This window comes from Orbicella faveolata, unplaced genomic scaffold (genome assembly GCF_042242905.1).
Source record: "Orbicella faveolata isolate gen_17 unplaced genomic scaffold, um_ofav_v1 contig_34, whole genome shotgun sequence".
Lineage (NCBI taxonomy): Eukaryota > Metazoa > Cnidaria > Anthozoa > Scleractinia > Merulinidae > Orbicella > Orbicella faveolata.
The window spans coordinates 24062379-24134467 of record NW_028301563.1 but is presented as its reverse complement, the minus strand read 5'-3'; the positions used below and the strand labels follow the sequence as shown (position 1 = coordinate 24134467).

General features: G+C 38.5%; 2 protein-coding genes, 1 long non-coding RNA gene and 1 pseudogene across 5 annotated transcripts in view; 2 read left to right on the top strand and 2 right to left on the bottom strand.

The window, feature by feature from the left end:
• Positions 1 to 20587: 20587 nt before the first annotated feature.
• Positions 20588 to 23795, bottom strand: LOC149105373 (uncharacterized; annotated as a pseudogene).
• Positions 23796 to 33669: 9874 nt separating this feature from the next.
• LOC149105372 (uncharacterized) lies at positions 33670 to 38100 on the top strand. 3 transcript variants are annotated; one of them, XM_089271613.1, is made up of 5 exons: positions 33674 to 33877; positions 35458 to 35579; positions 36025 to 36165; positions 36730 to 36855; positions 37179 to 38100. In XM_089271613.1, exons 3-5 carry the CDS (start codon positions 36059 to 36061, stop codon positions 37282 to 37284), a joined length of 339 nt encoding a protein of 112 aa, XP_089127739.1. In that variant the 5' UTR covers positions 33674 to 33877; positions 35458 to 35579; positions 36025 to 36058; the 3' UTR covers positions 37285 to 38100. The 3 variants fall into 3 exon arrangements, 2 of the variants coding, with proteins under 2 accessions (XP_089127739.1, XP_089127740.1); XR_016201521.1 differs by having other exon boundaries at positions 33670 to 33877; positions 36783 to 38100; XM_089271614.1 differs by lacking the exons at positions 33674 to 33877; positions 35458 to 35579 and having other exon boundaries at positions 35591 to 36165.
• Positions 38101 to 40605: 2505 nt separating this feature from the next.
• Positions 40606 to 48681, top strand: LOC149105371 (uncharacterized). Its single transcript, XR_016201464.1, has 2 exons — positions 40606 to 41266; positions 48513 to 48681. It is a non-coding gene; the product is annotated as an uncharacterized LOC149105371 (long non-coding RNA).
• A 20764-nt stretch (positions 48682 to 69445) lies between these two features.
• Positions 69446 to 72089, bottom strand: part of LOC149105370 (uncharacterized) — a 5292-nt gene continuing 2648 nt past the window's right edge. Inside the window, exon 2 of the mRNA XM_089271368.1 lies at positions 69446 to 70804. Within this exon, the coding sequence (XP_089127494.1) occupies positions 70548 to 70804 (257 nt within the window). The 3' untranslated portion in view covers positions 69446 to 70547. The remainder of the gene's footprint in view (positions 70805 to 72089) is intronic.

Sequence of the window (72089 nt, the reverse complement as noted above, 5' to 3'; positions counted from 1 at the left end):
CAAAGAGTTAAGTTTCGCCAAATTGAATGCGAGAGATTGAAGAAATATATAGATAGTATACCTTGGATACTGCTTCGAAGACAAGAGTGGCATTTTTATTATCAAGACCGAAACTTTAAAAGGAAGAAAACGTCGCTGACGTCCACCTTAGTGAAAATAAAGTTTGGATTCTCGCGTCTATCTAGTGGTTCATAAAAAATGGTTTAAATTTATCTTCGAGTGCAGTGGATACAGAACTCCACGCCGTTGCCTGTTCTGTGGCCGTTCAAGAGGCGGACTTGTTACCTGCCAAAGTATTCTTTTACTTACTTTCTTAAATTGCGTGCAACGGCGTACTAGTTGAGTTTCGCCGAACCATGGTACGTACTTTTGCGAGAGGTAGTCCAGCCGAAATACCCATGGCGAGACCAAACCAGCCTGATATGCCGCCAAAGCGTACCAGAAAGGAATGATTAGGTATTTACCGTACCCAAATTCGGCCAAATGACCTGATATTGTAGCCATATCAGGTCAGTGACTTGATGTCTCAGCATATCAAGACAGTAGACACAGCTTCTGATTGGCTAGTTGGGAATTTAGTTGCGGTAATCTAGAGTTACACGAAGAGATCTACTCACAGCCTTCCCAGCTCGGTATTGTAGCGGAAAATATCCTCAGGTAAGTCTTCCAACTGATTGTTTTGCAAGAACCTACCAACAAATAATCACAATCAGTGTCAATTGCACGATAAAAGAGAAATTAAAGAGTGTGTGCTAGGAGGTTCCCTTCCCGATATAGGATACAACGTTACAGAAAAAAAGAATAATAAAAATAAAAATTGGAAAACAAAACTGTCTTACAGGATACTTTCCATGTTGTTTCTCGATCTAGAAAATTCTGAGATCCCGGAATTGCAGGATCTCTTTCATTTGTGACACCACTCATATTTAGCCTGAGACATAGGAGATTAGGGCAGAGAGTCACAAAGTGTCCGCGCTGACTTAACATCGAATTTATCTTACACAACAAGCCTTTTAAAAGGCGACAATCGCCGAAATTGATGATCTTACTAAGAAACTATTAAGAAACAGTTTAATGTGTCAATTATATGGATATATAACTTGTCCATATCAACCATGTCTTGTCCGTCTTTATCAGCAATGTTTTCAAAGGGTATTTTAACTAAGTTTTTGTCATTATTACGTTTTCATTTGTCTTTGGGTCACATTTTGTGTCGAATTTGTTGGAAATTCTTATAGTATTCTTTGATGTGCAAATCAATTTTGCACTTTTTTAGCGCATTCCGTAAGAAATGTATGTGGTCACTTTGGCTTCATATGAGCTGTTACTAAAATTAACATTTTTGGATTCGTTGCGCCCCATATAATACCTTAAGCTGAACTGGTAAACTCAATTTTAGCAGATCAATGTAAAACAAGTCGGTGTAAGAGAGCATGAAAGATGTAAGATCAGATGCAGCGCGGTGATTGGGTACAAGGAATGTAATGTGAGAAATTCTGTATTGAATAACTAAATTTTCAAGTGGTTCTGGAACCAGTCCGATAGGAGTGATAACAGTTACTGTGCAAAATAATAAGTCTGTCGTTAACTCGTGTTAATACAGTTGCTGCCTTTTCGTCCGTTTTGAGACTAAGTTGGCGACAGGCTACGTTCCGCAGCTCAGTGCTCCTGTTTACGGAGTGTAGGCTGCAAGTGCGCCGGTGTGTGCTTGTAAAATCGTGAGTTAATTGGTCTTTGAGAACATATTTTTACTAGAAGGGATGACAGAATTGTCCACATTTTTTTTATTGAAAATCTTTCAAAAATTTATGACTAGTTTATTTTATTTGAATGTCAACTTATCATATAAATAGAGACGCGGTGGCCTCATGATTAGAGCGCTCGTCCCCGGAACGAGCGGTCCTGGTTCGAGCCCTGGCCGGGGACACTGTGTTGTTTTCTTGGGCAAGACACTTAACTCTCACACAGTGCTTCTCTCCACTCAGGAGTATAAATGGGTACCAGCGAATTGTTGGGAAAAGCGGACAACTAGCTTCCACTCCAGGGGAAGTACAAGTACTCCTAGCCGCTTCATACTATAGAAACTGGGATAAGGTCCGGCAGCTCCAAAGCTTCACTTATCATATAGGCGCACATCAGACATCATCACACATCACCTCTTGCAAAGATGTTGAAAATATAACACGGTTTCTGCTGCTATATATTCAGCTAAAAATATTACTCTTCACTCGTCTTTTACTTGCTTCAGTGTCTTAAGGACAAATATGGGCAAATTGTATTCAAAATATGACTTTCGTCTTGCTAATTATATATAACGTACTCCTATAGACGAAAATGGCGTTAGTTGAAAATATGAAGTTTCGTATCTCAGTTAAGTGTCATTGTCAGAGAAAACCGGGCAGCAGGAAAAGATTGAGGTCGGCTGTTTATCTTTATCTTAATTTTCACAGTATAAAAGCTATCCGAAAAGATTAACAACTATGGCACTTAACGAGGTAGGTGTTCGTTTTTCTTTGAGATATCACCACATCATAATTTTGGCCTCGCAAGCGGTCTAAAATGGCCGAAATTTCCGGCAACTTTAGGTGAAGCTAAAAGATACTTCTTACAAATTCCAGAAAGTCTTATTTTTTGCGATAATATTTGTCCCCTTATTGGTTGACTGAGATATATTTGAGGTTTTTCGCTTTGATCCTATGCTTTTCTTGAGGTGCTATCTATCGCCGCTGAATCGTTAATGGGCGTGACTCAATTTTAGCCACTTTCAGCGACTCGTTTTTCAAAAGTGCGGTATTTTATTTCTACAGAAAAGATATATTTTTTTTGACAGTCTTTTACACTGTCATCACTATCCAGTTTAGTTAAAATTGTTAAAAATTTGAGGTACGTCGGAGTAACTGGTCTTGCAAAGTCCCCAAAACAATCATTAGCCAGAATCATTTCCCGCCAAAATTTTTAGCGAAGAATATCACTTTATTCCCACTTTCTGCGATATTTAGCCTTGATTTACTGAAAGATCTGCCAAAATAGTTAGTTGGAATGCAGAATAGCATATTTTAGATGTGACATCGTTTTTTTACGATGTGAGCATTTCAAACTCGCCAAATCCTTACTATTATCTGGGCTAAACTTTTCCGCAAAAATTCTAGTTTTCAGCGTCACGCTACGGGGAAAAACAAAGTGGATCCTTAGTTCGCTTGTGATTTTTGCTATCAAGTAGAACAAGAAGTTTAACGCTAAAAGATTTGTAAAACACATTTAAACAACTAACAAGGTTTCGGTTCCATTATCAAGGTAAAAAGTGAAAAAGTATAACGTCTAGTTAGAGTATATAAAATATGAACAATACATAAAATATTTGCGGGTCCTATGCGTATAATTCTCAAGGTAGGAAACGCAATAAAGACAAACGTGTGCGAAAGTGTTACGTTAACAGTTTGGCGCGAATGGAGTCGGTTTGCGTGTTAAGAGAACGCTTGATGTCGATCCTTTACGTACGGCATTTCGTAGACTTAGCAATCGAATTTGCTGTTACATTTCCTCAGAACTTTGAAAAGGTGGCTAGTCTCTGTTTTGTTGTTCCCTTGCTGTGTTTCAAGGTGTTTTCCGATGGCTGAATAACGGTGTTCATTTATGCGTTGATTTAAGTGTTGGACAGAGAACAATGCAAGAGTTCGAAGTATTCATTCTGAGGAAAAATGATAAAAAAACACTTATTTTTTTCTCAAGCATCTGAGCGGGCAAGAATCCTAAATCCTCGAATTTGATTGGCTAATCATACGCACGTGACCGGTCCACCTTTTCACGATACGCTGGGAAAACTTGCTGTTGCAGTTAACCTGGAGGCTATTCGATTCGAGTTTTGAATGAAAGGAGCGTTATAGTGATGGAGGAAGTTTGTGTCGTCTGTGGTTGGTGATTCTCATATGAGTTTAGAATAATGTCGGAGACACCTTTTAACTGTGCTAAAGCTGGCCGTGAGCTGTAGTTTGCTATACTTTGCTTGCTGCTGTCCCCTGAAACGGGCTGGAGCATTCGCATGTCGGAAAGCAAGGTTATCTGTTTATTTAAACTAATTTCAAGAAGTGATGTTTCGATGTTTTATTCTTGACATCAATTAGTGTATCAACAGTTAATTTGGGAATGAGAAAAGTTGAATTTGTTAAATAAATTAATCTCATCAATATTTTGTTTATCAGGCTTGTTAAATTTGAGATAAAGCAGTGGTTCTCGGCTTACCAAGACCAATTTTATGCTTGGTTTAGTCTCGCTCGACTGTCGACTGAGACTGCTCGAGTATTTTTTCTAAGTCATTTCTTAGAAAAGAAACGGTTTGATCTTCTTTGTTACTGCTTCTCGTACCTGTTCAATGCCTCGACAAGACTTTTTTTGTACCTTATCCTTTGCCCAGTCACGTAAAATATTATCTAAATTGTTAAAATTTTCCGCCATTTTAAAACACAGAAGGAAATGCTTTGTAATAATGACGTCAATCGTGCGTCTGTCCTCTAATAGATCATAGGCGAGAACCAATCAAAATGCGAGAATAACTTGGGTTATTATATAAAAGATCCCTGCCATTAACATCTACAGCTTGATTTAGCATCGAATTCCTTTACACCCTCCCTCCCACGGGTAGCCACGTATTAGGGACAAGGCCATATCTAGGCTTGTGTTATAGGGCTTATACAATTTAGACAATATTGACAATTTAGAACGATTTGATTATTATTACTTTCCAATTGCTTAAATTTTCCAATTTCAGCAATTGGAAAGAATTATTTCATGTATACTGCACATCATTTCACTCCTTACGGGAAGATATGAGCTTAATTGATTGACCTCGCTCCCAATGTGTGACTTCATAGCTCAGTTGGTAGAGCATCGCACCGATATCGCGGTATCGCGGAGGTCACGGGTTCGAATCCTGTTCAAGTCCCGATTTTTTTTCAGGCTTCTTCTTTCCAATTGCTTAAATTAGAAAATTTACTGCGATGATCATTCTTCACTTTCATCTACAACCGCAGTTCAAATATGAATTATTTCATGCGTACTTCGCATCCTTCAAGTTCAGTTGTCCCATGTGGCCACATAGCTACCGCTGTGATATTTAAGTACGTGTGCATTTGTCAGTCAATTACTTAAGCAGAGGCAGCAGCGAAGTGGAAGTAGTGAAGTTAGACGGAGATCATGTAAGATAGACTTCTGGCAAATAAAAGACCCATATACCAGAGTCTCGATATTCCTCCTTGTCTGGACGACTGAGAGATTTCCAAGTAAACATAGCGTACAGTTTCTGAATAATTTCTTCATTTATTCGGAAGGCACCATTCCAAGTCCAGAATATTTTAAAAAATGGAGTATTTTCAAAATGAATGCTGCGCCCTTGAACTTAAAATCCATTCAAGAGCTAGTATTCAAGGCATTATAGAATCGCAAACTCAGTGATCGCTTGCAGCTAGGTGAGATCGATTGACCGAAATTTAAACAGCTAATTGATTCGCAATCGATGCACATGTAAGTTTATCATTAAAACTACGGTTGCATAAGTGTATGCAAACAAACAATTGCGTCTATGTTGTTATGTTTTAATCCGTTATTTTATTCCTTAATATTCACCTCTGAAAATTATACTAAAACAATTATTCGCCTCAGGCTCAGTGAACATTGGCAAATATTCACTGAGCCTTCGGAGCAGTTGTCCGTTTCGCAACGGTCGTTGCCATTTTTATGACTCTTAGAAATATTTTCTGAACTATCAACGAATTTTTCTCTACCAAATTAAAGAAAAGAGGAAATTTGTAAGTAACCACCCTCTGGCTCGGGAGTAAGGGGGCGTGTCTAAGCAAAACATTGGTGGATTCATCACTGGCAGTGTGATACCATGTTTCAGATAGCCAGATTATAGGTAAGTTTTTCTTTATTTCGCTCCTCGACTTCATCTCCAATGGCCACTCATGGATTTTCTTCCTCATCTTCTTCCCCCTCTGGTTCTTCATCTTCTTCCTCCTCTGGTTTGTCATCTTCTTCGTCCTCTGATTCGTCCTCTGGTTCTTCATATTCGTCATCCTCACCGTGTTCTTTTTCTTCCGCTATCTGTTCAACATCACTAACGTCCCTCTTATTGTACCCCTTTCTGATCTGTATGATCAGAACAAACGTCTAACGACACACTTAATTTTATAAATTTATCAGTGTATTGGGTGTTCGTTGTTAAACGTCATAAACCTCCACTCGATGGAGTTAACAAGTGGGATTCGCTGGTAACAGCAGGTACTCGTTCTCACGCGCCTTGGGGTTTGGACAGATGGTATTCGCGAATATGGAACCGGTAATCGCACCAGCAGCCACCACTAGTAAGGCCATCCCATTGAAGAGAGCCTGGTATACCTTGAAAACACGGTACATGTGACTGTTACACCACCATTGACAATGGTAGAAGGCATAGAGCGAATCCAAGGAGAGGAAGACGTCGGGCTCCAATTGCACAGCTGCTGCTTTCAAGCACGTTCCTTCCAAGAGCGAAATGGCTTCTAGAGGCATGTTTGGATCCTTGTTTTTTGTTTTTTGTTTTTTTCTACACGGTGTTTTCTTTATGTACTGTCTGTGGTGATGGGAGGGGGGCTTGATCGTGGATCCGTTCTTCCAAAGGAATGGCGATCTCTACTGGAATAGATGCTGGTTCTGCCATGGCTTCCAGGCTTGTCGCATCTTCACCACTACTTGGGATAAACTAACAGTGCAACTCAACAAGGGAAGCTTGGTTTTCATGTATAACTGCGGCGACCTCTCAACCACGTTGGACACCAACGTATTGATCAGTTGGGTGATGTTTTGGATCAACTGGTCCACCGACTGGCAAAATTTCTGTTCTTGCACTTCGATATTCATAATATATCCTCAACGCTGTCTTCGGTGTAAATCAAGAAAAATGGCATTGGGTAGGCACCTTAATACCTTTCTTGGAACGCACTCACACCACACGACAATGTTTTTCGAAAAAAAAAAAATTAAAATAAAAATAATACAACAGGGCATTTATTCATAAACGCCTCCAAGTATGTTTTCAAACCATAACAAGGTTTCTTTTTAAACAAATCAATGTCCTAGCCATTTGTCCCCTCATGTATGTCGAACTTGACATACAAGACTGTCTTATGACAAACCAGACTGTCTTATGACAGGCGACTTCTTCCCCAGCGGTGTCTTCTACTCACAAGTTAACCCCGTTTTCGTTTTTTTTTTTTTTCTGGGAAATCTTTCGATTTGTTCCCGGAAGTGAAAAACACTTACGAAGCATATAAATTTCGGTGGAGGAAAACGTAAAAGGGAAGAGACAATTCTCATGTGATCTTTAAATGATGTCTTACGGAAAGGCGTCTAATAACAAGGCCACAGAAATTCTGTTGTAACATTTCTTATCAGAGATAGAAAGTAATTGCGGTAAGGAATAAAATGCTCAATTGCTTTAAGAATATCGACCCATCGTTCCATCGTTCGCATTATAAGAAAAAGCCTATCAGGAATCTTCTTATATCAGCTTTTTATATTCTTATCAGAGAGGGTATCTCCCTTTCCATGACCTCAGCCTATTGAGGGGGCATCCCCCCTTGCCGTGACGTCAGACCCAGCGAGAGGGTATTGGGTATGGGGTATACGCAGCGGCCTTCTTGAATCCATTTATTTTCCGCCCACTTAGCCTAACCTATACGGGCCACCCACCAGTTTCGCCGCCTGAGCCACCTGTTGACGTAAAGGTAACGTCATGTTTTCTCACACTTTTATTGGCGGCAATTTTCTATAAATTAAAAACGAGGTTGCAATCGGGTAACTTGGCAGCTATACTACTACTGTCATAATCAGCTAATACTTCCCTTTTTTCATGTAAATAGCTACATTCCACTGAAAACAGGTTATTAAAGACACTTTCTTTTTTTTTTTTGCAGGGAATGCCACTGGAAGGAACAGTCATGTCATAATGCACAAACTCCCTTTTAGAATGCCACACTAGGTATTACTTAGGGATTCTGATGAACATTTACCCTTTAAAGGCTGGATGCCTTCCCCCCACCACCCTTCTTCTTTAACACCTGTCCTGTCAAGACATGCATATGAGAACTCCATATTTTTCACATATATTGTTCAATCATGCTGTCAAATTTACAAGTTCCTGCTTCATTTATGCACCCCCTTAGGCGCCCTTCCAAAACTCCAGTTAAACTTCCATTGATTATGACTGCCCAACATATTTCTTTAAGGGCACAAAGTCGTGTAAAGGTTTACCTCGGCTTGATTGCTAGTAAAAATCAATTGGCAAGTTTAATAATTGGAGATTTCAAATTTAAGATAGTTATACTTTGGTGGGAAGGAAAAAAGAAATGTGACCTTTCTGTTTTATAAGCAACCAAAATAAATGTAACCAACCTTTTCACTTTAATGCCATAGTGAAGAGAAAGCTAGGGTGGTGAAGTTCAACCATTTTTACACAAGGATAACTGAACATCGACCAATGAAGACACAAAACAAAGCAAAATAGGAGGAATTCTCTAAGGCCAATATCGAGGTTTTAAGCCCTAAGCACTATAACACTAACTACAAATAAAACCACTAAATATGGAACAGGCAGGGTTTGTATGGCCAGATATGGTCAGAATGAGAGCGTAGCAGGACCCTGTTGATAACAGTACTTTGTACTGAAGGGTTATCCTGTGTTAATATTCGACGATAATGATGATGATGATGATGATGATTTTTAGCTGCTAAGCACACTGTAGGAGAATGAAGCTTATGGACTTCCAGTGTCTGAGGGAAAACGGATTCAATCGATCAATGATTTATTTGGTAATGCAGGTTTTATGAAAAGTAGCCTTCATTTGGTGCCAAAAAATGGCATATTTCTATGTTTTCCGTGGACATGATCTGTTCCGAGAAGGAAAAAAACTAGATAGGAAAACAAGGCCAAAAAACCTTCACAACAAAAGCCAACACAAAAAAAAAGAACAAAAAACAAAAAAACAAAAAAACAAAGAGAAAACAAAACTGCTCTACGATTAAAGCCAACAAATTCCACCGTACAGCGGACACAATTACAACACAAAAGGCCAATAAAGTCGAAACACCAAGAATTGAATTCAAAGGCCTGATAACTACCAACAGAGGTGCTCCAAAACAGATAAAAACCGATCATATCGCAGGGAAATTTTGGTGGAAATTAAGAAATAAACAACACTCAAATGGATTGATGAGAGAAACGGCCGGATCAATCGACACAGGGAGACCCGCAGATTAAACGTATATTATAAATGCATAAAACCTCCTATTAACAAGACTATTGGTAGGACTTTTCAGAGAGAAAACGCGAACGTTTTACGTTGATTTTTCTGGTCCGGTTTTCAAGATGGCGGTCCCGCCACTTACCCGCAACAAATATCAAAAAGAATACACGACTACGCGCGCATAAAGCTAAACAGATTATGCACACAGGCAAAAAGCAAGAACAAACTGTAGACACCTACACTTAGCGAACAAAAGCGATATTAGGCCTGTTTTCTTGTCTTTGTTTACCTCTGTGGTCCTTCTTCAATGGTGTAATATGAATAGGCCACTCGAAGCGCTCACTCGTTGCTATGTGACGTCACAATGGCAGCGACGAGTCGGTCACGAATCAATACCGGAAAACAATAGAGTCACCCCCTTCCTCCTGAGCGTAATGTAAAACGCAAAATGACCTGCTCATTTTCAGCTGCTGACCTTGTGTGCGGTCCAACAACATACGCGCCAAATGAGCTTTATGTTATTCCTCTAAAACTATGCAGGAAGGATTTAACAGATTATTTAACTAATCTGGGTGTCAGTCGAAGTCAAGGCTTCGGGACACAGATTAACGAGGCTGATGTTATTCTCATCGCGCCGGATTGCATTCACTATCAGAGGAAGACAGGGAAAAGATTACCGTATGTCCAAAGCACAGATACCAATTAACAACACATTACCAGAAGTTCAAGTCCAGTGTTCTCACCCATCTTACAGTGATGAAGCGAAAAAATTTAAAAAATCCTCGTCGGGTAAACAAACAGGTGTCGGAAGAAATATATCAGGAGTTTCAAGCTTCAGTTCCAATAGAATCCGGTAAGTAAAATGAGGCAATATTCAAATTATTTCCTCCCAATTGACCTATTTTTGGTAGTTAATTTACTTTTTATATGTTACATTAAGATATTTTCACCTTACGTGTAGTTTCTTATTAGTTCGGAAATCTCAGCCAATAACAGATGCGTTGTTTTGTTACAATGTAACATTTCCTTTTATTGAAATCAACATTCTTTTACGTATTTTAAAACTAGTAAATCTAATATTGTTTCAGCCTGTGTAGCACTGTTCGAAAAGGTCATCCAAGCAGATTAAAAGTGAAGGATGTAACCTCAAAATGTGAGGACAATCTTTAAGGTGAATGTTTTGGGTTAAAAGTGGAACACTGTTCCCTTGGATGATATATAAACTCTGACAGCACTGCTTTATTTATTCGACCTCGAAACAATTTTGTGAAGATGCCAATAGAGTTAAAGAGTTGGGCGTGGCAGGTTCTACGTAAACGGGATGTTTTTTTCCTTTGTTTTCTTTTAAATTCTCATTAGCGTTCTTAAAGGTCCGGCAGCTCTTCCTATCCGTCTCCTATATCATATTTATTAAGGTATCAAAGCGGAGACCGCTAGTAATCTGGTTTCGCCACAATGTTCGTTGGCCTCTAAGGGCGGGACGAGGCGGGGTGTTGAAGGCGCAAATGTAATGGCAGGCTGCTGTAAGGGTAGCCACCCTATGCAAACCTGTGTTTGGTAAGCAAATACACGGATTAGGAGCACTTTCTACTCAACTCCTGCTGAAGGCACAAATGTAATAACTAGTCACAAACATAACAAAGGTCACAAGAGTAATAACAATCGGCCTCAAATGTAACAAAGGTCACAAGAGTAATAACAATCGGCCTCAAATGTAACAAAGATCACAAGTCTAATAACAATTGCTCACAAATGTAGTAAAGATCACAACTGTAACAACAAATAATCACAAATATAATAAAACCATTTAATTGTTCAGTAAGCGTCAATGAAATACATAACTGGCTTTAGTGCAACTTTTTTTTTTAACTAATGAAATTACGCTGTTTAACTTAAAAGTGACTTCACTGTATTGTCTTTCTCTCAGAGCTCTCGCCTGTGGTTCCGTTTTTAGAAATGTGCTCAGGACTTTGTCTTTACTTTCGGCATATTTCACTCGCATAAACCAGCATCTCCATGAAAATTAGTGACGCGAAAGAAAACTATATTTAGTAACACGAGATTTGATGGTGTTTTTAGACATGGAGCAATAATTTTGAATTTACCAACCACGATCGGAAGATGAGGTAAACTGAAAAGACAATTGCCGCCATGAGCTCGTCCTGCCGCACTTTACCTGCCAATCACCTATTGTTAGAGCAAGGTGATCCCTTTCTGGTGTGAATTAACATTGACGTTAAGGCGTTAGAATGCTTTACAAGGATGACGCCACCAAAAAACAAACAAACAAAACTTTTCACTTTTATTCCGATCGAAAATTTAGCGAAGATAGGCCCACCTTTTAATTTCCAAATTGGCAGTCCTTCAACCGATGGACTGAAATTTCGCCAGCTTATTGTTGAACATTTTCCCTCAATTTATTTTGTTTGTTTTTTGAATTATCTTCATGACTTTTTGCAGGACTTGCAGATGATTTGTTAATCTAATTACTTTCTTTCTACGCACTTCAAAGAAACATCAAGAAATTATCGATTGATGTGTTTGCTTCTCAAGAACAAAAACATTTAAAGACGCTAGACTACATACCGCACTTTAATTTCAAAAAAGTGATGACCGGTGCATTTTTATGACAAGGCGTTATCTGAAGGCTGTTCCAAAAACGCGGAGTGTTAAAAATATTAAAAAAAAGAAATAAGATAGTAAATATGCAAAGAAAAATTAAAAATGAATTGAAAGAATAATTAAATACTTAAACAAACTAAAACTAGAAATTTAGGAAATAATAATGGTAAAAGTTCACGCTGCCTGCGGTGGACCGTTGATATCGAGACTGTCTAATCAGCGCGGGTCACGGGTAAAGAGGTGCTAAGGTTTAGTTTCACTTACTTCTAGCCGGTCTATCATCCTCTTCTCAGAAGACTCATCCTTCTCGCCACAATGGAATGTGAAAGTTAAGACTCTTGCTCGGTCGAGCGTTTTTGAAACAACTTTAACGAAATCAAAATTACGATAAAAATGTTTGTTGGCTAAAAATTTTTAAAAAGAACACGACCTTTCGGCTGTCAATCTACAACCTTCGACGGATAAAAATGGAAAGCAGAATGATAAAATATATGCAAGAAAAGGCGAGATAAAGAGAAGAAAAAGAACAAGAGAAAAGTAAAAATGTGTACATTAGGTGACTATTGTTTAAAAAGAATACTATTCTGGTTTGGAATCGCCTTACAATTATTGCCAGCATGCTTCGTAGCAGAGGTGTGCCAAGCGTCCAAAGTTTTTCTAATGCGAAAAAAGCCTTTGTCGACGACACTAGAATTATCAAAATCTATGCAATCGTCGAATGACCACGCATGTTTCGCAATGTTTGACCATTAGTACATGTTTTGACATTCCTGATATCTTCTTTCTTACGAGTTTCAACACACCGGCCAGTTTTGCCTACATAACACCAATCACAATCGGCGCAGGGTATCTTATAAATCACGTTCGGTTGATGTTTGATAGATGGTCTGGATTTAGGAGAAGGAAACTCTCGTTGTAAAGACTTGAAGGGCTTATTTATAAGTAAAGACTTAGTTACATTTGTTTCATTCTTTTATTTTTCTAATCTGAAATTTCTGTTATATGGCTTAAGATTTTCTTTCCAAATTTACCGTTCAATTTCCTATCCCGGCCATATTTGAAGACATTCCATCTCATTTGATTACTGTAAAACTTTACAATCATATATCTTGAGGAAGTTCAATATTTGCCTGTGTCGTTGAAGGCGTCAAAAAAAGTGTCAGACATTTATTATTTACTTGTTAAAGTTGTAATCTTAATAGTTTTAAGATGCGCTTGTTAATACAAATCAAACATGTTCACTTCCTTATAAAGTTATTGCGATATCTGTCAAGAGCAGCATGAAAAATTAAACAAACATTTAATACATGATCCTCAGTTACAGCAGCACAGAGTTCATCCGTTTTAATGCTAATATGGCTTTCTAAGTATGTCCAGGTAGATTTTTCCACGGCGAACAGGCTTGGGTGGCACTTCTAATTCCCTTTTTCCTTTCCTACTTTCTCTTCTACAATATATACCTGCTCACGGGCTAGTGCCTCTCAATACAAATGCAGATTGCATTCTGCTTTCAGGAGTATTAGCTGCCACGACTTTTAAAATTACTTTTCTCGAGAGTGGGGTGGGGGTGGATTAGCGCCACTTCTAAAACCTAATTATAACAGCAGAATTGAGCGTCATAAGTGAATCAAATGACTAAAACACAGAAAAACAGGCTGTGCCGTTTTAGTTAGCAAAGGCTGGTGATATACGAGCAGCAAGAGCAAAGATTATTTTTTTTCGCGTGAGATTCGCGTTTTCAGCTCGTTCCTTTCGTGCCTCTAAATTGGCCGTCGATAAAACCAGGAACATGGAACATTCCGGAACATTCCGGAATATCCCGAAACATCCCGGAACATCGAATAATTATAATAATTATGCGAAAAATATGCAAAATTAAATTTTTAAAGATTAAATCAAACGAAAATAAAGTGGTTTCAGCTCGGAAAATAAAAATAGAAACATAACGAAAAAAAAAAAAAAAGAAAAAGGAAAAAAAGAAAGAAGAATGAAAGTCACTGCAATAAGTGAAGGCTAGCAACTAAGTAGAGTAATCCATTCCTTCCAGTCGTTCGCAATTAGTTTAATTACGTGACTGTCCCTTATTCCCAGATTTCGTTCTTCACAGAACACCAAGGCGGCGGCGTTCGAAATCCTTAATCAGACCTAAAAATATGGATACACGAGTGTGATGTCTTTATTCAATTTATTGCGTCTATACAAAGATATGCGTATAAACGATTTCTCATGAAGAAATAGTTTCTTCGTGAGATAGAAATAGAAACTCTTTGGCATTAAGTTTCTTGTCGAAACTAGTTCGGACTGCTCGAGCTCTGATGACAGTGTGAACAAATACAAACACAAAATTTAAAAACATTTAGCGACGCGCGCGCTATTTTCCAGGGTCACTGGTCAAAACTTTATTGTCTCAAGAAATATTTGTTACAAGTGTTGGCGATCTAAAACTGGAAAATGTTTTTTTCCCAGTACAAGTCAATACTTAATTAATTAATTAATTAAAAATACTTTTGCCGCAGGCTATAATCTATTCATCGCTAATCCAACTTCACGTGCAGATCGTTATCTGGCATTCGATCAAACCTAGTTTTCTATCGAGACATTCGAACACCACAAGAGTAGACCAGGCATGCAAAGTACGCGCGTGCGAGTGAACGCGCTGCCCTAATCTTTCATTACTACTAGGTAATAATAACTTGCTTGTTACTCGTGCTTCCGGAAAGGCTTGGTGGATCATAGTGTCAGACGTTCCTAGTGGAGCGGCGCGAAAACTGGGGATGATAGAATAGAAACATGAAGACCGAACAGTGACAAAACTATGGCTACTGACTTAACAAGCAACTGTATGATGCTTAGACGAACACCTCAGATGTTGAAGAAATCAGATATCAAAAACGAAGACGCAATGAACTACCTGGCATTCATCGTCCAAATCGTCCATGTTTGTGTTGAAAAGCAGAGTGCTGTAAAACGACGTGAAGCAATTGGCGGCAAAGAAGAGGAGTCTGCACTCACTGTAGTCAGTTGAATGAAAACCCAACGCTTCCTACCCCTCCACTACCGACTCCCCTATCCCCAATAACATCTTTTCATTTTCGAGCTAATACCAGTTTATTTTTGTTTATTTTAGTTTTGAAAATTTAATTTTACATACTTTTCTCATAATTATTATAATTATGCGATATTCCGGAATATTCCGGGATGTTCCGGAATGTTCCATGTTCCTGATTTAATCGACGGCCGTCTAAATCCCGCATTCACTGCCAGGGGCATTATTTATATTAGTCCGTGTAACTGACGATGTGTGGAGATCTGGCCCGGATAGTCGCTGTTTTAAAAACCAGAGGCGATGGTGCTATCCAGTAACATCATTTGCCTCCTTTGATTCACATTCGATATTTTTTACTATAAACCCCTGTAAACCATGCTGAATTTTCAAAATCAGGTATTTTCTACATGCTTTATCTCTGAAACAAAGTCGTTGACCCCCATTTTGTTTTTGCATTTCTGACACAAGTAACTCATTATCTGACTGCTGTAAAAATTAAGAAAAAATCTATCCACTGGAAAATTTTCGTGCGAACGTCCTAAATACAGCGTTACGTGTGTAATGTGAAACCGGAGAAAAGTAACATAACGACTTATCACGTGACCTCCTGACCTCAGAGGTCATTCGAGTTGTTTATTCAGTGTTCGGGGACTGATTTATTTACTCATGAGTCGACATGAGGCATATGGATATGAGAAACTAATTTACTACGGTTTGAAGCGTATATTCTATCATATTTTTAAAGGACTCTCGACTGAGCAAGACGATGAAAACAGCCAGGACTGTGTGTGCCACTCGGTGTCTTATCTCAAATATAAACATTGTCGACATTGTCGACCTTGTCAAATTTTATGGCCGTTTATGCTCGCTGTTTTACTGGAAATATTTTACAGAACAGCTCACAAGGACACTGGGAAGTTAAAATGGTTTCTATAGCAGCAGAAGGAACGTAAGTAACGGTGAGTCGTTTTTTCCTGTTTTAAACCGTTGACTTCCAAAGAATAACCTTGTGATTTGCATAAAATTGAACTCGCTTACATGTCGTAACATTTTATTTTACTGACGGAGAACATTTTAATTCCCAGACCTATAACTTTTCGGGTGAAAAAAAGCAATAACCAAGGTTTCCTAAAGTGTAGATATTTTGACCAAATGATATATACCAGAGGCCATTTATACTAGTCAAAGTTGGTCTTTATTTGCCCCTTGCCAGGAGACGCAAATGGCGGCTGTACAAATACCCTTCGTTAAAAAGCTACACACAAAACTTCAAGAAACGTATTATACGATTTTAAAGAATAAGAATAAAATAATATTTGTGCAAAGTTTGGTTTTCATAAGATTGTTTTTACGCCCACTCTGTTTTCGTAAAAAAGCGTGAAATTCTGAACATTTTAAGCCGCGAAAACCGCCATTATATGCAAATTTCGAACTTTCTTAAATTTTGGCCGTAAAATAAATCGTTGGAACTTTAAACTATTTTACCTTGAATAGGTTGACCCAAAGGTATGTTTTGGGGAAATAAAAGAAAAAGTGATTTGTCGTGACTGTCTTCTGATTCTCGACACTCTCAGAAAATCACTCTTAAATATTTATGTCGAGAATGAGCTTTAACTATAAGGTCTCTGCCATAAACACCTTCCACCTGATTCAGCATTGAATTCCGTCCCAAACTCCCTGCCACGGGTAGGCACGTGTTAGAGATAAGGCTATATTTAGGCTTGTATCATGATGCTCAATAATTTTGTTTAGAATTCAGAATTTTCGTTCGTGATCGCCAAATGTTTATTATTTTGTAGTTCCCTCGTTAGTCCCGTAATTCTAGGGCATGACTGCCCACAAAGTGAGCCTTGTGACTTCAGATTTTTTATCTGAAAGCTTATCGATAATACTTTAGCTCTAAGCCCCACCACTAGTCATGTTTGGGTTTGTCTACTGGCCTTGACCTGAATCTCCCACAATGATCCTGATGAGGTTTCTTGAAACGTTACTTTCTATCGCTTGTTTCAAGAATTTTGTAGTTTGCTCTTGAGAGTCGCGTGAAAGTGTTTGGGTTAGTATTCAACAAAATTCGATTTACAATCGATGTCATTAAAGTTACGACTGCGTAAGTAATGTGAAATTATCAGCGTTTTTGATTTTTTTTGTTTTCTTGTTTTTTTTTCTTTTAAAGCACGGTAGAAATCAAAGAGATTATTGTAAAAATTCTAAAAGGGGTTAATCGTGCCTAAATAATATCATATGCATAAAATAGGGGGAGGGGAAAAAGTTTGCTGGAATGTAAGTACTGTAACTATAACCAAGTAAGTAGTAGATAAATGTTGTGCTGTCGCATTGTATTGTAAGTTTTTCTCATTGTAAGTAGTGTTTTTTTTTTTTTTTTCTTTTTTTTGGTCTGTTAGTGTTAAACAAAGTTAATTGAACAAGAAAAAGAAAAAGAAACTACGGCTGCATACGTGTAACCAAACAAACAATTGCGTCTATGTTTTGATGTTTTAATCCGTCATTTTGTAGTCCTTGATATTCACCAATGTTTACTTTGCCGAAGGCTAAGCAGTTGTCTGTTTCGTAAACAAACGTTGCCATTTTCGCGACACTTAGAAATTTTTTTTAACTATTAACGAGTTTTTCTCTACTCATTTAAAGGAAAATAGAAATTGTAAGTAACCACCAAGTATGGAACACGGAGCCAAATCTCCGAAAATTTAATTATAAAATGTGACTTCTGTAGATATTATAATAGAGTTGCCCAACCATAAAATAAAAGACAGCCGTAAGCAAACCAGTGTGAATATGAACAATTCAGCATTTGGTGAGTGCGTTTTCCTCCATCCAATAAATCATAACCAGTTTCTACCTTATCGTAAATGCTCTTTTCCTTTGGCCATCGTAGCTTAATAAGAAATAACACACAAACTGCGGTGACAAACATGACAATAAAACGCATTTTGGAAAACAAAATTCATTAACTTGAAACATACGAAACGTAAAGTATTTGGAGTTTACCTGTGACATTCTAAAGCAAATTTCTTCTCTCTTAAAAGGGCGTTTTCGACCACAACAAATCATGACCTGAGGGGAAATGTATGCATGCAAGAAAATCATAAGGGCTTCTCAATCAGTATTGCATATTTTCCGTCTGTTCTTTACATGCTTCGAATTTTGACAGGAAAGACAATTAAAAAGTTTTGCGTCCTTACGGTTTCTGTAACACACATGGGTGTTTTTGCATCACTAAGTTTGCTCTGCACGCTTTGCTCTCACTTAACTAGTCAGAGTGGATGATGCCCAAATCAACTTTGCACTTTTTCTGCGCATTCCGTAAGAAATGTATGTGGTCATTTTCGCTTCATATGACCTGCCACTAAAAAATTAACGTTTTCGGATTCGTTGTACCCCATATGATAACCTAGTTGAACTAGTAAACTCAATTTTAGCCATCAGTTGGTATATGCCGGGGTGATTACATCTCGGATCAACGGACGCGCGTATAAAAATTGAAAACAAATTTCAAAACGGCGGCTTCTGTGCCATTTGAAGATGAATCGAAAAAATGACTCATATTGACACAGAAGAGATACAAGAATCCAGTGACGAGGTAAGCGACAAAACAGAGAAGCTGTTGAGTCAGCGGTCAATTGTTTCATAGAATGTAGTGACCTGGGGGAAAATTTTGCAATTTTTTGTTAAACAAGAGGCAAAAAGATTAAGAGGTCTTTACGAACAACGTGCTCGAGGGAAAGATCCTTTTTCCATTTTCTGTGAATCATCATCACTCACCGCAGGAGCAGAGTTAAAAGACGAGACCTGTACATAGTTGGATTTAATCTACAGGAGGCTGTCAGCTCGTCGGCGAATTAAGAGACCTTGGTATTTGGAGTTTATCCGTGACATTCCAAAGGAAATTTTCTTAGCTCTTGAAAGGACCTTTTCAACCACAACAAATCATGACCTGAGAGGACATGTATGCATGGAAGGAAATCGTGAGAGCTTCTCAATCAGTATTGCATATTTTCCGTCTGTTCTTTACATGTTTCGAATTTTGACAGGAAAGACAACTGAACAGTGTTGTGTCATTACGGTTTCTGTTACACACATAAGTTTTCTTAGCATGACTAAGTTTGCTCTGTACACTTTGCTCTCACCTAACCAATCAGAGTAGATCAGAGCGCTGGACATTGACCCCAACCGACTGAAACAAAATTATTCTTTAAATTTACTGTTTCACACCAACATATCTTCATGGTAAACTTTGTTTGTACCAAAACTTAACCAAAAAACGCTGTTAATTTTAGCAGCCGAAATGGACTATTCGAAGGAAAACGGCGTCAGCGACCCTGAACTAGACTACGTTTATGGAAAGGCTTGTAATGTCAACGGTTTTGTAAACGAAGAAGGCAGTGTAGATTCTCTTCTGTCTTCACTTGATTTATTCAAGTTTTTTTCTTCGAATTGTAGGGCTCCACTAGTTTTCTACGCCGTAATTTATGTCCAACCTTCACAGAAAATACACATTACCAAGGTGCAAACCCTGCGAGTGAAAAAAATTAAAACAATGATAAAATTTGAAAACCAGTTGTCAACACATAATCTGTCGATTTCACATGGGACAAGAGTACACAAACATACTTGTCGCAAACGTTCCTGAATAAGTTGCAACGAAAACAACAGCATTATATCCTTATTAGCGTATAATTTATGATTTTATAAGACAATTTTCAGGAGCTGAACAGGTTAATTTCGCTTGTGACTCTTGTAGTTTTATGCTCAATATTATAGGAAATATTAATTCCGCCGGCTTAATATTTACAAACAACTCGGCTCATCGTGCGGAGCTTATGTTCAGATCCAAAGTGAACGCAATACATACCAACAGCTCGAACCTACCCCAATGACACCGCAAGCAGCCTCTGAAGCCATATTTTTCTCGAATCAAGTACCTTTACCACCAAGGATAACTGACATTTTATGACGGTGGTTTTGGTGTTGAAACGGGAGAGACCCGTAGTAACGCAACACTCCTTTGAGTCACGCATGCGGAGACGGGATACTATATCTGTTGTCAATGTAAAAGTCGAGTTAGCAGACAAGTGAGCTTAAGTTAGCAGTATTCTCAAATACTGTAAAATCAAATACAACCTCGCTTATTTCCAGGTGTCACGGTTATCTTAGTATTTTACAGGCAAAATACAAATTGTGGCCAAACTTTTGCTGCCCATTTTTCACACATTGTTTTTGGCGGCAAGCGAGAGGGGAGTGGTCGGCGTCGTAGGGGTCTGTGAGCAAAAAGGAAGGGTAACCCTAATGCCACAGTTATCCTAACAATAAGACTTCTCTAGCACTCGAAAGTTTGTTGTTTTGTATCGGCGTGCTTATCAGGCAGCCAGAATGCGCTACCATGACAAACCCTAGCTGAGCGTGAATGTTACCCTTGCATCTGGGTTATATGTTGTCCTTGTAAAGACTCGGATAGGTACAACTCAGCTATCTGAACAACTTAATTTAAATTCCATGAAACAAAATATGTTCTACACACTGACGATCAACAATTAATCACCAAAATTGTTTATATTTAGTTTGGCGCTTAAGTTTCCGATATGTTTGTTGCTACTGTCGCTAAACCCTACTGATAACCCTACTGATACGGTACCCTCCCTTCTTGTAAACAGGCCTCAGTACAGTCCTTTTGGATCGTAAGGTTTGTTCATTGTTGACAAGAACAGTTCTGTGTTATGTCCTTTAGTAGTTCCATGTACGGAGCTCTCCTGCGCACGGGAGGTTGTGGTACATCTAGACCCAGGCCCTCGCATACACGCTGCAGCATTGATAACTTGAGCATCTTCAAGGTATCACCTTTCACCATTGAGGAAAGATGGAACTGGTCATACAATAATGGGATGCTGGATCTGGCTTGCTGTGGCCGCCACGTCTCTGGCGCCAGTGAAATTTGTCTCCTCTTCTGGTGCCTGGATATCTAACTCATTCATATCTTGCTGGCGAGCGCCAGCATTAAGACGTGAAAAGTAAGAGGCGATCTGCGAGGCTGTAAGGAGTTCTGATGACTGGAAAAGGCGCAGACAGTCAGCACCACGAGCACGGCGCATTTCACGAGCAACGACCTCCGCATCGAGCTTTCGGCCTGTTGTTTGGCCGATACGAAATTTAGCCAAAAGGTAGGACTTTTGTTTATCGCTGAACCGATAAGCTTTTTTTGACAGCTCTTAGAGCCCATCCCTCCTTGGCAGCTGCAATAGGGTAATCCTGGGAAAGCGTTGAGGTTTTTAGGGTTGGTAAAACGCCAACGCCCTCCTCCAGGGCTGACTTGTAACCCATTTTGGCTAGATCTATCACAGTATGTCCCTCAGGGGACCGTGTGCATTTCTCGAGGGACAAGTGCTTTTCAAGCGCCGATACCTGTTGAAAGATGCGCACGCACCCATCCTGGGGACATGAATAAACCCCAGCAACTTTGTTGCTCTCCTCTGGATTGACGTTCTGCATTTCCTCCGCGCTGGCTTCAGGAGTTGTGGCTTTGGTCGACTTGTTGCCCAAAGGTTTGAAGTCTCCCGGGGAAAATGCTGCCACTAGTCCGCTCTGACTAGGTTCTGAAACATGATGAGACACACATCCACATTATATTTCAATCTAGGAACAAGTTACAATGCAGTTATTGTTATTGGTAATAACAGGTGTTGAAGAGGTACTACTGAAAAGCATTACCCATCCCTCACTCCCTCTGTACCTACCACTATTAATCAGGGAGGTTTCCGCACTCGTTATTGTATCTAATTAAGGTCGAATTGTGAAGAACACCGTAGTAACGGCAAAATAAGAGAGTTTGTCAGTCCGTAGAACAAATCGTGACATTATGTCTACAATATTTGGCTACTCACCAAAAGACCTAAAAGACGATACATCCAGTTTGATTACATCACCAGGACCGACACCAAATGCACGCCAACAAGTAACGGTATCTGTTGAAGTAAACTCAAAGTTGTTCAGCTTTGTGATACTTGCTACTGTCTGGGCCGTGTCTTGCGTCTCGGCAATGGTGTCCATGGAAACCACTCGGACTTCCTCCAATCCTCCATGAGAAATCAATGCAATTTTCATGTCATTTGCAGTGCACACGTCGTGTCCTTCATTTATGTATGCCCTGATATGGAATTTGCGTGACGCAGCCAATCGACCTGCCGCACCTTTACCCTCTTGTGGATTGCTAAAATCAATGCGTGCCACCCAAATTCCGCAACGTGTTCCCATATGTCAACACGCCAGGATTGTGCGAGAAGAATGGTAGCACCCGGTCTTATCCTGACGAAAAAAGGCCGTGTTGATTTCCGAGTGCTCCTGCTTAAGTATGGTTAGAACGTGGTGCATGGTGGCTACGACTGCAGAGCTTCCCTGCCTACATGACTGGATGACGTGGATGAACCCTTGCTACTGTAGGACCGCTTCTACCCGTCGGTATGCGACTGATATGTGCCAGGATATAGCACGCTTTCCAAACCAGTCTGCTTGGGACTCTCGGTACCTCTGCGGCAAGAACTTCATTGCCCAGTCGTTTACAATGAAAACCGTTTCTTGGTTGAGGGCAACGATGACATCCACGCGAGCCTGGTCTTGGTGTGCCAATCGTAACAAATGACATTCCTATGACTGGATGGCAAACGTGGCGTGATTGGTAAGATATACAGCTTCGTCTCTGTCGTCTTCCGTGTGAAACGCCGCCCTAGCTACGGCTTCTGAAATGGCGGTAAGCGTAGAATCTAGGTTTTCGCACTGCTCGCGTACGTCTTCAAAAAAAAAACAACTATTAGCTTGAGATCGCCTTTAAGATACAATTTGGCAGTCTTCAAGGATTGGGTGTCAATGGCATCTGATTCCTTTCCCAGCCCGAGTTCCCTAACCTGGCGCACTAAGGATTCAAGGTCTTCAAAAGCGCGAGCACCTTCTGCGGCAAAGTAATCAAGCCATTGAAGAGACTTGCGCACTGAAGCTTTGCACTCTGCTAGTATCCGCAACATGGTACGCTCGCTGAAGGGCTCGAATCCCGTCTCATCGCAGCACTGTTCGTACTGGCCCGCTATGTTCTGTGGAATAAGCGTACGGATGACGTTCGGTATTTCAATAGTTTTTCCTGAGGAAAGCGTCAGCATTTCTGTCCAAAAGGCAGATCTTGGACTAAATGAGGACTCGTAATGAAGGACAGAAAATGGTCCAACTGCTGCCGCTCAACTCTTACTCTCACTAATGGTTGGTAGGTCATGGAAGCGCCGCGCCCAAACTGCAGGCGATGAAGGTTGGCTATGGTGCAGTGATATCTCGACAAGCCTGGTATAAACACTGAGATGGCCTTTTACCTGGCAAGACCTGCCATAATGGACAGAATCTGCCTTCTCGTGTCCCAGCCATTTGCATTGCCGTAAGCCTCTGCCAAAGCCTCGAGGTAGTCTTTTGACGGCTGCGATAAGTCTTCTAGACCAAGGGCCTTCTTCATGGCAGCAGACGAGACAGTGGCCTGCCAAAGAGAACCTGCGTCTTTCGGGTTGACTGTGCGGAGGACGGAGGACACGATCTCTGCCGTTCTTTTGGTGTATCGTTGCTTGGTTCTGTCAGAGACTTGTTCCCACTCAAGCCAGGGTTGAACTATCGGAGCGATACCGTCGGAGAGTAAATACTCATTCAACCTTTCTCGAGGTACCACCGACGTTGCCTTCACAGCTTGCGTTTCCTCGCTCGTGCTTGAAACAATGCTATTTGTATCTGGACGAAGGAAAGTCTCATCGTCAATTGCAAGCCTTGATAATTCTGCCGCCAGATCTTCAGATGAAACATCGCTGTCCGAGGGATCCTTTTCCACCAGTGTCTGCTATAAGTAAAAATAATTTCAATAGTAACTAAAAAGCGTATTTATTTTCTTTTTGGTATGTGGGTGTATGTTGTGAAGTGTGTGCGATGGTGTTGGGGTGGGTTTTGGGCTGGCATGATTAAATTAACACCCGGCGCAAAATTAGTCAGCTTCTTACCGTGGATTGTTCTTGAGATGACTCAACATGTAGTACAGCTTGTTCAACCGCAGGCGCAGCCAAAGGTGTTCCACAGGCTTCTGACTTCTGGTCCGGCAGTGACTTGTTTTCCAACAGCTGTTTGCTCACGAACTCTTTACACTGTTTGCAAATTGCTGAAAAAGTGAACCAATAAACCTCTCACTTCTTGCCGAAAAATATACTGCTCGAGGACAATGCGAATTTTCTCAGCCAATTAAAATAACTCGAAAAAGCTCTTACGAAATCAGAGTGACTTCAAGACCACAGAAATAACTGTTCCATTCTGTCGCGCGATCCCTTGCCTTATTTCCCTTTGCGATTACTTCACAGGCCAGTCCGTTTCACCCCTCATGGTTCCGAAATAGGAACAGTTACATGGATATGTATAACTACTTGTACGAGATCTGGTAAACATTTTAGGCTATATGCAACTGATAAAAATAAAACAACTCACGCGATCCAATTGGAATGAGAATCGTGGTTTCCTCAAAAATTACTGCTCATTGGTGGCTATTCACTCGGTAAATTCTTTAGCATTCGCTGATTTGTGGGCGGCCATCTCTGCAGGGACTGTGCAGACAGATTTTCCTGTCCTCCAACGGATACAATAAACGGCTCTGTGGTGCGGACAAATATTAAGCAACTCGTGCTCTTCTTCCACTTTAAACACACCTAAAACATTGACAGCATTTAGCTAAACATCTCATCTGTATGTGGGCACTACCGGTTCAAAAATAGCATAAATGACACCACTCACCAGCTCTCGCCAACAGTAACTTCATCTCTGTATTAATACCCTCATCCCCGCTTAGTTTGAAGCTTGCCAAATGACTGCTGACATCTCTCGTGCAGTCTTTTAGGCTAACGCACTCGGGGTGTCCTGGATAGTCGCTCGATTGTCCGCAAACGCTGGACCTACCTTGCAGCGTAATGTAGCTACAGAAAAATGCCATGTGAAAAATACAAACACTTAGGGGCACAAAATGGCACAGCTAAGCCACCAGCAGGACTGGTCTCATATGTTCCTGGTTTTCCAGTTCCATGTAGCCAATAATTTTACCACACTTTGGTGTGCACGTGACTTGGCTGTTGTGTTACTTTGTAAATAAACTGACCTTTCAGGAAGATTTCAAACACGTCTGGTTCCTACAACGGATGCTTTAATGCTAGCTGAAAGCTGGAGCGATAGCAAGTAGATGGGAAAACGGGTTTTGGTGCGTATTTTGTGTTTATTTTAGAAATATATTTATATGACTGTGCGTGGTTTGCGTGGGATCGGGAAGTTGCAGGTAAAAGGTGAAATTAGATCAAATTACAGTCCAGTCGGAAAATGAGAAATAACAAATAAATTTACACCATTGCGCGTAAACTAAGCGCTGTTAGACACTGATGAGATGTTATCTTTTACCAAATCTTGTTTGGAGAGTTCTGTACGGGTCCGCAAATGATCCCGGGACCGCAAATGATCCCGGACCGGAAATGATCCCCAAATTGAACCAGAAATGACCCCGGACCGGAAATGATCCCCATATTGGACCGCAAATGATCCCGATCAAAAAATAAGGAATGGCATGGATTTAAATCAGAGGAAGGTGGGAACATATACAACAATTATGAACTAAAAAACTTGTTTTATCATTTTACAAAAAAAAAAAAATTCCACAGTTGCTGTTTTTTTTCTTCGAACGGTTCAGATCGTTTTCACTGTCACGCAATAAAAAATAATAATAACTCGAAAACCAACCAATGGAAAAAGCTAAGACAGTGCGATGTACGCTATAGAAGATAACTAATTAAGACACTTCTCCAAGTTTTAGGCCTGCGCGTTTCCCCAAACTTCAGAAATTCGTAGTAAATGTTTCCCAGAAATTTACAGAGCCCAGTAAGAAAACGGCACGTTGGTATACATCCGTGGTACACCAATATGGCAGCCGGAATATAGTGTAAACATCTAGAACTTACTTTGGGTTTCAAGGCGACTGATCACCAGCACTAAACAAACAAGCATTTACATAAGCACTTTTCCTGATGCTCTAACTTCCAAAAAGGCTCAAAATCATGAGATAAGTATATATTTTTCAACAAACTCGATAGTAGCCTTGTGTCACGCAACCTCCATAACCCTGAAATTCAAAATGCTCTGGTTTCCAAACGAAGCACGCTAATTGTAAACAGATGGAAATATACCGCCTCTTATGCCTGACCTATTGAATTAGAATTCTTAGAAAAACACATACTTGTAAACATTCTCGAAATACCGGGGGGGGGGGGATAGTATCAAACATCTATCAAACAGCTAACTTGTCAAAACTAAGCGCAAGCCTTGGCCTTCCTTGGTCATGAAGCTGAACTTCATAACTATAGCTTGGAATTTTGGCTTCTTAGAATACTCAAGTAGTCATTTCGGAGGAATTAAAGCCAAAATACGACCAAATAAATTTGTTCAAATTTCCAGTGCTATACACTAGGTGTTTCACAGAGTGATGAAGCGATAGGCTTGTAGGTCTACTCATGTGACAGCGTCTTCCTTAATAGTTGCTTCGTGGTTAGATTTTAGTTTAAAACTTTAGACGAGTGGCGTTAGTGGCTGATAAAATGTGATTTAACTATAACACCGAAATATCAGTGTTTAACAAAGGAGGATATGTAGCGTATGTTGCACTGATCATAATTTTACTGAGAATTGCAAAGAAATGCAAGCCAAGTCGCGTTTTGATGGTTGAGTGGTGATATTCATAACATCGTAGTTAGCAACAAAATTTAGTCGAAAATATGAAAAAAAAAAAGCAAGTTGTAAGCCTCATTTTCTCTTGATTATAATTGTAAAATGGCTTTAATAAAAGCATCGGTATTCACGTACGCCAATTGCCTATCCACACCATCCCACCATCCATGCCATTCGGTATTTTTTAGTCGGGATCATTTGCGGTGCCTATCGGGGATCATTTCCGGTCCGGGATCATTTGCGGTCCAATTTGGGGATCATTTGCGGTCCGGGATCATTTGCGGTCCTGGGATCATTTGCGGATCCGTACAGTTCTGAAATGCATTCATAAAGTTGAAAATACATCCGAGAAAAGACGACCATTTCCGCAATGTTTACATAACAAGTCGCCGTGTCATTTTAAAATAGTTTCCCACAACAACTTATCTTATAATCTCAAGGTAATAATCACACGATAAATATATATTTTAGCGTTTTATTTCGTAAGTTGCTCAGAAATAACGATAATCCAGTCACTCAAATGTAAAAAGCAGCGAACATTAAGGTTTCGGTCTTTCTTTACGTCGAAATGTAGACAGATATTTTGAAAGATGTGCTGAACATCGTTCGTAGATTCCAGTTTTTTTCAAAGGGAACCAGTTCGAGTCCGACCTTGAGATTTGGCAGAAAAACAGTTAAAAGACAAATCTTTTCAGCTGTAGAGTTAGATTCTGAAATAATTAGGTACCAGAGAGGGTTTTATCCAGTCAAAAATAGCCAATATTTTGCCTCTCGTTAACCGGTCGCCGGAAATGTTTTTTGAATGGCTTGAAACCTTAAAATAATAGAGCTATTCTATATCTGAGCAAAATTTAACAGTACTTGATTGAATTTCAAGATTTTACGAACGCTTCGTCTTTTCGTGTTATTTGGGGCATTCCATTGGGCGGAAAACGCACTTTGACCGCATTTTCAAACTTTCGAATTTTTTTCAAAAACAAAAAAGCGCTGGAACTTAAAATTATTAGTTTTGAAAACAGTTCACCAAAGGGTATCTTGAGGCAAAATATGAGCAATGTGCCAAAATAGTCGCTGTCGCACGATTCTCAATGCTCTCAGGCAGGTGCACTTAAAAAGGGACAATCGCCGAAATTGATAATCTTACTAAGAAACTATTAAGAAACAGTTTAATGTGTCAATTATACGGATAAATAACTTGTCCATATCAACTATGTCTTGTCCGTCTTCAAAGGGTATTTTAACTAACTGTTTGTGATTATTACGCGTACATTTGTCTTTGTGTCACATTTTGTGTCGAATTTGTTAAAAAATTCCTATACTACTCTTTGATGCCCAAACCAACTTTGCACTTTTTCTGCGCATTTCGTAAGAAGGTATGTGGTCACTTTTGCTTCATATGACCTGCCACTAAAATTAACATTTTCGGATTCGTTGTACCCTATATGATAACGTAGTTGAACTAGTAAACTCAATTTTAGCGATCAGTTGGTATAACAAGTCGGTGTAAGAGAGCATAAAAGTTGCAAGATCAGATGCAGCTGATTAGGTACAAAGAATGTAATGTCACAAATTCGGTATCCGATCAATCCCCCTGGGCACACACGCCAACAAAAATGCCGGGGTGATTGCATCTCGGATTAACGGACGCGCGCATAAAAATTGAAAACAAATTTCAAAACGGCGGCTTCTGTGCCATTTGAAGATGTTCTCGAAGAAATGACTCGTGTTGACACAGAAGAGCTACAAGAATCCAGTGACGAGGTAAGCGACGAAACAGAGAAGCTGTTGAGTCAGCTGTCAATTGTTTCATAGAATGCACTGACCTGGGGGAAAACTTCGCATTTCTTTGTTAAACAGGAGGCAAAAAGATTAAGAGGTCTTTACGAACAACGTGCTCGAGGGAAAGATCCTTTTTCCATTTTCTGTGAATCATCATCACTCACCGCAGGAGCAGAGTTAAAAGACGAGACCTGTACATAGTTGGATTTAATCTACAGGAGGCTGTCAGCTCGTCGGCGAATTAAGAGACCTTGGTATTTGGAGTTTATCCGTGACATTCCAAAGGAAATTTTCTTAGCTCTTGAAAGGACCTTTTCAACCACAACAAATCATGACCTGAGAGGACATGTATGCATGGAAGGAAATCGTGAGAGCTTCTCAATCAGTATTGCATATTTTCCGTCTGTTCTTTACATGTTTCGAATTTTGAAGGGAAAGACAATTGAACAGTGTTGTGTCATTACGGTTTCTGTTACACACATAAGTTTTCTTTGCATGACTAAGTTTGCTCTGTACACTTTGCTCTCACCTAACCAATCAGAGTAGATCAGAGCGCTGGACGTTGACCTCACCCGACTGAAACAAAATTATTCTTTAAATTTACTGTTTCACACCTGCACATCCTCATGGTAAACTTTGTTTGTACCAAAAGTTAACTAAAAAGCGCTGTTAATTTTAGCAGCCGAAATGGACTATTCGAAGCAAAACGGTGTCAGCGACCCTGAACTAGACTACGTTTGTGGAAAGGCTTCTAATGTCAATGGTGTTGTAAACGAAGAAGGCAGTGTAGATTCTCTCTTGTCTTCACTTGATTTATTCAAGTTTTTTTCTTCGAATTGTAGGGCTCTACTAGTTTTCTACGTCGTAATTGATGTCCAACCTTCACAGAAAATACACATTACAAAATTAAGAGAGCCAAAGAGTTTAGTTTCACCAAATTGAACGCGAGAGATTAAAGAAATATATAGACAGTACACCTTGGAAAAACGATTGGACACTGCTTCGAAGACAAGAGTGGCATTCTTATTGTCAACACCGAAACTTTAAAAGGAAGAAAACGTCGCTGACGTCCACCTTAGTGAAAATAAAGTTTGGATTCTCGCGTCTATCTAGTGGTTCATAAAAAAAGGTTTACATTTATCTTCGAGTGCAGTGGATACAGAACTCCACGCCGTTGCTTGTTCTGTGGCCGTTCAACAGGCGGACTTGTTACCTGCCAAAGTATTCTTTTACTTACTTTCTTAAATTGCGTGCAGCGGCATACCAGGTGAGTTTGGCCGAACCATGGTACGTACTTTTGCGAGAGGTAGTCCAGCCGAAATACCCATGGCGAGACCAAACCAGCCTGATATGCCGCCAAAGCGTACCAGAAAGGAACGATTAGGTATTTACCGTACCCAAATTCGGCCAAATGACCTGATATTGTAGCCATATCAAGTCAGTGACTTGATCTCTCAGGATATCAAGACAGGAGACACAGCTTTTGATTGGCTAGTTGGGAATTTAGTTACGGTAATCTAGAGTTACACGAAGAGATCTACTCACAGGTCCAAAAGTTCGGTATTGTAGCGGAAAATATCCTCAGATAAGTCGTTCAACTGATTGTTTCCCAAGTACCTACCAACAAATAATCACAATCAGTGTCAACTGCAGGATAAAACGGAAATTAAAGAGTGTGTGCTAGGAGGTTCCCTTCCTGATATAGGATACAACCTTACAGAAAACAAGAATAATAAAAATAAAAATGGGAAAACAAAACTCTCTTACAAGATCCTTTCCATGTTGTTTCTCGATCTAAAAAATTCTGAGATCCCGGAATTGCAGGATCTCTTTCATTTGTGACACCACTCATATTTAGCCTGAGAAATAGGAGATTAGGGCAGAGTCACAAAGTGTCCGCGCTGACTTAACATGGAATTTATCTTACACAACAAGCGTTTTAAAAGGCGACAGTCGCCGAAATTGATGATCTTACTAAGAAACTATTAAGAAACAGTTTAATGTGTCAATTATATGGATATATAACTTGTCCATATCAACCATGTCTTGTCCGTCTTTATCAGCAATGTCTTTAAAGGCTATTTTAACTAAGTGTTTGTCATTATTACGTTTTCATTTGTCTTTGTGTCACATTTTGTGTCGAATTTGTTGCAAATTCTTATACTATTCTTTGATGTGCAAATCAATTTTGCACTTTTATAGCGCATTTCGTAAGAAATGTATGTGGTCACTTTGGCTTCATATGAGCTGTTACTAAAATTAACATTTTCGGATTCGTTGCGTCCCATATAATACCCTAAGTTGAACTAGTAAACTCAATTTTAGCAGATCAATGTAAAACAAGTCGGTGTAAGAGAGCATGAAAGATGCAAGATCAGATACAGCGCGGTGATTGGGTACAAGGAGTGTAATGTGAGAAATTCTGTATTCAATAAATAAATTTTCAAGTGGTTCTGGAACCAGTCCGATACGAGTGATAACAGTTACTATGCAAAATAATAAGTCTGTCGTTAACTCGTGTTAATACAGTTGCTGCCTTTTCGTCCGTTTTGAGACTAAGTTGGCGACAGGCTACGTTCCGCAGCTCAGTGCTCCTGTTTATGGAGTGTAGGCTGCAAGTGCGCCGGTGTGCTTGTAAAATCGTGAGTTAATTGGTCTTTGAGAACTGATTTTTACCAGAAGGGATGACAGAATTGTCCACATTTTTTTGATTGAAAATCTTTCAAAAATTATGACTAGTTTATTTGATTTGAATCTCAACTTATCATATAAATAGAGAGGCGGTGGCCTCATGGTTAGAGCGCTCGTCCCCGGATCGAGCGGTCCTGGTTCAAGCCCTGGCCGGGGACACTGTGTTGTTTTCTTGGGCAAGACACTTAGCTCTCACACAATGCTTCTCTCCACTCAGGAGTATAAATGGGTACCAGCGAATTGTTGGGAAAAGCTGACAAATTGCGGTGGAGTGACCTGCGATGGACTAGCTTCCACTCCAGGGGAAGTAGAAGTACTCCTAGCCGCTTCATACTATAGAAACTGGGATAAGGTCCGGCAGCTATGAACCAGTCCCGCAGCTCCAAAGCCTCACTTATCATATAGGCACACATCAGACATCATCACACATCACCTCTTGCAAAGATGTTGAAAATATAACACGGTTTCTGCTGCAATATATTCAGCTAAAGATATTACTCTTCACTCGTCTTTTACTTCCTTCTGTGTCTCAAGGACAAATATGGGCAAATTGTATTCAAAATATGACTTTCGTCTTGCTAATTACATATAACGTACTCCTATAGACGAAAATGGCGTTAGTTGAAAATATGAAGTTTCGTATCTCAGTTAAGTGTCATTGTCACAGAAAACCGGGCAGCAGGAAAAGATTGAGGTCGGCTGTTTATCTCCATCTTAATTTTCAGAGTATAAAAGCTATCCGAAAAGATTAACAACCATGGCACTTAACGATGTAGGTGTTCGTTTTTCTTTGAGATATCACCACATCATAATTTTGGCCTCGCAAGCGGTCTAAAATGGCCGAAATTTCCGGCAACTTTAGGTGAGGCTAAATGATACCTCTTACAAATCCAGAAAGTCTTATTTTTTGCGATAATATTTGTCCCCTTATTGGTTAACTGAGATATATTTGAGATTTTTCGCTTTAATCCTACGCTATTCTTGTGGTGCCATCTATCGCGGCTGAATCGTTAATAGGCGTGACTCAATTTTAGCCATTTTCAGCGACTCGTTTTTCAAAAGTGCGGTATTTTATTTCTATAGAAAAGATATATTTTTTTTTTCACAGTCTTTTACACTGCCATCACTATCAAGTTTAGTTAAAATTGTTAAAAATTTGAGTTTAGTCGGAGTAACTGGTCTTGCAAAGTCCCCCAAAAAATCATTAGCCAGAATCATTTCCCGCCAAAATTTTTAGCGAAGAATATCACTTTATTCCCACTTTCTGCGATATTTAGCCTTGATTTACAAAAAGATCTGCCAAAATAGTTAGTTGGACAGCAGAATAGCATATTTTAGATGTGACATCGTTTTTTTACGATGTGAGCATTTCAAACACGCCAAATCCTTACTATTATCTGGGCTAAACTTTTCCGCAAAAATTCTAGTTTAACAAAGTGGATCCTAAGTTCGCTTGTGATTTTTGCTATCAAGTAGAACAGGAAGTTTAACGCTAAAAGATTTGTAAAACACATTGAAACAACAAACAAGGTTTCGGTTTCCATTGTCAAGGTAAAAAGTGAAAAAGTATAACGTGTACTTAGAGTATATAAAATATGAGCAATACATAAAATATTTGCGGGTCCTATGCGTATAATTCTCAAGGTAGGAAACGCAATACAGAAAAACGCGTGCGAAAGTGTTACGTAAACAGTTTGGCGCGAATGGAGTCGGTTTCCGTGTTAAGAGAGCGCTTGATGTCGATCCTTTACGTACGGCATCTCGTAGACTTAGCAATCGAATTTGCTGTTACATTTCCTCAGAACTTTGAAAAGGTGGCTAGTCTCTGTTTTGTTGTTCTCTTGCTGTGTTTCAAGGTGTTTTCCGATGGCTGAATAACGGTGTTCATTTATGCGTTGATTTAAGTGTTGGACAGAGAACAATGCAAGAGTTCGAAGTTTTCATTCTGAGGAAAAATGATAAAAAACACTTATTTTTTTCTCAAGCATCTGAGTGGATTTGATTGGCTAATCATACGCACGTGACCGGTCCAGCTTGTTACGATACGCTGGGAAAACTTGTGGTTGCAGTTAACCTGGAGGCTATTCGATGCGAGTTTTGAATGAAAGGAGCGTTAGTGATGGAGGAAATTTGTGTCGTCTGTGGTTGGTGATTCTCATATGAGTTTAAAATAGTGTCGGAGACACCTTTTAACTGTGAAAAAGCTGGCCGTGAGCTGTAGTTTGCAGCTGTAGTTTACAGGCAAAGAAGTAGCAAAGAAGTAGCGAAGAAGATCGTGAAAGAGAGCGGGCCAGCGCTGGGGAAGGAGGCGAAACAGTACTGAACACTGCCGTTAATTATAGCGAGTCAAGGACTAGAGAAAGGGGATGAAATAATACGGAACAATGCCGTGAAGCAAAGCTAACGAGTACTATAGAAAGGAGACGAAATACCCGACAGCTATAGAACTGCTCAATTAATTCGCGCGTCGAGATGCTGTGCAGCCGAGCAAGAAAGGTCACATGATTAAAATCAGGTGACGAACTAGGGAACTGTGTGTTTAGTGCAAAACAGAAAACACAGCGGAAGAAAGTGGTTGATTCGTTGATCTATCGAAAAGATTAGATCAGTTCCGTTCAGTCTTCACAACTTTTGCAGCAAGTTTCTGCCTGGAAGATTTGCACTGGCCGAAGTGAATTGCCAACTTGAGGTAAGCGACGTTTGTTGTGGCGTTTGCTATGGAAATTATGAAGTTGCCTCGGCGAGATAAGCTTATTTTCAATAGGAATCCTTTTTTAAAGTCTTCCTTATTTGAAGCCACGCTGTGAGGCATTTTGTAAATTACATAGGTTTAATTTCGCTCATAACAATAACACGTGAGTGGCTTTGTGGAGGTTGTTGTAAGTTGCATATTGTAAACAAATAAAGTTTTGTCTCGAGTTTCGTCGTCACGTTTAAAAAAAAACTGTATTTGTAAACACTACCGGGCGAGTTTTGAAGTTTTCTCTGTGTTAGTTGGCACAACCGCTTCCTAGACCACAAAAATTTCTTAAACCAAGATAGGTCAACAAACCATTTTAAGCCGAAGCGAACAGGATTTGCTAAATTTACTTTTGACGTTCCTATGTGAATATTTACATCTTGTGATTACAAAGTATTTCCTCGTTTTGTTAGTTCAATTTATTCGGTTTGACGAAATGCTTGGGGGGAATTTCCAGGTTAATTTGGTTGAAGACCGGTAAAGCTACCGCCGGTAGAATGACTGCAAAGTTAAATTAAGCCGTCGGCAAAAATACACACTGTGATATTCAAATCTATGCTTAAGCGTGAATAATTGTTAAACTTTAACACTGCAAGCTTAAACGAATTTTCTTCATCCTTTCTTTCACTCCGTCATCCTTCATTGAGAAGGGATTTGCTGTTTGATACTCAGCTGTAATGATATGCATATTGTGTTTATAATGTAGATTTCCTTGTTATATTTTGTTGTTGTCCAGTTAGTTCGGTTTGGTGAAATGCTTGTAGTCGAAATGTCGAGTAGACGATTATGCATGTAAACCCAGTCGGCAAATAAAGCTCTACTTCGATTTTGATTTGCTATTTCATTTTATTAGTGCCACTGCTTTTGGTTGGGAGTACATGGACCCTATTTTCCTAATGAGATGTTATTCCCCAGTGTGGTATTTACACTTATGGAAATGTTCCATAAAAGTGAGATAGTACTAATTAAAAAAAAAAATGCTAAGAGCTGTACTCGGTAACTTGAACAGTGAAAATGACATTTACATACGTAGAAAAAATTTAGGGCATAGAAGTCCTTCCCCTGACCATTTCTCGGTAATAAAAATAACTTTTACATATGTACATTCAAAATTTAGTTGGTGAGAGTGCATTCCTCGCTCCGCTCTCTCTCTGCTCTCTTCTTCACACAAATTTTTTGATTGACTAACTTATTAACCAAATGTCACTGACTGTTTTCTTTGTTGTGCTTTACTTTTTTGCTCGTCGATGAAAGTTAACGTTAAAATCTGACATTTGAATGCCTCCTTTGCTAAACTTAGTCACCATTTAATTGTTATCACTCCCTGTGAATTCATAGAGAATTACCACCTAATGTGGAAGTCCTGTCTTCAAGTGAGGGAAAATGACACTGCAAAAAGTTACAAAAAAAGTTACTATGAAAGTAAAAAGAATTGTGAATGTCGATCATGACTTGGTGTACATTGTACATCATGTAAAGGTATGTGGTTAGTGCCAAAGGCATAACATTTCATGCATTTGCCTTTTCAGGACAAATTATATAACAGTGACATTTTAAAAGATGTGATCAGAAAAATAATTAGTATTGTCCAGGCAGTACCAGTTTATGGACGGCATATGCAGACAGTGCGAGGTGCTGTAAGCATTACCAGGTAGTTAAGTTAGTTTTATGCTTATGACTTCTTGTACTTGGATTTTGTGTCATTTCATCACAAGAATAAGTAATGAAAGATGCATTAGTTGACGCAATTTATTTTCAAAGGCAAACTTAAAAGTCTGCCTATGGTGGATACCGGTTGTGTGTAAAGTGAATGTAAAGCAAACACACTGTTAAAGATGTACGTGCATGTTAATATTGAATAATCTGAAATTTCAGCAAGTTTGAAAATATATTATATCTATGACAGTTCTGGGGTGAGGGCTGTTACATGTACATGTAAATGGCTCATGCTCGATTTTTCACTTGTTATGATTTAGCTGCCAATATGTTCTGTAAACTAATTTTAATAGTCATCTGTTGGTGTGCAACGATATACACCAATATATAACCAAATATTGTACAGTGTAAATTAATTAACCAAATTATGCTGTTTTCAGTTGACCAACGCTACTACATGTACATTGTAATGTGATGTTGAAGCGCACAAATTTACAAACATACCCGGTGTCAACTTGTCAAATGTATGAACTGGCCAGCCAGTCTAGATTACAAAACTTTCTGAAAGTTGGCCTTACCAGGTAAGATATTTCTTAAAGCATATTTTGTAATTAATGATTTCTCAGACATTGTTTTCTTCAAGAAAAGACCCATACCCCACATGGAGGTTTTTTTCTTTAAGAGCTCCCTCCACCTGTTACTTTGGAATTTCTAATAACTGGCCATGAATGGGTATTGCATGTGAATATCTCCTGGAACTGCACACTCAGACTAAGTCAGCAAGAACATCAGTATTTATCCTGACAAAGTCTGATTTTAAGTTATATGTACAACCAAACAGCCTGGATGGCCCTTTGATTGGGACTACATGCACATTGGTGTACTGCAATGTTCCAGTTTCTTGTTTAAAGCAAATTGCATGTGCGCTCAAAAGCAAGTTGCCAAGTTCATAACAGTTATATATGTTTGCTTTGCATTTCAGGACAGAGCCTGCCACTGTGAAAGCTTTGGTACCATCCCCCTAGCATTTGATTCACTGCTGTAGACACTCAGTAAACAACTAGCAATGAAGTGCACTGTATATCAATGAAAGGAATGTCCTCTGTTGGTTATAAATTATAATTGATATGTCTTTGTATGTTTAGTGGTGTTCAAGTAGCAGTTATATACAGTATGATTACATCCCTGTTCCTGTCAGTCAATATACGAACAGTGTACACATGGGCAACCTGGATTAAAACATCAAAGATTTTCAAAGCAACCATGGCCAGGTGAGATATTTCTAAAGAAATATAAATTCAAGGTCCTTATGATTGCTTATAGGGATTGATTTTTATTGTAAACAATATCTTACTGAGTGTATTTTTCTTATGTACTAATTGTTGTAGAACACAGAGACCACTGTCATGACAGAAATATTAATGTGTTAAAAGTTCCATAAAAAAATGCACTGGGAGCAAATTAAATCATCATAGATGCAGCTTCTGAGAGATCCCCAATATTAATGGAACATACATTGTACATACATGTAAAAGAGTTCAATAATTTATTACTTAAGACTGTAATGCTTTTTTTGGTTTCTCTATATTCACAGACGACTTGATGCCATAATAATTTCTGCACTAAGTTCATTGAACAAACTGACTTGGAAGTTGTGTTCTGCAACCCATACTGTGTGTAGTAATATCATACAGCTGTAGCTGCAACATTGTGACAGATAAACTGTATTACATTATTAAGAAACACCTATGATACATGTATTAACTAATTATTTAAAGTGTCTCTTAAATTAATCAGTTTTTCCTAGAGATAATTTACTCATCATCTCATGGTTTATTTAAATAATTGCTTTTTTGGCTTAAAAATGATATTTATTGTGCTTGGTTTATGTTGCTCTTAAATCAATTTTGTGATAACCTGCATTGGGCATGGCATAAATTAATATTTTGCCAACACGAAATGGAGAACTGGGTCTTAAGCAAAGTTGCAGGATTAGTATTTTTGTAGAAAGAAAGAGTTGAGAAATTTGTGACATTCTACCGACAGCCTTGCCATTCGCAACATCCAATAAGGTTAATTTGTTCCCTAGTGTTGTACGAATAGTGTTCTCTAACTTATAAATTATTTCAATCAGTTGGTTACGTGATTGCCTTATAACCGCATGTCCAGCTTTGGTGCATGCAGGATATTGATGTATTGTTTATCCATTTTGCTGTAAATTATCTTTAATTGATGTGTCAATCAAAACATATCTTTGATATGCTGGCTTTTTCTGACAAATGTACCTATGCCTCATAATCTTTGAGTGTGTTTGGTTGTGAAGTGCAGACAAAATACACGTACATAATATAACTTACGTATAGCTTACATGTACTTGTAATTCTTGGTATAATTTAATCATTATGAGCAAAATTAATTAATGGAACCCAATAACAGCTCCTGTAGTCCACAATCTCAGTCGAGAAAAAGAACAAATTGCATTGGAATTGAATAATAAAATTATTATCAGAAGCCTATGCAAGTATTCATGATCAACAGCAAAATATCATATTTATCGTTCATGCCAGAGTGATTTTGCTTATATTTATACTTTAAGAGATGGTGCAAACCCTTTCAGCAGGAGGAGACGCCATACAAAAATGAAGATAGCTAACTATCTTTGGGGATCAAGTTAGAAAACAAAACTTTTTAACTTTTTACATGTGTATACTACTTTGGTATTTTTGTGAGATTTCATTTAGTAGCAATTTGGGGACTGAGTATATTGTAACCACTGTATTTCAGTCATACCCCACCACAAAAAAATTGTGTAAACTTCTTTTGTGCGGGAGTCCCACTTGTTAACTAAGAAAGAATATAATGATTAATAACAATGTCTTGTCTTTCTCAATAAGAAAGAACAGGAAATGCCACCAAAAAGCACAGAAGACAGTTCTGTCATGTGATCAACATTATTGGTGGCTCCCCTGAAATACTTGAAATCTTGGCTCTGTTTTCATCATCACACCATCTTACACCTCGATCTGCTGATCTAATCCTAGTTCGGGCTGAAACTATAAAATCGCTCGCAGTTTACTTCACATACATGTTCATGTTGGATTATTTTCATCAGTAACAACATTCCAAAAAATAACTGACGAGCTCCGCTTTTAGGCTTGGCTAAATCTATATATTATGACTCTTAGAAATATTTTCTGAACTATCAACGAATTTTTCTCTACCAAATTAAAGAAAAAAAGAAATTTGTAAGTAACCACCCTCTGGCTCGGGAGTAAGGGGGCGTGTCTAAGCAAAACATTGGTGGATTCATCACTGGCAGTGTGATTCCATGTTTCAGATAGCCAGATTATAGGTAAGTTTTCCTTCATTTCGCTCCTCGACTTCATCTCCAATGGCCGCCCATGGATTTTCTTCCTTATCTTCTTCCCCCTTTGGTTCTTCATCTTCTTCCTCCTCTGGTTTGTCATCTTCTTCCTCCTCTGATTTGTTCTCTGGTTCTTCATATTCGTTATCCTCACCGTGTTCTTCTTCTTCCGCTATCTGTTCAACATCAGTAACGTCCCTTTTATTGTACCCCTATCTGATCTGTATGATCTGACCAAACGTCTAACGACACACTTCATTTTATAAATTTTTCAGTGTATTGGGTGTTCGTTGTTAAACATCATACACTTCCACTCGAAGGAGTTAACAAGTGGGATTCGCTGGTAACAGCAGGTACTCGTTCACACGCGCCTTGGGGTTTGGACAGATGGTATTCGCGAATATGGAACTGGTAATCGCACCAGCAGCCACCACTAGTAAGGCCATCCCATTGAAGAGAGCCTTATATACCTTGAAAACACGGTACATGTGACTGTTACACCACCTTTGACAATGGTAGAAGGCATAGAGCGAATCCAAGGAGTGCAAGACGTCGGTTTTCAATTGCACAGCTGCTGCTTTCAAGCACTTTCCTTCCAAGAGCGAAATGTCTTCTAGAGGAATGTTTGGATCCTTGTTTTTTTTTCTACACTGTGTTTTCTTTATGTACTGTCTGTGGTGATGGGAATGGGGCTTGATCGTGGATCCGTTCTTCCAAAGGAATAGCGATCTCTACTGGAATAGATACTGGTTCTGCCATGGCTTCCAGGCTTGATGCATCTTCACCACTACTTGGGATAAACTAACAGTGCAACTCAGCAAGGGAAGCTTGGTTTTCATGTATAACTGCGGCGACCTCTCAACCACGTTGGACACCAACGTATTGATAAGTTGGGTGATGTTTTGGATCAACTGGTCCAACGACCGGCAAAATTTCTGTTCTTGCATTTGGATATTCATAATATATCCTCAACGCTGTCTTCGGTGTAAATCAAGAAAATGACATTGGGTAGGCACCTTAATACCTTTCTTGGAACGCACTCACACCACACGAAATGTTTTTCAAAAAAATAAAATAAAATAAAAATAATACACCAGGGCCTTTATTCATAAACGCCTCCAAGTATGTTTTCAAACCATAACAAGGTTTCTTTTTAAACAAATCAATGTCCTAGCCATTTGTCCCCTCATGTGTGTCGAACTTGACAGACCAGACTGTCTTATGACAGGCGACTTCTTCCCCAGCGGTGTCTTCTACTCACAAGTTAACCCCGTTTTCATTGTTTTTTTTCTGAGAAATCTTTCGATTTGATCCCGGAAGTGAAAAACACTTACGAAGCATATAAATTTCGGTGGAGGAAAACGTAAAAGGGAAGAGACAATTCTCATGTGATCTTTACATGATGTCATACGGAAAGGCGTCTAATAACAAGGCCACAGAAATTCTGTTGTAACATTTCTTATCAGAGATAGAACGTAATTGCGGTAAGGATTAAAATGCTCAATTGCTTTAAGAATATCGACCCATCGTTCCATCGTTCGCCTTATAAGAATAAGCCTGTCAGGAATTTTCTTATATCAGCTTTTTATATTCTTATCAGAGAGGGTATCTCCCTTTCCATGACCTCAGCCTATTGGGGGGGGCATCCCCCCTTGCCGTGACGTCAGACCCAGCGAGAGGGTATTGGGTATGGGGTATACGCGGCGGCCATCTTGAACCATTTATTTTCCGCCCACTTAGCCTAACCTATACGGGCCACCCAGGGGCGGGGCAGAAGACTCCTGAAATTTTCGTATAGGCATCATCCAGCAAAAAATGACGTCACATCCGGTTTAAACTGCGCTTCGCGGCTCGCTTCACAAAGCGAGAAAATGGCGTTTCGATTACTCATGATTTCCCTCTATTTGTAAACCATCAGTTTCGTTTCATTTTATATTGAGTATGGAAGGATGTTGCAGACACATTACTTCGACTTTTGAAGCAAAAATTTCGGGAAAAGAGAAAAGTTTATTATTGTTTTGAAGCAAAATAACGGAGAGCCTTCCGTCATCGTCGGGCGAATTTTACGCATTTGCAAAACTGGTGTTGTTCCAACTTTTGGTTCTTGTTGTTCGTGATTTAGTGATAACAATAAGTGCAATAGCCTATAATGTGAACAACAACCTGGATGAAGTATTGCTGGCCATAGTTTGCACTGTGTACTACGGGAACATAATTAACAGAAGCCGTTTAGCTCCGAAAGTCGCTGTCACCAGAGCTTTTGTTGCTCTTGGCTCACGTGTATTGGTAGAAGAGACAAGCTGGATCGCATGCTGAAGGTCAGTATCCCACATTCCTACATCTCCCGTTGAAGATTGTTGTTTTCAGTGGATACAGTACATATGTATCGGTAGTTTGGGGTCATCAGTCTCTTTCTCTTTGGTGAGTGCTTTTAAAACGCCCAGTAAAAACTTGATTCACGGCATGGAAACTTATACCTCGCTGGATCGAAATTCGAGCAAGATTTTTAAGTTCTAGTCCTCTTTAAAAGTAATTAAATCAATTATTCAAATCCAAGCCATCAGAGGGAATCTGCCATTGAAGCTGCCCTAAGTTAAGGTCCTGTTTATGGACCTTCCCCTTTGAAAATCGTGGGGGTGTTCTTTGAGGCAACACAGGTCCCATTTGTATGGTCTCGCGATCGGGTACCCGGGATAACCCTCCCCCTGAGGCAACTTTATCAAGTGTTTGTATGAGAAAATGTAGCCCCTGTAGGCCGAGTAAAAGTTGACCCTGCATGATTATTCGTAACTCTTATTGAATAATCAAATGTGCAACTATCCCTCTTTGTTTAAGTTTCCCTCACTCATTTGATCAGAGTGGGTTTTGCTGAGTTAATTTTCTCTTCTTTGATACAAATTGCTGCTTTAAATCTTAAATCTAGGCATTACGCGACACTCGCCATGCCGAGAGTTGTTCCAGCTAGGCGAACTAAACTGTTTATGTATACTCAAAGAAAAGTTGTTGGTTACTTTAGCTGCCATAAGGCGAGTCAACTTGCCCACCTGAATTGTCTCGCACCCAAGTCTGGTTCGTCATCCTCGTGTAAACGGTTAGTTGAATTTTGCAAAGAAATAAGTGAAAAGTTAGCTCCGCCAGGGTAACTCGGGGAAAGGGTTGTCTCTGGTACACAAGAGCCATTCCATTTTATTTCCATTTTCCCTCTTCCTCTTCCAACTGATTATGCGAAATATACTGTCCAAAATCTTTATGGGTACTGGTGTTTGAGAGTGTCATCTTTATCTCTACTGTGGAATGTACCTCACCATACAGCCACCCCCGTTAACACAGCCACCTAGTTATTATGGCCACTCTATTCTGGCTCAAACAAAAGCTCAGTCGGTCATTTTCTTATTTATTAATTATACAGTCAGATTTTTGTGACCTGTTGGTGACCAGATTAACAGAATTCTGGCACATTGTAGGAGTAATTTATATACAATTCACAGCAAAGAACAGGCATCATTTTGTTAGTGAAGTCCCATGCATATATGTAACTCTTGATTATTTTGAGATTTTATCTATATTATGTCATCAAGGCAATAATATTTTGATTCCTGCTCCAGCGGTAGGGGGCGGGGAACTCTCCTCTATGTGCTATATATAGCTGTGCAGCCCCAAAGGGTATGGTTATTCAGCCGTTTTGGTCATAAATACTCTAGGGTAAGGCTTTTGCCCTCTAGTCTTTAATTTGTCATGTTTTTTAAAATAAGCTACCTCAATTTTCATCATTATTGATAAGACCATCAACAAAAGTCCTTCAAAACTTATGTTTAGGGCAACTGTAGCAGTCGCAACAGTCATAAATGGAGTAGGGAAAATCACAGATTATGGTCATAAATAGGTTAAGAGTTTAACTTTTGTGAAGAGGGCTGCACTGACCCCCACCCAATTTTTCTGGGATGTACAAAACACATTTTCTTAGCAGGTACTACAGTCTTGCTTTAGTAAATCAAAATAGTACTTGCTGCCAGGTACTTTATAAAAGTATAACCCCTCCAGAAGCCTTCACAATTAAAGTACATGTAATATCCGATGCCAACAATTTTTTTTTTTTTTGTGGCTGATTAAAATTTGGTATTAAATTGTACTGAACTGGTGCAGATTTAGTATACATCATATTTTGTCACACTTAGTTCACTTATTTTAAGACTACTCAGCAGCAACTAGTACCTCTTGTATGACCATGCAGTAACAGTATATTCCAAACAAAACAAAAAAAGTACATGTATATGTATTACTATCCTGCCTGGAAGAGTGTGTAGAGAGAGCACACAGTGCAGTGTCCTACTGTATGTCTTTTGTTAGGTATAATAATCTTAAATTTAGAAGAATCATATTGATCTTAGAATTCACAAAAAAGTTGATTTCTTGACAACTCTCCTTTAGCTGAGTCACCTCATAATAAATTAGCAGTTTGGTATGTTGTAGCATAGAACTTTAATTAATTAAGTTATTGCACCGGTATCACAGAGGTCATGGGTTAGAATCCAGTTCACACCTATTTTTTTTTTTCAGACTATAATTTCACCTTTGCTTAAGTTGTGTATAGTACGTTGCAATGATCAATCATGTCTTTATAAGTTGATCAATGTATATATGTCCCACTGACTTATACTTCAACATTTTATCTTAAAGTTTGTTTGTTTGTTTTATTGTGTGGTTCTAGAAAATGTCCATACCCACCCCAAGGAGATTATTGGAAATTCCAGGGATGGGGAGGGTCTCAAAAGCCAAACTTTTTAAAGAAAAGTATTAATAAAAATTGGAATTTCCATAGGGATGGGATGGGGGGATCTCTGTTTAATAAATACATAAATAATATGTACAGACCCATTATCTGATGTGAAGACTGTGCAATATATCCTGGCCAACGAGTTACCAAGGTGTAGCATCCTTGTTATCAATTTCAAGTACCAAATTAAAGAAGATCAGCATGTGAGATGGGAGAGGGGAATTTTTCAAAGTATCATAAACTAAAAATATATATATTTTCCAAACTCAGTCATGTTAGTAGTGTTAGTGTCTATTTATTTATTTATTTGTTTATTTATTTATTTATTTATTAATAAATACCTGTGAAGAGATAGTCATACATTCTTGCAAATATTCTGGGAGTCTCCCACATACCATTTAGATCATCCATTCCCCCAGGAAAGTTATGAAATTTATTGTCCAAGTAAACTACTGAACCATGGGCTCCAGTGGGGACAGTGCTATTACGATGCAATTTGCAGATGTGCTACATAATATGAGCTTAACAGTTTTGTTACCATGGCAACAGACTGTATTTCAGACCTTCCCTGATATTCTAGGCTTTTCTGGCCATCTCATGGTCTTGATTAATGTTTTTTTTTAAGCTGAAAATCACTGCATTATTGAAATTGGGTTAGAGGGGACTGGAAAAGATTGAGTTGCCAATTGGGAACATATTTTTGTAGCCATATTAGTGTGTTGCCTGTAGAACTATAAGGCTACCAAGTTTCAATGATCTCTGCTGTATATATGGTCTGCACTTGATGTAATATTGGGTTTGGTGTATGACATCATCAGTCCTCTCATTTGCATATATTTTACACATTTTAAACTTAAGAGTGCCTGCCTGTAAAAATCAGACAAATTCTTAATTTCGCGGCAAGGGTCGAAAATTCGATTTCGCTCATATTCTTGTGGTAGATAGGCTAGGGCATGACAAAAACTACTGGATAGTTTTTTTGGCAAAATATCCTTTTATTTCAAAGAAATTGGCAAATTACCAACTTCCGTTAAAATCGTCATTTGACGCATCATTTTCTTAAGCAAGTTTGAGAGCCTCGCATGCAAAACCACATCATTCTTCCGTCTTTAAAACACTCAAATATTTTTGTCCAATGTTTAAATGTGTACTGGGTTGGTTTTAGGGAATGTTGCGTTGTCTTTTTGGGGTGCAAAATAATTAAATTTCGAAGACATGTATTCCATTCACTTGAAAGTACTTCGTGAATATAATTGATTTTCACCATGTGCGAAACCTTCAAATGGATTAAGCTTCTGGTGGTTGAATCGCAGAAGGATGATCTACAGATTCCTGTAAAAATTTCTTTGGGCAAATGATTGTGAGCGACGCGAGAGCTTTTCAAAGTACGTCAAAAATGCAAATATTTGACCATCCGTCGTCAAATTTCAATTTACGGGTTAGACGTATATTTTAGCAAGCGCCACATGACTTGACCTATAATAAGTTGAAATAGACACAGAGCTGGTAATTTCGAAATGTTCTAACCTTATTTGTTGCAAAAGGCAGGTCCAAAGCCGATTTGACGTGTTTCTAGTCGATCTCTCACCATTCGTCGTACATAAAGCAGAAGTTTGCTTTTGTTTACACAAGGTTAACGTCCCATGTACATCGCCAACTGTCAACCTATTATTCGTCGAATACCATGGATCTGTGACCATCTTTCTGCGCATATGAACATCACTGCATCTAAAATGGCTGAGTCATTTGTAGGTAGTTGCTTGCTTTGCACTGCGCCAAAATAATGCGTTTGATCGATTGCTGACCATTGCTGATAAGCGTGTCGGTGCAGCACAATCTTACAGCCGTTATTTGTTCGTCACGCAATGCTGTCACGGCATATGCTGCATATTTTGATCCATTTTGTATAGAGCACTCTCAGGATAAATGAAACAATTTAATCATTGTTCATCTGCTTGTTCATATATATAATAATATGTGTATATTTATATAATCGTATTCTATAGTGTACGTGGCCTCGGTCCAAATCACGTTTGTTGTACGCTTTGATGTTTCAGACAACAGCTGATAAAACTAGTGCCAGTACTCACTAGAATTTTTAAAAAAAATCGCCATGAAACAAATTATAGATCAATGAAGCAAGAACTAGCTGAAATGAAAATAGGAAATCACAACGTGTCTAATTCATGAGAAAAACAGACTAAATTTAATTAGTAATTACGCGAGTAAATAGCCCTGGCCATGCCATTTTATTTGGCGTATTTTGTTTGCCTAGTGGCGAGGCATCGGTATGTTTGTAACAGAAAATAGAGGACTGTTGTCAATACAGTCCAAAATTATTGTCAGTAAAATATTGTAAATAAAACATCTATTGACCGGTTACCTCCGCGGCCACCATTTGGTCGTTCCGATAAGGGTTTCACTATTGTCTTTACCCCTATCATAGGGGTAAAGACAATTCAGCGGCCACCCAAAATTTAAACACTTTGTTTTGGAAAGGGCGATGGTAGATAACGGTCCGAAATTGAAGGTGCATGACGAGTGATAATTCAAATACACGTCTATCATGATTGTCTTGAATTGACTCCACGTTCACCAAGAAATTTATAACCCGATAGTGAAAAATTAAATATTCAGGGTACACCTCTATTTAAGCGGCTAGCCCCATAGTAAGCGGTCACCACCCATTTCCCCGGGGGTAGCCCACTGTATTACATGTAAATCAAAAATAATTGCACAGCCAGCGCGAAAAGACCTAGGTATGAGTTTAGCGTTACAGTATTACGCAGGCCATGTAGGTAGCGGTGGTCGAGTAAAAGATATCAACAGGGGCAATGGTAAACTATTCATTCTTCTCATTTCTTAATTTAATCTCTTCCTACTCAACACGATTGTGTGCTCCCAGCGGTACCCAGCTTAACGGAGCCTTATGTATTAGGATAGAAATTGTCCTACCCCTACCCCCTAAAATGGGATTACAGTATTGCGTGACGAAAAAGGAACCGCTGCAAGCAAGGATTCAAGCCATCAAACTATGATGATCAAACGTAATATTTTGGTGTAGTGCAAAGCAAGCAACTATCTACAAATGACTTACCCGTTTTTGACTTAGATGCAGTGGTAATCATATGTGTCGAAAGAGGGTCACAGATTCATGGTATTCGACCATTAAATAAGTTGACAGTTGGCGATGTACATCGGACGTTATGTAAACAAAAGCAAACTTCTGCTTTAGGTGCGACGAATGGTGAGAGAAACACGTCAAATCGACTTTGGACCTGCCTTTACAGCAAATGAAGTTAGAACATCTCGAAATTATCAGCTCTGTGTCTATTTCAACTTAACATTGGTCAAGTCATGTGGCGCATGCTAAAATATACGTCTAACCCGTAAATTGAAATTTGACGACGGATGGTCAAATATTTGCATTTTTGACGTACTTTGGAAAGCTCTCGCGTCGCTCACAATCATTTGCCCAAAGAAATTTTTACAGGAATCTGTAGATCATCCTTCTGCGATTCAACCACCAGAAGCTTAATCCATTTGAAGGTTTCGCACATGGTGAAAATCAATTATATTCACGAGGTACTTTTAAGTGAATGAAATACCTGTCTTCGAAATTTAATTATTTTGCACCCAAAAAGACAACGCAACATTCCCTAAAACCAACCCAGTACACATTTAAACATTGGACAAAAATATTTGAGTGTTTTAAAGACGGAAGAATGATGTGGTTTTGCATGCGAGGCTCTCAAACTGGCTTAAGAAAATGGTGCGTCAAATGACGATTTTAACGGAAGTTGGTAATTTGCCAATTTCTTTGAAATAAAAGGATATTTTGCCAAAAAAACTATCCAGTAGTTTTTGTCATGCCCTAGCCTATCTACCACAAGAATATGAGCGAAATCGAATTTTCGACCCTTGCCGAGTTATTTTCCATTTTTATGGACAGGGACTCTTAAATATCTCCAGAATTAATGCAAATATTTGTTAAGGTAAACGGCATTTGTAATCTGTAGTGGAATTCTGTTTGATACTCCTAAAAATTCTGAATCAAGGGGTAAACATTTGATGATAGTAGCATGCCAAATCATTGAGTTGAATTTATGCTGCTGATATTTACATGTACTGTAAGGTGTTGAAGAGAATTTTGCAGGGGAGTTTGGTGTGATTATTGAATTGCCAGAGGTTGGTTGGCTGGTTTTGTTATTGCTTTGTCATTATCTTCCATGTATTTTTTCTAAAAGCAGAGTGGTTGGTGGCAAAAGCAAAACTGGCAATATTCTCACTTACATGTGTTTCTAAAGTCATGTTTTTAGGTTTTTGTGGTCAATCTATTAGTAGTTGCACTGTCTTAAATTACAATAGAAAAGATGTGATATTAATTATGTAAGTTATACTTTGGTATCGTTCATACCAAAATTATAGTATTTTCTGGTTCAATGTTTGCCTCTGCATTAATTTGATTAAACTACTGTAGTTTATTTTTTAATGGAGATGAATCTAAGTCAGACCAAAATTAGAAAAAAAATTACTGACTTATTGGAGGGTTGAAATGGGATCTTGGCTATGGGAGAGTGGGAATCGGGGCTGAGGGGGGTGGGTGGTGTGCTTGTGAATTTAAGAACCTCTCTGAAAGTGAAAACAAACTGTAGGTTTGAAAAGTTTAAAGCAGAGGCAAAAATTATACTTTAATATATCTTGTTTATTAAGGCGCAGGTAATGAGCATAATACCCACTTAGGGTGAGTCATTGAAACAATGACATAATTTATGTTTGTCTTTTCTTAGGTGGTTACCTCCTGGCATATACACCCCACACAGGCATACAATGTTATGATTAGATGATGCAACCTGCTTTCCCATGTTTAACATACACGTAAGAGTATTGATCAGTGGACCAGTGTACAAGTGTGATTTCTCTACTGATAATGAGAATTATAATAAAGATACAAAGCCACTCTGGTGTGATTTATTTCATTATTCCTTAACGGTAAAGTGAACCAGTTAAACCAAAGGTTGCACTCTGTAAGATCAGGTGTACAAAAACTAAATAGAAAATTTCACTACATCAATTTTATTAATTAAGTATACTTCTCTGCAAAATATACCTGGTATGTTGTTGTACTGGTAAGAATATAATTTGGAAATTTTTTTTATGGGAAATGTTCCCATTTAAAAATGTAGCTCAGATGCCACAACTATAGTTCTCCTTTCTGTGGTGTTTTCTTTTGTGGTAAATTGTGAAAACAAATTATGTTGACCTACATGTAAGTTAAAAAAATATACAAGTAGTAGCTCTTCTGAAAAAAAAAAAGTTAATTTGTTGTTGTTTCTTCCTGTTCATTTTTTCCTTGAACATTTTTATTTTCCTAATAAGTAGTTTAGCTAGCCATAAAAATGTTTTGTTGTCTCTGAGACCATTTTCAAGATAAAAAAGTGATTTGTATATAAAATTTGAATTTTTTTGTTTGGGGGGGGGGGTGGGGACTTATCAGAATTTGCCTACAAAGATCACAAGGTACAAGGGAAGAGGCAGAAATAGAATTTTAAGTGTTAAAACGTATGTTTTCATCATCAGTTTGGGCCTTTCTGTGAAGCTGCATAGTATACTTGAGGATCATGTTATACCCATTTTAATTCAAAATACAAACGGAAACTTGCATTGACAATCACTTAATCTCTTGGCACTGTTTTGTTTTTTTAATAATTGCCTTTTTTCACACAAAAAAAAAATTGAACATCTTTGCTTCGCAAGCTGGGAGGGCGGGGGAGAGGTATTCTACAAAGTTTTAAATGGAAAGGCCTTATCTCAAGGTCCATTACCCCTTACCCTTTTGTATACATTTGTACCATTTTGATAGAAATGGCACCTCTTTTGTCGACCTTACATTGCAAAAGGGTAAATGTACCCCTTTAACAAACTTATTTAAGAATACTGCATCCCTTTTCTATTCCCTTGGAAAGAAGTTAATAAATAATATTATAGAATCTCTTCATTCTGGCTGAGGAGAGTAAATGAAAGCTTTTCAACAACATTTTAGAACCAGAAGAATGGAATCCCTAAATGAAAGATTTTCCTACCCTTTCATACACCTCAACTTGTGAAATCCCTATCCTTAATTTTATACCTGAAGCCTGAAAAAGGTACTCATCGTGAGCTGAGCCTCCCCATATAGGTCATTACAGAGAGCCTTCCCACATACACAAGTCAGGAACTCTTGACAAGTACTGTAAGTAGATGCTGGCTTTAAGACTGGTCTGAGCCAGCTTCTTCAGTTTTTTAGCACAAACTTGTTGCTCTCTGTCAATTTCTAGTACAAAACCTTTTCTTTGCTGATCTGGTCCAAGTTCACAGACACTAGCATCACTCTCACGACACTGACTCTATCACTGTCACTCACAGTCTGATTCTTCAGTTTCACTGCACCATGCTTCATCATCACCCATCATTGTTAGACATGAGTTCATTAGCTTGTAAAATTCACCAGCCTGGCAGTGTCACTGTTGCTATTGCCTGTTCCCAGACTTCTTTTATGGCTAGGTGTAGGGGCATGAAATTTCACTACTGTTTACGAACAATTTGTTTAGATAGCATATTGAAAGTGATGAATTACTGAAAATTGTCAGTATTGCTAGTGTTCTCTCGTTTCCTTAGGGATTGAAATATCTTGATGTAAGATTACAAAGAGAAAGCACACTGAAATATAATACACAATTTTTTAGTAACCTTTCAAAATGGGTTGCCAATATGACAGGGATTACTAGATGAGGAACTTGGTCTGCAAACAGGGCAAATGAGAGGGTTTGAAGAAATTAAAGGTGCATGCTTGACTTCAGTTGGGGGGGGGGGTATTGGAACTTAGCGCTGCTGACGTCAAACACTGTTGAAACGGAAAAATAAATTTGATTATAAATGAGAAAAAACCACGACATGTCCAAATTACTTAATCGCTGTCAAAACTAATCCTCTTGCTTTTTTTAAAGGGGTTCTTAACCAATCGTAACATATTTTATGGCATCAGTTTGAGTCATGAGTAAACACACGAGTTTGTGTTTGTGTCGATCGGTAAGAAAGTTCTGCAAAGCGCGTTATGTGTGTGGGTCTATTCTTGCAGTGATACGATTAACAGCACTCAAGTACTCCGAGTGTTTGGCAACAGTAAATTTTAAAAAAGGGGCTTCTGTTAATAAGGTTCCCCCATGTCTAGAAACCTGTCATTGTGCATTTTTCTTAGTGTAATGACTACCTAAGAGAATAGGATATTTGAATTGAGTGCAACTTACCTAGAATTCATTATTTCCACACAAACGATGACTCCTGTGGAATTCAGCGAGGAAGAAATGGCGACATTTCGTAAAAAACACGCCTTCAAAATAGCGTGTTTTTGAATAAATAATTACCCTGTCCTTCAAACAAACTGATATGACGAGGAACAAGACAAAATTTTGTTTATCGTGGCCAAATAAAACGTTAAAAATATCCGGCCGATTGCAAAATATTACAATTTTACTTACTAAGAGAACGATTATGCCATGTTCAAATTTGATTTTGCCGCTCAACGCTCCTTTTTACCGGATGTGACGTCATTTTTTGTTGCATGATTCAGATACACAAAAAGTGTCAGGCGTCGAAGAGTGTTCTCTCCCACCCCTGAGGCCACCCACCAGTTTCGCCGCCTGAGCAACCTGTTGACGTAAAGGTGACATCATGTTTTCTCACACTTTTATTGGCGGCAATTTTCTATAAATTAAAAACGAGGTTGCAATCGGGTAATTTGGCAACTATACTACTACTGTCATAATCAGCTAATACTTCCCTTTTCTTCATGTAAAAGGTTGCATTCCACTGAAAACAGGTTGTTAAAGACACTTTTTTTTTTGCAGGGAATGCCACAGGAAGGAACAAGCATGTCATAATGCACAAACTCCCTTTTAGAATGCCACACTAGGTATTACGTATTACTTAGGGATTCTGATAAACATTTACCCTTTGAAGATAAACTTCACATCAAAAGCCAACACAAAAAAAGAACAAAAAAAAAAAAAAAAAAAGGAAAAGAAAAGAAAACTGCTCTACGATTAAAGCCAACAAATTCCACCGTACAGCGGACACAATTACAACACAAAAGGCCAATAAAGTCGAAACACCAAGAATTGAATTCAAAGGCCTGATAACTACCAACAGAGGTGCTCCAAAACAGATATAAACCGATCATATCGCAAGGAAATTTTGGTGGAAATCAAGAAATAAACAACACGCAAATGGATTGATGAGAGAAACGGCCGGTTCAATCGACACAGGGAGACACGCAGATTAAACGTATATCATAAATGCATAAAACCTCCTATTAACAAGACTATTGGTAGGACTTTTCAGAGAGAAAACGCGGACGTTTTACGTTGATTTTTCTGGTCCGGTTTTCAAGATGGCGGTCCCGCCACTTACCCGCAAGAAATATCAAGAAGAATACACGACTAAGCGCGCAAAAGCTAAAACAGATTATGCACACAGACAAAAAGCAACAACAAACTGTAGACACCTACACTCAGTTAGCGAACAAAAGCGATATTAGGTCTATTTTTTTGTCTTTGTTAACCTCTGTCGTCCTTCTTCAATGGCGTAATCTAAATAGGTCACTCGAAGCGCTCACTCGTTGCTGTGTGACGTCACAATGGCTGCGACGAGTCGGTCACAAATCAATACCGGAAAACAATAGTCACCCCCTTCCTCCTGAGCGTAATGTAAAACGCGAAATGAGCTGCTCATTTTCAGCTGTTGACAGTGTGTGCGGTCCAACACCATACGCGCCAAATGAGCTTTATGTTATTCCTCTAAAACTATGCAGAAAGGATTTAACAGATTATTTAATTAATCTGGGTGTCAGTCGAAGTCAAGGCTTCGGGACACAGATTAACGAGGCTGATGTTATTCTCATCGCGCCGGATTGCATTCACTATCAGAGGAAGACAGGGAAAGAATTACCGCATGTCCAAAGCACAGATACGAATTAATAACACATACCAGAAGTTCAACTCCAGTGTTCTCACCCATCTTACAGTGATGAAGCGAAAAAATTAAAAAAATCCTCGTCGGGTAAACAAACAGGTGTCGGAAGAAATACATCAGGAGTTTCAAGCTTCCGTTTCAATAGAATCCGGTAAGTAAAATGAGGCAATATTCAAATTATTTCCTCCCAATTGACCTATTTTTGGTAGTTAATTTACTTTTTATATGTTACATTAAGATATTTTCACCTTACGTGTAGTTTCTTATTAGTTCGGAAATCTCAGCCAATAACAGATGCGTTGTTTTGTTACAATGTAACATTTCCTTTAATTGAAATCAACCTTTCTTTGCGTATTTTAAAACTAGTAAATCTAATATTGTTTCAGCCTGTGTAGCACTGGTCGAAAAGGTCATCCAAGCAGATTAAAAGTGGAGTATGTAACCTCAAAATGTGAGGACAATCTTTAAGGTGAATGTTTTGGGTTAAAAGTGGAACACTGTTCCCTTGGATGATATATAAACTCTGACAGCAGTGCTTTATTTATTCGACCCCAAAACAATTTTGTGAAGATGCCAATAGAGTTAAAGAGTTGGGCGTCGCACGTTTTACGTAAACGTGATCTGTTTTTCTTTTTTTTTTTTTTTAATTCTCATTAGCGTTCTTAAAGGTCCGGCAGCTCTTCCTATCCGTCTCTTATATCATATTTATTAAGGTATCAAAGCGGAGACCGCTAGTAATCTGGTTTCGCCACAATGTTCGTTGGCCTCTAAGGGCGGGACGAGGCGGGGTGTTGAAGGCGCAAATGTAATGGCAGGCTGCTGTAAGGGTAGCCACCCTATGCAAACCTGTGTTTGGTAAGCAAATACACGGATTAGGAGCACTTTCTACTCAACTCCTGCGAAAGGCACAAATGTAATAACTAGTCACAAACATAACAAAGGTCACAAGAGTAATAACATTCGGCGTCAAATGCAACAAAGGTCACAAGAGTAATAACAATCGGCCTCAAATGTAACAAAGATCACAAGTCTAATAACAATTGCTCACAAATGTAGTAAAGATCACAACTGTAACAAGAAATGATCACAAATATAATAATACCATTTAATTGTTCAGTAAGCGTCAATGAAATACATAACTGGCTTTAGTGAAACTTTTTTTTTTAACTAATGAAATTACGCTGTTTAACTTAAAAGTGACTTCACTGTATTGTCTTTCTCTCAGAGCTCTCGCCTGTGGTTCCGTTTTTGGGAATGTGCTCAGGACTTTGTCTTTACTTTCGGCATATTTTACTCGCATAAACCAGCATCTCCATGAAAATTGGTGACGCGAAAGAAAACTATATTTAGTAACACGAGATTTGATGGTGTTTTTAGACATAGAGCAATAATAATTATTGTGAATTTACTAACCAATATCGGAAGATGAGGTAAACTGAAAAGACAATTGCCGCCATGAGCTCGTCCTGCCGCACGTTACCTGCCAATCACCTATTGTTAGAGCAAGGTGATCCCTTTCTGGTGTCAATTAACATTGACGTTAAGGCGTTAGAATGCTTTACAAGGATGACGCCACCAAAAAACAAACAAACAAAACTTTTCGTTTTTATTCCGATCGAAAATTTAGCGAAGATAGACCAACCTTTTAACTTCCAAATTTGCAGTCCCTCAACCGATGGACTGAAACTTCGCCAGCTTATTGTTGAACATTTTCCCTCAATTTATTTTGTTTCTTTTTTAAATTATCTTCATGATTTTTTACATTAGATTTGTTAATCTAATTACTTTCTTTCTACGCCCTTCAAAGAAACATCAAGAAATTATCGATTTATGTGTTTGCTTCTCAAGAACAAAGACATTTAAAGACGTTAGATTACATGCCGCACTTTAATTTTAAAAAAGTGATGACCGGTGTATTTTTATGACAAGGCGTTATCTGAAGGCTGTTCCAAAAACGCGGAATGCGGAGTGCGGAGTGTTAAAAATAGTAAAAAAAAAACAAAAAAACAAAAAAAGTAAATATGCAAAAAAAAAACATTAGAAATAAAATAAAATTTAAAAATGAATTGAAAGAATAATTAAATACTTAAACTAACTAAAACTAGAAAATTAGGAAATAATAATGGTAAAAGTTCACGCTGCCTGTGGTGGACCGTTGATATCGGGACTGTCTAATCAGCGCGGGTCACGGGTAAAGAGATGCTAAGGTTTAGTTCCACTGACTTCTAGCCGGTCTATCATCCTCTTCTCAGAAGCTTCATTCTTCTCGCCACAATGGAATGTGAAAGTTAAGACTCTTGCTCGGTCGAGCGTTTTTAAACAACTTTAACGAAATCAAAATTACGATACAAATGTTTGCTGGCTAAAAATTTTTAAAAAGAACATGACCTTTCGGCTGTCAATCTACAACCTTCGACGGATAAAAATGGAATGCAGAATGATAAAATATATGCAAGAAAAGGCGAGATAAAAATAAGAAGAAGAACAAGAGGAAAGTAAAAATGTGTAAATTAAGTGACTATTGTTTACAAAAGAATACTATTCTGGTTTGGAATCGGCTTAGAATTATTGCCAGCATGCTTCGTTGCAGAGGTGTGCCAAGCCTCCAAAGTTTTTCTATTGCGAAAAAAGCCTTTGTCGACGACACTATCGAATTATCAAAATCTATGCAATCGTCGAATGACCACGCATGTTTCGCAATGTTTGACCATTAGTACATGTTTTGACATTCCTGATATCTTCTTTCTTACGAGTTTCAACACACCGGCCAGTTTTGCCTACATAACACCAATCACAATCGGCGCAGGGTATCTTATAAATCACGTTCGGTTGATGTTTGATAGATGGTCTGAATTTAGGAGAAGGAAACTCTCGTTGTAAAGACTTGAAGGGCTTATTTATAAATAAAGGCTTAGTTGCATTTGTTTCATTCTTTTATTTTTCTAATCTGAAATTTCTGTTATATGGCTTAAGATTTTCTTTCCAAATTTACCGTTCAATTTCCTATCCCGGCCATATTTGAAGACATTCCATCTCATTTGATTACTGTAAAACTTTACAATCATATATCTTGAGGAAGTTCAATATTTGCCTGTGTCGTTGAAGGCGTCAAAAAAAGTGTCAGACATTTATTATTTACTTGTTAAAGTTGTAATCTTAATAGTTTTAAGATGCGCTTGTTAATACAAATCAAACATGTTCACTTCCTTATAAAGTTATTGCGATATCTGTCAAGAGCAGCATGAAAAATTAAACAAACATTTAATACATGCACTTCTTATTCCCTTTTTCCTTTCCTACTTTCTCTTCTACAATATATGCCTGCTCGCGGGCTAGTGCCTCTCAATACAAATGCAGATTGCATTCTGCTTTCGGGAGTATTAGCTGCCACGACTTTTAAAATTACTTTTCTCGAGAGTGGGGTGGGGGTGGGTTAGCGCTACTTCTAAAACCTAATCATAACAGCAGAATTGAGCGTCATAAGTGAATCAAATGACTAAAACACAGAAAAACAGGCTGTGCTGTTTTAGTTAGCAAAGACTGGTGATATGCGAGCAGCAAGAGCAAAGCTTATTTTTTTTTCGCGTGAGATTCGCGTTTTCAGCTCGTTTCTTTCGTGCCTCTAAATCGGCCGTCGATAAAACCAGCAACATGGAACATTCCGGAACATTCCGGAACATCCCGAAACATCCCGGAACATCGAATAATTATAATAATTACGCGAAAAATATGCAAAATTAAATTTTTAAAGATTAAATCAAACGAAAATAAAGTGGTATCAGCTCGGAAAATAAAAATAGAAACATAACGAGAAAAAAAAAAAAAAAAAAAAAAAAAAAAGGAAAAAAGAAAGAAGAATGAAAGTCACTGCAATAAAAGAAGGCTAGCAACTAAGTGGAGTAATCCATTCCTTCCAGTCGTTCGTCATTAGTTTAATTACGTGACTGTCCCTTATTCCCAGATTTCGTTCTTCACAGAAAACCAAGGTGGCGGCGTTCGAACTCCTTAATCAGACCTAAAAATATGGGTACACGAGTGTGATGTCTTTATTCAATTCATTGCGTCAATACAAAGATATGCGTATACACGATTTCTCATGAAGAAATAGTTTCTCCGTGAGATAGAAATAGAAACTCTGTGGCATTAAGTTTCTTGACGAAACTAGTTCGGACTGCTCGACCTCTGATGACAGTGTGAACAAATACAAACACAAAATTTAAAAACATTTAGCGACGCGCGCGCTGTTTTGCAGGGTCACTGGTCAAAACTTTATTGTCTCAAGAAATATTTGTTACAAGTGTTGGCGATCTAAATCTGGGAAATGTTTTTTTCCAGTACAAGTCAATACTTAATTAATTAATTAAAAATACTTTTACCGCAGGCTACAATCTATTCATCGCTAATCCAACTTCACGTGCAGATCGTTATCTGGCATTCGATCAAACCTAGTTTTCTATCGAGACATTCGAACACCACCAGAGTAGACCAGGCATGCGAAGTACGCGCGTGCGAGTGAACGCGCTGCCCTAATCTTTCATTACTAGTAAGTAATAATAACTTGCTTGTTACTCGTTTTTCCAAAAAGGCTTGGCGGGTCATAGTGTCAGACGTTCCTAGCGGAGCGGCGCGAAAACTGGGGATGCTAGAATAGAAACATGAAGACCGAACAGTGACAAAACCATGGCTACTGACTTAACAAGCAACTGTATGATGCTTAGACAAATACCTCAGATGTTGAAGAAATCAGGGATCAAAAAAGAAGACGCAATGAATTACCTGGCATTCATCGTCCAAATCGTCCATGTTTGTGTTGAAAAGCACACTGCTGTAAAGCGACGTGAAGCAATTGGCGGCAAAGAAGAGGAGTCTGTTTTCACTGTAGTCAGTTGAATGAAAACCCAACGCTTCCTACCCCTCCACTACCGACTCCCCTAACCCAAATAACATCTTTTCATTTTCGAGCTGATACCAGTTTATTTTTGTTTATTTTAGTTTTGAAAATTTAATTTTACATATTTTTCTCATAATTGTTATAACTATGCAATGTTTCGGAATGTTCCGGGATGTTCCGGAATGTTCCGGAATGTTCCATGTTCCTGGTTTTTTCGACGGCCCTCTAAATCACGCATTCACTGCCGAGGGCCGCTTATTTATATTAGTCCGTGTAACTGACGATGTGTGGAGATCTGGCCCGGATAGTCGCTGTTTTAAAAACCAGAGGCGATGGTGCTATCCAGTAAGATCGTTTGCCTCCTTTGATTCACATTCGATATTTTTTACTATAAACCCCTATAAACCATGCTGAATTTTCAAAATCAGGTAGTTTTCTACATGCTTTATCTCTGAAACAAAGTCGTTGACCCCCATTTTGTTTTTGCATTTCTGACACAAGTAACTCATTATCTGACTGCTGTAAAAATTAAGAAAAAATCTATCCACTGGAAAATGTTCGTGCTAACGTCCTAAAATACGTCGTTAAATGCGTAATGTGAAACCGGGGAAAAGTAACATAACGACATATCACGTGACCTCCTGACCTCAGAGGTCATTTTACTTGTTTATTCAGTGTTCGGGGACTGATTTATTTACTCATGAGTCGACATGAGGCATATGGATATTAGAAACTAATTTACTACGGTTTGAAGCGGATATTCTATCATACCTTTAAAGGACTCTCGACTGAGCAAGACGATGAAAACAGCCAGGACTGTGTGCGCCACTCAGTGTCTCATCTCAAATATAAACATTGTCGACATTGTCGACCTTGTCAAATTTTATGGCCGTTTATGCTCGCTGTTTTACTGGAAATATTTTACAGAACAGCTCACAAGGACACTGGGAAGTTAAAATGGTTTCTATAGCAACAGAAGGAACGTAAGTAACGGTGAGTCGTTGTTTCCTGTTTTAAACCGTTGACTTCCAAAGAATAACCTTGTGATTTGCATAAAATTGAACTCGCTTACATGTCGTAACATTTTATTTTACTGACGGAGAACATTTTAATTCCCAGAGCTATAAATTTTCGAGTGAAAAAAAGCAATAACCAAGGTTTCCTAAAATGTAGATATTTTGACCAAATGATATATACCAGAGGCCATTTATACAAGTCAAAGTTGGCCTTTATTTGTCCCTTGCCAGGAGACAGAAATGGCGGCTGTACAAATACCCTTCGTTTAAAAGCTACAAACAAAACTTCAAGAAACTTATTACACGATTTTAAAGTATAAGAATAAAATAATATTTGTGCAAAGTTTTGTTTTCATAAGATTGTTTCTACGCCCACTCTGTTTTCGTAAAGAAGCGTGAAATTCTGAACATTTTAAGCCGCGAAAACCGCCATTATATGCAAATTTCGAACTTTCTTAAATTTTGGCCGTAAAATAAATCGTTGGAACTTTAAACTATTTTTCCTTGAATAGGATCACGCAAAGGTATGTTTTGGGGAAATAAAAGAAAAAGCGATTTGTCGTGACTGTCTTCTGATTCTCGACACTCTCAGAAAATCACTCTTAGATATTTGTGTCGAGAATGAGCCTTAACTATAAGGTCTCTGCCATAAACACCTTCCACCTGATTCAGCATTGAATTTCGTCAAACTCTCCCTCCCACGGGTAGGCACGTATTAGAGATAAGGCTATATTTAAGCTTGTATTATGATGCTCAATAATTTTGCTTAGAATTCAGAATTTTCGTTCGTGATCGCCAAATGTATATTATTTTGTAGTTCCCTCCTTAGTCCTGTAATTCTAAGGCATGACTGCTCACAAAGTGAGCTTTGTGACTTCAGATTGTTTGTCTTAAAGTTTATCGATAATACTTTAGCTCTAAGCCCCACCACTAGTCATGTTTGGGTTTGTCTACTGGCCTTGACCTGAATGTCCCACAATGATCCTGATGAGGTTTCTTGAAACGTTACTTTCTATCGCTTGTTTCAAGAATTTTGTAGTTTGCTCTTGAGAGTCGCGTGAAAGTGTTTGGGTTAGTATTCAACAAAATTCGATTTACAATCGATGTCATTAAAGTTACGACTGCGTAAGTAATGTGAAATTATCAGCGTTTTTGATTTTTTTTGTTTTCTTGTTTTTTTTCTTTTAAAGCACGGTAGAAATCCAAGAGGTTATTGTAAAAATTCTAAAAGGAGTTAATCGTGCCTAAATAATAGCATATGCATACAATAGGGGGAGGGGGAAAAGTTTGCTGGAATGTAAGTACTGTAACTATAACCAAGTAAGTAGTAGATAAATGTTGTGCTGCCGCATTGTATTGTAAGTATTTCTCATTGTAAGTAGTGTTTTTTTTTTTTTCTTACTTTTTCTTGGTCTGTTAGTGTTAAATAAAGTTAATTGAAAAAAAAAAAAAAAGAAAAAGAAACTACGGCTGCATACGTGTATGCAAACAAACAATTGCGTCTGTGTTTTGATATTTTAATCCGTTATTTTGTAGTCCTTGATATTCACCAATGTTTACTCTGCCGAAGGCTAAGCAGTTGTCTGTTTCGTAAACGAACGTTGCCATTTTCGCAACACTTAGACATTTTTTTTTTAACCATTAACGAGTTTTTCTCTACTCATTTAAAGGACAATATAAATTGTAAGTAACCACCCGGTATGGAACACGGAGCCAAATCTCCGAAAATTTATTTATAAAACGTGACTTTTGTAGATATTATGATAGAGTTGCCCCAACCATAAAATAAAAGACAACCGTAAGCAAACCAGTGTCAATATGAACAATTCAGCATTTGGTGAGTGTGTTTTCCTCCATCCAAAAAATCATAACCAGTTTCTACCTTATCGTAAATGGTCTTTTTCTTTGGCCATCGTAGCTCAATCAGAAATAACACACAAACTGCGGTGACAAACATGACAATAAAACGCATTTTGGAAAACAAAATTCATTAACTTGAAACATACCAAACGTCAAGTATTTGGAGTTTACCTGTGACATTCTAAAGCAAATTTTCTTCTCTCTTAAAAGGGCGTTTTCGACCACAACAAATCATGACCTGAGGGGAAATGTATGCATGCAAGAAAATCGTAAGGGCTTCTCAATCAGTATTGCATATTTTCCGTCTGTTCTTTACATGCTTCGAATTTTGACAAGAAAGACAATTAAAAAGTTTTGCGTCATTACGGTTTCTGTAACACACATGGGTGTTTTTGCATCACTAAGTTTGCTCTGTACGCTTTGCTCTCACTTAAATAGTCAGAGTGGATGATGCCCAAATCAACTTTGCACTTTTTCTGCGCATTCCGTAAGAAATGTATGTGGTCATTTTCGCTTCATATGACCTGCCACTAAAAAATTAACGTTTTCGCATTCGTTGTACCCCATATGATAACCTAGTTGAACTAGTAAACTCAATTTTAGCGATCAGTTGGTATAACAAGTCGGTGTAAGAGAGCATAAAAGTTGCAAGATCAAATGCAGCTGATTAGGTACAAAGAATGTTATGTCACAAGTTCTGTATCCAATCAATCACCCTGGGCACACACGCCAACAAAAATGCCGTGGTGATTGCATCTCGGATCAACGGACGCGCGCATAAAAATTGAAACCAAATTTCAAAACGGCGGCTTCTGTGCCATTTGAAGATGAATCGAAAAAATAACTCATATTGACACAGAAGAGCTACAAGAATCCAGTGACGAGGTAAGCCACAAAACAGAGAAGCTATTGAGTCAGCGGTCAATTGTTTCATAGAATGCAGTGACCTGGGGGCAAACTTTTTTTTTTTGTTAAACAAGAGGCAAAAAGATTAAGAGGTCTTTACGAACAACGTACTCGAGGGAAAGATCCTTTTACCATTTTCTGTGAATCAGCACTCAACACAGGAGCAGAGTTAAAAGACGAGACCTGTACATGGTTGGATTTAATCTACAGGAGGCTGTCAGCTCGTCGGCGAATTAAGAGACCTTGGTATTTGGAGTTTACCCGTGACATTCCAAAGGAACGTTTCTTAGCTCTTAAAAGGACCTTTTCAACCACAACAAATCATGACCTGAGAGGAAATGTACGTATGGAAGGAAATCGTAAGGGCTTCTCAATCAGTATTGCATATTTTCCGTCTGTTCTTTACATGCCTCGAATTTTGACAGGGAAGACGATTGAACATTGTTGTGTCATTACGGTTTCTGTTACACACATAAGTTTTCTTTGCATGACTAAGTTTGCTCTGTACACTTTGCTCTCACTTAACCAATCGGAGTAGATCAGAGCGCTGGACGTTGACCTCACCCGACTGAAACAAAATTATTCTTTAAATTTACTGTTTCACACCTGCATATCCTCATGGTAAACTTTGTTTGTACCAAAACTTAACTAAATACCGCTGTTAATTTTAGCAGCCGAAATGGACTATTCGAAGCAAAACGGCGTCAGCGACCCTGAACTAGACTACGTCTATGGAAAGGCTTGTAATGTTAATGGTTTTGTAAACGAAGAAGGCAGTGTAGATTCTCTCTTGTCTTCACTTGATTTATTCAAGTTTTTTTCTTCGAATTGTAGGGCTCTACTAGTTTTCTACGTCGTAATTTATGTCCAACCTTCACAGAAAATACACATTACAACATTAAGAGAGCCAAAGAGTTGAGTTTCGCCAAATTGAATGCGAGAGATTGAAGAAATATATAGATAGTACACCTTGGAGACTGCTTCGAAGACAAGAGTGGCATTTTTATTATCAAGACCGAAACTTTAAAAGGAAGAAAACGTCGCTAACGTCCACCTTAGTGAAAATAAAGTTTGGATTCTCGCGTCTATCTAGTGGTTCATTAAAAAAAGGTTTAAATTTATCTTCGAGTGCAGTGGATACAGAACTCCACGCCGTTGCTTGTTCTGTGGCCGTTCAAGAGGCGGACTTGTTACCTACCAAAGTATTCTTTTACTTACTTTCTTAAATTGCGTGCAACGGCATACTAGCTGAATTTGGCCGAACCATGGTTCGTGCTTTTGCGAGAGGTAGTCCAGCCGAAATACCCATGGCGAGACCAAACCAGCCTGATATGCCGCCAAAGCGTACCAGAAAGGAACGATTAGGTATTTACCGAACCCAAATTCGGCCAAATGACCTGATATTATAGCCATATCAGGTCAGTGACTTGATGTCTCAGGATATCAAGACAGTAGACACAGCTTCTGATTGGCTAGTTGGGAATTTAGTTACGTTAATCTACAGTTACGCCAAGAGATCTACTCACAGGTACTTCAGCTTGGTATTGTAGCGGAAAATATCCTCAGGTAAGTCTTTCAACTGATTGTTTTGCAAGTACCTACCAACAAATAATCACAATCAGTGTCAACTGCACGATAAAAAGGAAATTAAAGAGTGTGTGCTAGGAGGTTCCCTTCCTGATATAGGATACAACGTTACAGAAAACAAGAATAATAAAAATAAAAATGGGAAAACAAAACTCTCTTACAAAATCCTTTCCATGTTGTTTCTCGATCTAGAAAATTCTGAGATCCCGGAATTGCAGGATCTCTTTCATTTCTGACACCACTCATATTTAGCCTGAGACATAGGAGATTAGGACAGAGAGTCACAAAGTGTCCGTGCTGACTTAACATCGAATTTATCTTACACAACAAGCGTTTTAAAAGGCGACAATCGCCGAAATTGATGATCTTACTAAGAAACTATTAAGAAACAGTTTAATGTGTCAATTATATGGATATATAACTTGTCCATATCAACCATGTCTTGTCCGTCTCTATCAGCAATGTCCTCAAAGGGTATTTTAACTAAGTTTTTGTCATTATTACGCTTACATTTGTCTTTGTGTAAGATATTTTGACGAATTTGTTGCAAATTCTTATACCATTCTTTGATGTCCAAATCAACTTTGCACTTTTTCTGCGCATTTCGTAAGAAAGGTGTGTGGTCACTTTTGCTTTATATGACCTGCCACTAAAATTAACATTTTCGGATTCCTTGTTCCCTATATGATAACCTAGTTGAACTAGTAAACTCAATTTTAGCGATCAGTTGGTATAACAAGTCAGTGTAAGAGAGCATAAAAGTTGCAAGATCAAATGCAGCTGATTAGGTACAAAGAATGTAATGTCACAAATTCGGTATCCAATCAATCACCCTGGGCACACACGCCAACGAAAATGCCGGGGTGATTGCATCTCGGATCAACGGACGCGCGCATAAAAATTGAAAACAAATTTCAAAACGGCGGCTTCTGTGCCATTTGAAGATGTTCTCGAAGAAATGACTCGTGTTGACACAGAAGAGGTCCAAGAATCCAGTGACGAGGTAAGCGACAAAACAGAAAAGCTATTGAGTCAGCGGTCAATTGTTTCATAGAATGCAGTGACCTGGGGGAAAACTTCGCATTTCTTTGTTAAACAAGAGGCAAAAAGATTAAGAGGTCTTTACGAACAACGTGCTCGAGGGAAAGATCCTTTTTCCATTTTCTTTGAATCATCATCACTATACGCAGAAGCAGAGTTAAAAGACGAGACCTGTACATGGTTGGATTTAATCTACAGGAGGCTGTCAGCTCGTCGGCGAATTAAGAGACCTTGGTATTTGGAGTTTACCCGTGACATTCCAAAGGAAAGTTTCTTAGCTCTTAAAAGGACCTTTTCAACCACAACAAATCATGACCTGAGAGGAAATGTATGCATGGAAGGAAATCGTAAGGGCTTCTCAATCAGTATTGCATATTTTCCGTCTGTTCTTTACATGTTTCGAATTTTGACAGGAAAGACAATTGAACAGTGTTGTGTCATTACGGTTTCTGTTACACACATTAGTTTTCTTTGCATGACTAAGTTTGCTCTGTACACTTTGTTCTCACTTAACCAATCGGAGTAGATCAGAGCGCTGGACGTTGACCTCACCCGACTGAAACAAAATTATTCTTTAAATTTACTCTTTCACACCTGCACATCCTCATGGTAAACTTTGTTTGTACCAAAACTTAACTAATCAAAGGCTCCTTCGATCTACCTCATGGTATGCGGTAATAATGCTATAAAATTCTGTACTTGGCCTCTTTTTGAACTAAGAAGTGTTCCATTTGTAAGGTGGTTTACTTGAAAAGTGCATCATGTTAATGAGCAGCCAGTAGTTGAGCATTTTTATAGAAATAAGGTGTTCATGTAATATATGTAACGATTTGACAGGAAATATAAGCCTTTAGTGAGGAAGGAGTCTAGATTTAAACACTTATGTGTGTATAGTTTATGTTCAAGTATTTAACATTTTACATTTGGGAGCATATTGACAGATGTTGGTCGCCACAAGTAACAAGCGGTACTTTTCTTAGGGGTTAATCAAATTGGCTATGATTCAATTAAATTTATGAATGGCAGAGTACCTTGGAATGTGATGACTGTAAAAATACAGTTTTTTCCTGGTTAAAATGTATGTGAAGGATTTGTAGTTTGTTCGTTCCTAAGAAATGTAAGTTTTGTCCACTGACTACTATTTGGAAAATAAACATGTATTTGATGCCAGAATGTGAGGACTCTATCCTTCTAGTTCTTAATACGTACCAACGAACAGTTTTTTCGCGTTCAAGAAGCTTAATCGAACAGCGCGAAAATTGGCACTAGAACAAAAATGACGGAGCAGAGGGAGATAGTGGGGTGAGGGGGCAGAGGGGAAGAGGTTGTACGCAACAGACCATCTCAGGTAGGAGACCCCTCCCTGCCCGGCTGGCCGCTCACCACTCTTTTACTTTTCGGTGCAGTTTGGCATCTAAAATGCAGAAAAAAAAGCTACCGTATTTACTCGAATAAACGATGCAGCGTTTGTTAAATTTTTCGCGCCTCAAATGCGGCGCTTGTTCGAGGGTGCTGCTTACTTAAAAAATTGCATGCCACAAAGAAATATTCCTTTTAACGGTATTTTTTCTATCTGTATGAAAATTTTGCAAGAACTAACAATAGCGTCTGTTGATTGTCATCATTTGTCTTTTCGCACACTTTTCATTTCCTTTATCACTAGCGTCTTCATTCAATTTTGATCTCACTGTCCCCTTCAATACTGGTTTTTTAGTTATACCGTAAACCGTTGAATTAGCGTCCCCACCCCCCTCGATTAAGCGCCCCTCCTATCGCCCAAAATTTAAAATAAGCGCCCCCCTCCCCTCCCCCAATTTTGTAGACGAGTAATGAGACAACGAAGGATGTATAGTTTTCGTCACGTAGTATTAGAATGGCACATTGGTTGTTTGTGAACACGTTAAGTGCTAACGGTGGTGCGATTTAAACTTTACGATCAGCTTTTTATGTCGATAAACAGCTTTTGTTGTTGTTAACGAGCATGACGTATTAAAAAAATCATCATGTCAGGCCACGCTTTGGGAAAAATTAAATAGGCGACCCCGTCTTCTTCTAAATTTGAAATAAGCACCCCGGGCGCTATTTCGAGGATTTACGGTACGTTATCCGTCAAATGAGCGTCGCGAGGGAGCCGCGGCGCTTATTCGGGAGCGGCACCTTTTAACTTTGTTTCAAATGCGGCGTTTCTTTGAGGGCTGCGCTTACTTGAGTAAGAAGTTTCTCATTTGTGACTGATCAGTAGAATCATCTCGCAGAGAGAGAAAGGAGGGATTAATTGTAGTCTAGCTTTTTGGTCAGGGAAAAAGGCTTATCATTTTAACAAGTCTGTGCGAAGAGTCACCGATATCGTAACAAGCAAAAGCCTGTCCTACATGTACCATAGTCAGTTTTTGGCGTTCATATCATGTGGGGTGCAGTGCACAGAAAGGTGAGTGGTAAAAGATACTTTTATTTTTTTAGTTGTCTCTCTTTGGACCACACTAAACTATCAGAACACCTGGAAAAGACCACTTTCTTCAGCATTATGATTTGAAATTATCAAAGAAAAGCTGTCTTGGGTCAGAGCCTTGTGTCACTCGATTATTCTTATAAGTATTTGGTCCAGAAAAAATTTTTTTCAGTGAATTGAACATATAAATATAAACGTGATTCAAAGCGCTTTTGTTGTTAAATAACATTGCGTTACATGACAGTGTGACATTCACAACGCGATACAGGATGGAGTAATGAAGGTATCATTGTTGAGCCCAGGAGGGGATTCCCCGGTTTATAGAGAGATGACATGAATAAACTTTCTCAAGCATTTATTGCGAATTATAAACATGTTTCTAGTTTTACTTGACAAGACTTCTTCTATTGCAAGATTTAATAACTATTATAAGGTAACCTGAATTACGAAAAGAAACATTTACAACGAAAATGAACAACCCGTCTTAACAAAAATTGTCGAAATACAATTGACAATGTTATTTAGCTTCTTTTGGTCTCGAGGAGAAACCCTTGAAACTTAGCTTCAGTAGATTAGTCTTCCTACTTGAAATTCTGCTAAAACTGAATTTCAGAAACAACCTGTCATTGTACATCGAACTGGAAAAGCTTGGCAACTTAACAACTTGGCAACTTAACAAAAGTAGCGACATCAGTCAATACAATTAACACTGTTAGTTTTTGTTTCGGCGCCGAGGTCAAAGTATAAACTTAGCTTGACTGAATTAGTTCTTCTACATTAAATTTTTCTAAAGCTTAATTTCAGACACAATCTGTCATTGCACATTGAACTGGAACAGCCAGGCAACTCAACTCCTCATAACAAAACTACCAACTTCAGTGAACACAATTGACATTGAATTGACAATGGAAGTTTCTTTCGCTCCCAAGGTGAAACTGTAAACTTAGTTTCCTTACAATAGTCCTACTCATAATCCTGATCTGCCAAAACTTAATTTCAGAAACAATCTGTCTTCGCACATTGAACTGGAACAGCTACGCAACTCAATCCTGACAACAAAACTATCGATATATAGTGAATACAATTGACAATGTTATTTTCTTTCGGTTCCGAGGTGAGACTATAAACTTAGCTTGACTAAATTAGTTCATCTACACTTGACAATGTTGGTTTCTTTTGCTCCCCGAGGTGAAACTATGAACTTAGCTTCGTTAACGTAGTTCTACTCGAAATTCTGCTGAAGGTCAATTTCAGAAACAATCTGTGATTACACATTGCATTTCAGTTTCAAATTTTGAAGCATAAGCAGTTTTTTAGTAATCTCACCTTCTCCAAGTGAATTAATATCACCATCAAGGATTGTCTTCAACACGTCCTTCCTGATCATTAATCTAACAGTTTGGCCATCTTCTTGAGCAGCGACAATCTTTGCCATTATGCTCCGTTCGCACTGAGACAGTCGCATGTTGTGTCCACAGCGATCACATTGTACAATGTTCTCCGAGGTAACTTGCACTAGTTTTCTGGTACAATTGACACATTTGCTGAAGTGTTCCACTTTCTCAACGGAGAGAATGTTGTCAATCTCAAAAACTTCTTCGTCTAGCTTACGAGCGTCATCACAATCTTCAACGGCAATTTCACTGAAGGATTCGTCTTCCACAACTGTGACCCGTGTGTTTATTGTAGTGGAAATCTTTTTCTGTCCAGACCAAAGACGAATCCCTACAGGACTGAGGCGGTAGATATGACCCAGTCTCAACTGTCGAATATTTGTGTCCCATACGTCAAGACGAATAGATCCAGTGGTATCGGCTAACACAGCTTCGCAAACATCAATAGTGGTCGACACATTTTGTCCTTTGCGCCGTACAGTATGTGGGAATCCAAGATTGATTATCTTTCCTACCATTTCCACCTCATCCCATTCTTCGCAGGTGGCAATTGCTTCCGATACTGTCACTCTTTCGTACCGGCACGCTGCGCTGTTGGTAAACTGGAAGGCATACTCAGACGGTTTAGGAACCGAGACATGAGTCATATCATTGATAATGATTTTCTTTTTATCGTCAGTATACGTGTACTTCTGGAGCTTTATTGGTGTACGGCACTTCTCACTTTCCTCGAAGAGGGATCGTTTGTGCGATGAGTATAAAAGCGCTTCCTGCTTTATTTCATTGGAGGTTTGTAGGCTGATTGTTGCATAGTCAAAGGTATTGCGCCTGTTTCTTTTGGGAGGGCTTACGCTGTGGACGTAAGCTATGATAGGTGCAGTCTTAGTATCGTATCTGTTCGCTGGTTTGACATTAACGGCAACGTTTGGAGAAGACGACTTTGGATTTTCTTGAAAGCGTCTGTCCGCTGGTTTGGCATTAATGGCAACGTCTGGAGAGGGCTCTGGATTCTGTTGAACTGATTTTCCGGTTTGGAATGTGGACTTTTGGACGACTGAGCGGGGTGTTGCTTTTGAAGCTGTTTTCTTCTGGTCCTTGTTACTCCTGACCTTGCCAGACATATTGACTCCACGTGTTCAGAGTACACTGACAAGTGGCATAATTTGGTTTTTATACTGAAAAGACGGATCGAAAATTGCAAACGCTGATTCGCTGAAATTCTCGTTTTATTATTGGCTAGTTAGAATGGCTGTTTCCTATGCGGTCCGTTGAAAGCATGACTCCGAAAAAACAAATCGGAATATGGCGGAATACATTTTCAAGCTTTTTTTTTTCAAGTGTGTACGTAAGCGAGTCCCGGGAAGGCAGTGTTCCAAAATCAGTTCTTTTAAAAGAACCATTTTTCTTACGAAACCTTATCCAGCGTGATTCTCAGGAGGTCCAGGCCGCTCGTGTCATGGACTCCTTTCTCCCTTGCCGTTATATTTTCACAAAAGTGGGTTGGCTTTGAAATCACTTAACATAATTTTTTTGTTTTAACTTTACAAAAAGTTGATTTTTTTTGTTTCAGTTTAGATCATGTGATAGACCTCTGAGAATATTTTTCTCAAAGGTACCAAATTTAAATTCAAATTTCAGTTCCGAATTCAAACAAATTCACAGAAAAAACTGAACGATTTTAAGATATATAATAGAATTGAGAGACTAAAACTTCTGTGCAAAGTGCAGTAAATTGTATGTTGACATGTTTTCATTTGCTTTAAAGGGGTAAGAAGGGTGGTGATGTTACAGCAGGGAGCCCAAAATGCAAGCCACGTACATTTAATTCACATTCATTCATGCAGTCATCTAATCACAAGCCAAGGACAGCTTTCAGTTATGTTCTAATTGAATTAAATCTGCATGAAAGAATGTGAATTAATTAAAATGGGTTACTCTTTAGGCCTCCTTGTTTTACAGTGGAACCCCACCTTTAACCACCCTGTTAATACGACCACCTGGATAATACGACCACTTTATTCTGGCCTAAAAAAACACTCAGTCAGTAATTGTCTTATTTACAGAACTACGTTAATACGACCACCGTGTTAATATGACCAGTTTTCCATGGCCTTAAGGTGGTCGTATTAACAGGGTTCCACTGTAATATCATTTCTCAAATGGCATGTTTTAGGATGGTGTTCTCCACAAACTTCTGGATTGCAAGGTTAGATGGTTACTTTGCAACTGGTATTTATTAAGTAATGAAAGACATTGAGATGCTTTCATGACAAGATTGGCAGTTTATTTGTATAATTCTAGCAAAATGTTTGTTACTGTAATTTTATAGAGTAAAAAATATGAATATGGTTTGCAACTGTACCAGACAGTCTGGAAAGATGCCACAACTGTGTAATAATGTATCTTGATTCCCTCTTTTTATGATACAGCTGACAGTTAGTGATCCATGCTGACTGTACAATTTCTGATACAAGGTAAGTCCAGTAATTCCAAAAGCACAAAATCATCAATATACAAATACAAACATAGTACAAGCACCAGAATTCAGGAAGTAAAGTTGATGCCGCGAGGCATAACTGTTACCCATGAACTGTGGATTGAAGAGTTGTCTCATTTGTAACTAAATCAGGAGATGTTCGGCACAGATTTCCTTCTACTGGAGAGTGTTACTGCTAGATGGTACTTCCTGTGCGTTGTTTGAATATATTGGCTGAAAACGATTGTGAGGAATGTGACATTGATCTCGTTGTAATCACAGACCAATAAGTTGTAATCAATTCCAATGTTATGGGCACTATCACATGAAACTGTGGCTCTTTACAAACTACACGGTGAAAATTCTGAAGCAAGTACATGTAGAACATCATATGGCAGCCAGTGGATGCTTTCAATGCTGTATCTTGTATAGTTTCTGTTTTAAATTTCTTTTCTAAAATGGAATAAAAGTGGGAATCAGTAAGTTTCTAAAATATGTTAATAATCATAAGAAAAAATCAATTGTTTTAATAATCATTTATACAAGAGGTACTATTTTATGATTAATATCTATACATAATAATTGTTTACAGTGGATGTCAACATTAATCATTATTATCACACATGCATGTTCTGTAGAGCTGTAAGTGGACCAGAACAAGAAACAACCATTTCTACTTACCTGAGTACAGTTGCAGAATGGAGGGTATGTGACCCAAAGGGTCACAAGGAGTTTAAAAGGGACTCTTACATGTACATGTATTTATGTAGACACTGATAGTTACTGACCAGAAGTCTAACAAAAACATTCACATTTAATTAAATACTGACTTCAGTTATTCTTTGTTAACACGATTTTAAATTGTAAATGCTACCTTATATAATTAACAGTCATTACAGCCTAAGAAAATGAGTCCATCGTTTTTTTTGTTTTTGTTTTTGTTTTTCTGTTTTGTTTTGTTTTGTTTTTGTTTTTTATTGCTATGCACACAGCTTTATGGTCACACAAGTATGTCTCTAGAACACCTGTTTGAACTCTTGATTCATTCAAATTAGTATAAATGTGATTGATTGTAGTTCTGTTATCAATGGTGAATTCTAAAATATGTTGCATGTATCCATATGACACAATCATTTGTTGGTATAAACTGCTGTTTAGCATGTGCATCATTTACATTACATTATTTACAAAGCTGTCGAGGACATCAAGATTGGCTTATGGTCACTGTAGTAAGACTCTAGTGTACCTGCTGATTGCACAAGGTGTGGTACATTTGTATAAATGTGATCTATCTGTGTGCGGTAGTCAGTAGTATACTGGTTAATCAACTGCGTGTATCCTTTATTTGTCATTAGAAATGCTTTAACAGCTTTTTGTTCTGTACTGTCCTGCATCAGGTTAACATTGAAATCTCCAAGTAGTACAGTAGGAATTGTAGGTTCCATCAATACTGAATTATGAAGATGAGTAAGGGCTTCAATCAAGTGTGAAATTCTAATAATTTTTGAGCGGTAGATACCTACAATGTGAAAATTTGCAACTGGATCGTTAAGAACTGTTACAATAACTTCTATGTCATTAGTATTAAACCTGTATGGAATTTCAGTACAGTTCAAATCATTTTTAATATACAAAGCAGTTCCATAGGAAGTCCTGATGTTAGAATGATTGAAGTCATTTCTGTAAAGAGTAAATCCAGGTAGCTCATATGTATCATCTCTATCTGACAAGCAAAGTT

Excerpts from the sequence above, each read along its gene's own strand:
- LOC149105372 (XM_089271613.1), top strand. The coding sequence starts at position 36,059 with ATGTTGAAGCGCACAAATTTACAAACATACCCGGTGTCAACTTGTCAA. Across the intron at positions 36,166-36,729 it reads CTGAAAGTTGGCCTTACCAG|TGGTGTTCAAGTAGCAGTTA; the intron begins GTAAGATATTTC and ends TTGTATGTTTAG. Across the intron at positions 36,856-37,178 it reads TTCAAAGCAACCATGGCCAG|ACGACTTGATGCCATAATAA; the intron begins GTGAGATATTTC and ends CTATATTCACAG.